The sequence below is a fragment of the Orcinus orca genome, chromosome 8 (assembly GCF_937001465.1).
Source record: "Orcinus orca chromosome 8, mOrcOrc1.1, whole genome shotgun sequence".
Classification (NCBI taxonomy): domain Eukaryota; kingdom Metazoa; phylum Chordata; class Mammalia; order Artiodactyla; family Delphinidae; genus Orcinus; species Orcinus orca.
In genome coordinates, this window is record NC_064566.1 from 10,283,221 (window position 1) to 10,348,380 (window position 65,160).

Genomic DNA, 65,160 nt, shown 5'->3' on the forward strand with positions numbered 1-65,160 from the left:
GTGTCACAATTGTGGTGCTGGTTACATGGTTACATGACAAAGGGTGGTTACGCTTATCAAAACTCAATTGTCCACTTAAAATGGGTACATTTTATCGTATGTAAAAGTGAGTTTATTCTGTGCACAGGGCCCTTCTGCGTGTGCGGTACTGCATGGGTCCCACACCCATGAAGCTGGCCCTGATTCTGCTTCCTGACTTTTCAGATACTTTCACATACTCTGTGTGTGTGTGTGTGTGTGTTATGCTACATAAATGGGATCTCCCTACAAACACTTTTTAAAATTCATTTTCTAACTCAATAATGTGCTGAGGTCACCTCTCCCAGCCAATAAATCTAGCTGCACCTCGTTCTCCTGAGAGTACTGCCCTGTGGTGTGTCCCAGAAGGAACCATCTCCTTTTGAAAGCATTTTAGGATCTTTTCCACTTTTCAGAGTATCATCACCCAGCCACCACACAGTATGGGCCTCTGTACCCAAACATTTCTAGGCCTTTTCCCAGCAGCCCGGGCCCCTCCCCACATAGGACACCATCTCTGACGTGCCTAAAGATTGCCTTTTGCATTTCCCTTCCTGCTTTCTTTTTCTTGAACTTTAAATAGAGTGGGTAGGTCTCTCTAATCAGCGTTCTTCAGCTCAGAGACTTCTGCCACCCCTCCCCCTCCTGGGGCCCGTGGGACCTGATCCCTGAACCATGAACCATGCATGCACCTGAACCATGCCTTGTCACTCCGGGGACCTTGAAGGAAGTCCCCAGGCTAGAAATCAAGGCTGCCATGGGGCTCCGGGGGTCAAGCAGTCCATGCCTCTGCCCTGGTAGGATTGTCACTGAACATTCGCTGCATTTCCCGCAGCCCTGCCACACTTGGGAAGGGTTCCCAGACTCAGGATTTCCAGAATCTACCACAAGGCTGCCTTAGATCTTCACTGGGGAGGGATACGGCCACATTCAAAGTCTCAACCTATGTTTTTACCATATACAGCTTGATGCTGGTTCCCACACCTGCTGGCAACAGCCTCTCCGGCCTTCTGCCACTGGCTGTGAGGGTCTGCCGAGCCCTCAGGGTCAGAGGAACGATGGGCGCAGCGACACTGGCCAACGTTTGTTTACAACCATCAGGGCCGTTTGACATGGAGGTGAGTGATGGCCTCTGATCAGCTTCATGGCCCCAGGAAAGTCACCTGATCCTTGGCGTCCACCTTTGTTGAACAATGACATCCCTGCACTAGGTGACCTTTAAGGGTCCCTGAGGTTTGGTCCAGGTCCTAAAATGTCAGGGTCCTGGCTCTCCACATCCAGAATGGGAGGCACTTTCCATAGCGTAGGACTTCAGTCTGTCCTGCTGGGAGGAGGAGGGCGCTCCGGTGGGCAGGGTAGGCTCTCATGGGAGCAGCTGACCAGTGAAATCCGCTGTCTGATCTGGGCTGGATGGGTAGGTCAGTGTCTACCCGCCCAGAGCATTCCGGAGAAGGGATCTCAGGCCCCATCTGGACTCGGGTCCCTCAACACTGATCACTGGTCTCTTTGTATCTTTGGGGTCCAGAACTTGCCCCACAGTGGTGATCACTGTAGTTGATCAGTGGTTCTTTGGGGGAAGGGACACGTACACTGTCAGCCGTAAGCAAAGCCGGACACTGATGGTGGTAAAGATTTTATTTGGTGATAACTCCTGCATTGGGGAGGGAGTCCAGCGTTGATTAGGTTCCATGTGGATTCGCACAGTGGTGACTGGGCGATTCAAAGGGAGAATGAGGTGGAGCTTGGGGGGACTCTGGGGGCTATAGCAGGGTCTGGGAAGTGAAAATATGCCCGCAGCAGGTAAAAGGGTGGGGCAGCGTCTGCGTGATTAGGCCAGCTGTGTCTGCTAGCTGGCAGTTATGGAGTTAGGTTTCTGCCCCCCCAGAGACAGGGAGACAGAGGCCCCATCCTTCCTGATGATAACATTTGAAGGAATGGTTCTTGGTCCTTGAGAGAGACACTGTAAGGTGGCGGGAGATACGTGCACATCTCAAAGGGACAGAGAAAGGATTTACAGTTGTAGGTTTTTAAAATAAATGCTCTATGGAAAAGGAGGTTGGGGGTCCATCCTCAGGTGTTGGCTGGAACTGAGACAGGCTGGGACCTGGGACCCTTTGCTGCAGGGCTGCCAACACTTGCACCTGGATACACCTCTCCTCGGGCAACAAAATACAAAGAAACTGTATGAGACTAAAAATAACTGCATGCATGCTCGGTTATTTGTGGCAAATTCTGGACCCCAAAGATACAAAGAGACCAAAAAACCCAACTGTCACTTTTGAAGAGCCTGGAGAAAAAACAGGGTGTCGGGAGCAAAAGCTGGGTACTGCGCATGCCCCCTTGCACACAATACCACCAGAGGGGTGGGCAAAACACCTAAGCCACCCCTCCGGCCCGACCCCTGGACACACCCCTACCCTCACCCCATATGAAAAGCAAGCTTGCCCCCCTTGGGGAGCAGGCAAGCAAGGGAACCTGTGGTTTGTTCTCTCTCCCCACTGCTGCAGCAGGGGCCCCAATAAAGCCTTGTCTGAAATTCTTGTCTGGCCTCTAGTCAATTTCTATTCATTGGGGAAGGCCAAGAACCCTGGTCGGTAACAACCAACAGTAAATTCTTTTGGCGCCTTGAGCTTTCCCAGACAGGAACTCAGAGTGGGGCTGGGCCATCCCAGGGATGTGGCGCTAGGCTTCTAGAAGCCATGCTAGAGCCTGGTCTAGTCTCCTAGGGCAGGGCTTTGGACCGAGTAGTTCATGCCGTGAGTTTTTGAAGTTCTCAACACAGAGGATTTTCCTTCCTTCACCTTTGTGCTAGGCTGGTGGCCTTTAGATGGGAAGGGGCCCAGGTGGTTGTAGGGGAATCGATTTCCGGGTCCCTGATGTCCTGTACCCCTCCCAGACCGAGTCCTTCCCATCCCCTTGCATAATTGTTTTTCTTCCACTTTACTAAAACCATGCAGACCCCACCTTTCCAGATCCTCCGGTGGGGAAAAACCACGGAGGCACCGACAAAGGGACAATCTGAAGCATCGGTGCTGGTGACAAGGAAGTAAATGACTCTTAGACAGATAACACATCATCTTACAAGTCGCATGGTTTCTAGCTTTTATTTTCAACAGCATCTTAACAATTAAGGAGTAACTCGATGCTAGATTGCTTTGCGATGTTTGGCATCTAACTTGGACACAGTTGAAAAAATTGAGTGGCGTCACTAAAAACTTTCCTTTTAGTTCCATCCAGTCGGCACTCACATCTATAAAAATGAAAAACAACGTGCTGATGCCTGTCTTGTCTGAGCAATAAATAATACCCATCCGTGGATACTTCCGCTCAACGAGAGGGAAGAAATTTACACACCCCACTAAAAGAGAGGTCCATTTACTTATTTATTTATATTCATTTATTTATGGCCGTTTTGGGTCTGTGGTGCTGTGCGCGGGCTTTCTCTAGTTGTGGCGAGCAGGGGCTACCCTTTGTTGTGGTGCACGGGCTCAGTAGTGGTGGTTCGTGGGCTCTAGAGCACAGGCTCAGTAGCTGTGGCACATGGGCTTAGCTGCTCCGCGGCATGTGGGATCTTCCCGGATCAGGGCTCGAACCCGTGTCCCCTGCACTGGCAGGTGGATTCTTAACCACTGTGCCACCAGGGAAGCCCCTACCTACATGCTTTTATAGTAGCTTGAACAAAGGGAGGTAACTGTGGAAAAGGAAGCTATATGGGAGAGGAAGGAAGGTAAGAATTACAGTATTTTAACAAGATCTCTTTGTATAGAATTCTCTCCATCTCATCTTCTTGTCCTTGACGTGATAAGAACGTTACTTTCCTTCTGGAGTAGGAGGACATCTTTCATATGGGAGTTTCATCTTCTGATTTTCTGAAAAAGAAGGAAGGTCAGAGTGTTTTTCTTGTATTTGTTGTTTTTCAAGTGCCTTTAACTCAAAATAATACTTACGCCAAAGTGGCAGATATGGGGGCGGCATATTCTGCCACCCTTCACCCCCCATGTTCACAGCAACATTATCACAATACCTATAATGGAGAAGCAGTCCGTTGATGGGTGTGAACTGATAAGCAAAGTATGGTCCATCCGTGTGATGGAATACTCTCCAGCCTTAAAAACGAAGGCGGTTCTGTCTCATGCTACAGCACAGATGAACCTTGAGGCATTACGCTAAGTGAAACCAGCCAGTCACAAAAAGATGAATGCTGTATGATGCCCTTGATATGAGATACTTAGAGTAGTTAAAATCATAGAGACAGAAAGTAGAATGGTGGTTTCCAGGGGCTGGAGGGAGAGGGGCTGGAGAGTTATCGTTTAATGGGTTCAGAGTTTCAATTTTACAAGATGAAAAGAACTAAGGAGATGGATGGTGGTGGTGGCTGCACAACGTTATGAATGTGTTTCATGCTACTGAACTGTACGCTTAAAAATGGTTAAGATGGTAAATTTTGCGTTGTCTTTTACCACCGTTAAAAATTTGAAAAAAAAAAAAAGAAAGGATGATGGTGGATATCAACACTAGGTTGATTTAAAAGGACGATGTAACCGTTTTCTTTTAAAATGTCAGTATTTAAAATGTGACATTGAATATGAAATGTGAGTCACATCCTGCTTCATCGGACTTTGGGTGAAACATTTTAGAAAATGACTTAAGAATGTGTGCGGACCTGGGATGCAGCCTTCTTAAAAGCATTTCACAGCGAGCAAACTCCCACCCTTGGGCTACATCTGACCCGGTGCTTGTTTCTGTATGGCCTGAATGCTAAGAATGGTTTTTACATTTTTAAGTGGGTGAACAAAACTACAAAGAAGAATATTTTGTGATACATAAAAATGCTATGAAATTCACATTTTAGCTCATTCATGCTAATTCATGCTTATTCATCTATGTCTTGTCTGTGGCTGCTTTCCCATCCCTCGGCAGAGTGGAGCAGTTGTGACAGAGACCATGTGGCCAGCGAATCCTCAGATATTTACTATCTGACCATTTACAGGAAAAGTTTGCCAACTGCTGCCCTAGACCATGGATTCAGGAAAGCCTCATTGTAACTCCAGCTCTGCTCCTAACCATGGATAAATCATTTCACCCCTTCCAGCCTCAGGCTTCTCATCTGAAAAAAAAAAATGTGCTGCTTGGACAATGGTCTCTGAGTTCTCTTCCAGCTCTAAAAATTCAAGACAGTCTGGGAGAGCAATTCATACTCAAGTGTTAATGACTGATACTTCCCAGGAGGACTTGCCTTTACACGACACCTGAAGAGACCTTAACCCAAAGGGATAAAGCGTTAATGTCAGGATTTCAGGCACCATGGGTTGGTGGTGGTGATGTTGGTAAAGGGGCTCCTTTCAGCATCACTGGATTTCAGTGCTTTCTGTGAACAAAACAAATCAATCTGCCCAGTTACAAACACTCGCCACCTTCCCCAGAGACCAATCCTGGTCCAGCCTGTAAATTTCCCGGGCCCTGTAGATGCCTCAGGGAAGGCCAGGCACAGAATAGACCAGAAACAGCACTGAGCTCTAGCTGGTCCCTGCTCTGGTGCCAGGCTAGGCGGCAGGATGGGCTCTGTCTCTGTCTATGGGAAGCTCCCCTCCTGAGCAGGCTTGCAAGGAGCAGTGGGAGGTGCCTCGTGAGTTACAGGCAGACCAGGGACGGACCACACCTGGCGGGGGAGCTGCTCCAGGTCCCCAGGAAGCATACTGTGCAACACCCCACCCACTCCAGTGAGCTGTGCACTGGGGTCTTGGCCAGAGGGAGGTGCAATAAACAGAAAGGGGCAATGGCTGGGTGTTCAGGGTCTCCCTCTGCCTCCCCCCGACTTCCTCTGGCCAGGGCACCAGCCATGCTCTGCTTGCCCACGTATCAAATGTGGCCACGCCGGCTTTTGTGGAGGGAGAAGCCCTGAGGAATCGGGGGGTGGGGAGAGGGGCGCACCTAGTGCCAAGAGGGTGACAAGTTGGGTGACAAGTGGCCCTACCCCATCACAGAGGGCCACGTCTCCTTGCTGCAGCCCCAGCCGATTGTAGCTGGCTGTTGAGATCCAGGCCTGGTATGGCAAAAGTTTCTGATTTTTCAAAAGAAATCAGAAATCTAGAATCCTATGTGAAATCTCCTGATTTTCAAATGTTGGCGGTTCGTTTCCAAAAAATTAAAAACACCAAGCTGGCCTCCAAAATCACATCTGTAGGTCGAATTTGGGTTCCAGGCTGCTGGTTTGAGAATCTAAGAAGGAAAATCTGAAGTTTTGGACTCAGGAGCTGGGACTCCTGTCTCAGCCTGGCACTGACAGCGCGGCCCATGGGCCTGTCACCAAAGCACCTTCTTTCTCATCTCCAAAGTGGGATCATGGTCCCGGACTTTGCAGGCATTTCCTGAGGTAGCACCACCTCCAGTGGTCAGGTCACATGTGTGTGTGGAAGGCCTCATGACGGTCCTTCCTTTCCTGAGTGGGAAACTTGCCAGTGTTTCCTGATGACAAGAGAAGTGAAGCTGGGGCCGGTGATCTGGTGGGTTTGAGGCTCTGCCCACCGCTCTGTTACTCGTGGCTGCTGGAAGGAAGGGCTAGACTTACCAGGGCAAGGTGCCAGCTGGCCATCTCATTTTGCCCTTGCAGGTGCTGCAAAGGCCTGTCTGGCAGCCCTCCCCCACCCAAGGAAGCCTCTCAGACCAGAGATGATTTAAATCTCCCTGATCGAGACCCTGGGGAGGGGTTGGCTGCTGAGATAGCACTGATAACCTCATCGCTCGGTACACACAGACTGTTTTCCAGTTTCCATGTGGGCGTATTCCCCTCAGAGGAAAATTCAGTGTCCTTGAGTCGTCTCTTCCCTGCTGAGGGTGCCCTAACCAGTGTGAGGCCGTCCGGAGGAAAGGCCTGCAGCCCCTGGCTCGGGGCCCCATCACGAGAACCTAGCGGGTGTGGATGTAGAGCAAGGCCTTGGACCCCACGATTGGATTTTTGGATTCATTCTGCTAGTCATCGGTTGGTCCCCAAGCTTCTAAATATTTTCCATGCGTAGAAACGAGATCATAACAGTAGCTGTCACGCAGGGCTGTTAGGATTAAATGCCATCATGTAGGTAAAGTGCTTGCATGGAGCCGGCACGTGGAAGGGCAGCCTTTGGAACAGGAACAGGATAAAGATTTGCCAATGGAATGAAAGCAAAAACAAATGAATGAGGAGGAACATTTGTTCTAAACCATGGGTTGTACAAGAATGATTTATCTCTGCTCTCGGTGTATGTTGAGTCCCAATGCCACGCCCCACAGACTTGCTTTCTAATTGTGTTTCATCTTCTCATCTTGCTTCATTAAGAAGTAATATGCTGAGGGACTTGGCGTTCAGGAGTGTCACTCACATCCCACCCAGGACTCTGTGCCGGAGTGGGTGGTCTCCTCGCCCCATGAGCAGGGTCTGGGCTCACCGACAAGCCAGAACAACCCAGGGCTGGGCTGGGACTCTCAGGAGCGCTAGCAGCTCTGATGGGGGTGTGACAGGGTGTGCTGGAGTGGGTGGGGCAGGAGTCTTCTCATTGCTTTAAATTGGGGCAGAAAGGAAGGGTGATGGCGACAACTTTTTACAACTTAATACAAAACCTTTTGGGGACACAGATGTTCGGCTCGCTGCATAAGCTATTTATAGAAACACACGTCAAAGGAATGAGCATGACATCTTCTCAGACAGGTGATGAACCAAAGACCTTCTGATGCCGTGTAAAGGCTGCCAGTTCGATTTCTCCAAGGGCCAAAAGCTGGGCGGGGCCTCTTCATTCCATCCCCTCCCCAGGACAGGGAGAAACCACGCCATGGGAACAGGGGGGCTCAGGACCCATTTCAAGGATCTTCCCAGAGCAAGGGGCCCAGAGGGTTTCCACTTTGCCTTAAATGTATTAGTGAGACCTACTCTTTTCGCTACAGCTGGCCCTTTTGTGTTTCCATTTTCCATTCATCTTGACAGAGTAATGCTCTATAAAGTATCAAAGAATGGCACAAGCCCACTACGCTAGGAAGGTGGGTGGCAGGCAGTGGTAGCTCCCATGCTTATTCATCCACTGATGTGGGTGATTCAGATTCAGCACCAGAGGGGATGTCTAGAGGTGTCTGTGGACAAGGAATGCAAGTGCAGAGGGCCTGAAAGGCACTCGGACAAAAGTTGAAGTGACCCCTCCGTCCCTCCCTCCTTCCCTCCCTCCCTCCCTTCCTCAAACATTTATTGAGCAGCTACTACCTGCCAGACTCTGTTCTGGGTACTGAGGATACAACAGTGAACAAAGTAGGCAAAAAAATCCCTGCCCGTGTGGGGCTGCCATTCCAGCCTGCCTCTCCTCTCTATATGGTCCTCTGCTTGTGATGTGTAAGTCTCGTCATTCCAGGCAGGTGCCAAGATCTTTCACTGAATGTTTAACAAGTATTTATTAGCACCAGGAGCAACTGGAGAGTCAGCACAATGTCCTACCCATCCTTGCATCCCTAGAGACGGGCAGAGAAAATGACCCAGAGTGGACACTCATAAAATATTAATGTTTTATATATGTATATACATATATATATATAAAGACATTGGTCGGGGGTGGGGCAGTGAGGACAGAAGAAAAAAACAGCTTGAGGAACTTATAATCTTTAAAAGAAGTTTTTTACTGAAGTATAGTTGATTTACAATATTGTATAAGTTTCAGGTATATAGCATGAACTTATCATCTTGATGGAGAAAATATGAAAAATAAGAAAGTAAAATAATATATAGAATCGAACAATAAAGTAAATGGATAGTGGGTGGTGGGGCCTGGTTTCTTCCTGCTGGAGAGGCAGGTTATGGGTGAACAGGAGGAGGCTGGAGTATCCACGTGGTACTGGATTAGAGGTGGAGGCATTAGTGTGAGCTCACGCTTACCTTAATATGCACACAGGTGGCTGCAGGTGGCTGGGTTTATGGATTTGTATACGCACACAGGTTAGTGCACACACATACAATTTCCTTGCTCTGTCAGCTACGTGAGCCTAGAGGCATCTATGCTCCAGGGGCAACGAGTACACCTAGTACCCAGTGCACAGCTTGGTTTCTAAGATTATTCTCCAACAGGAGGAACCAGGGCTCCTTAGTGAAATGGCTGATTCTAGGACTGGTGCAGGGATTATACCAGATGAGCCTGGAGCATCTTATAGCCAAAAAAGTGAGGAAGTGTTCCACAGGCAAAGAAACATACCATGATGGGGTCAGTGAAGTGGTCCTGGAGCCAATGGAAAGAGGCCCCCCGGGGCCAAAGCTGGCAGCTTTGACCAACAAAATAAAGCAGTGTTGGATTAGAGTCCAAAGTAAAAGCCCATGAACCCACACTGACAGAAGTAAATGATCGAGTAAATAAATAGAGGAAAACAGACAAATCTCCCATGCAGAAAACGTCCACATAATTTATGAAGATACTTCATCCCCAAGGGGGTGAATCCTTCCTCCCCGTTCCTTAAATGTGGGCTGTGCATAGAAGCTTCCTTCCAAAGAGGAAGGTATGGAAAGGGGAGGAAAGAAGAACTTTACATGGAGAAACCTGACAAATACTGCTGCAGCTGGGTGATCAAGGTCAACGTCAGCAGTGATAACAGTCGTGATGATAGATGGACCGTTGATGGAGTGGGGCGCACACGGCCCTTTACCTCTGTGATCTTCTTCTCCCAAACCCATAACCCCACTCTAAGCATGAGAAAAACGAAACACCACAACTGAGGGTCATTTTACAAAGTACCTGACCAGTATTCAAAATTGTCATTGTTATCAAAAACAAAGTCTGAGAAACTGTGAGAGCCGAGAGGAGTCTGAGGAGACATGTTGGTTCCATGTCATTTGGTATCTTGGATGGGGTCCTGGAACAGAAAAAGGGCATTAGGTAAAAATTAAAGAGATCTGGGCTTCCCTGGTGGGGCAGTGGTTGAGAGTCTGCCTGCCGATGCAGGGGACACAGGTTCGTGCCCCGGTCCGGGAAGATCCCACATGCCGCGGAGCGGCTGGGCCCGTGAGCCATGACCGCTGAGCCTGCGCATCCGGAGCCTGTGCTCCGCAACGGGAGAGGCCACAACGGTGAGAGGCCCGCGTACCGCAAATAAATAAATAAATAAATAAATAAAGAGGTCTGAATAGCATGCAGACTTTAGTTAATAATAATGTATCAACATCAGCTCATTAATTGTGATACATTTGGCATGCTAATGTAAGGGGTTAATAAGAGGGAAAGCTGAGTGTGGGGTGTAGAACTCTGTACTATCGATGCAATTTTTCTGTAAATCGAAACTATTCTAAAATAAAAAGTTAATTTTTAAAAATGAAGTATGCCCTAAGAAAAATGGGAAGAAGCCTTGCTTGTAACCTGAGCAGAGAGCAGGCCAGACCTAAGGAACTGGAGGAGCCATCAGCACAGACGCTAGAGGCTGAGCTGGCTCCGTCTTCCTGGGTGTGATGGACTGGCGGCTGGGTCCTGCCGCCTCCTTCCCCTCACCCTGATGATGTTCCCCTGTTTTCACCAGCCTGAGCTGCCCCTGCTGTGTGCCCGCTCCCGGGCACCTGCTAGCCCTGGGTCGCCACCTCTGGACTCCAGGGAGCCCAGGAATGTTGGGAATTCAAGACGTGAGCTCTGCCCGGACACACTTCCATGCCAGGTTCCCCTGTAACTGTCTCTGCCCAGCTTGTGAGCCTCCTGAAGGCATCGACCCCATCCTCTCTCGGTTCCAGGGCTCCCAATGGGCCCGGCCCCAAGGATGTCTGTTAAAATGTCATGAAATGAACATCCCTGAGCTCGCAGCAGTGAGACAGGACTCCAAACACCATCGGATCACACAGTGAGAAAGTGATGCTCTTTTAAACTCTGTGCCAGCCTTTCTCTGACATCAAGGAGAACGTCTCACTCCCACCCTCGTCCATCCCCACATGTAACCAAAAACAGGCGAGTCTTAGGCTCAGATCCAGCAAACCAATGTATCTAGCAAGAGTAAGAGCATTGCTTTATTTTAGAACTGCCTTCAATTTGTAGCAAGTGATACTGGTTTTCCATTTAAAATAGCAACGATAAAGTTTCCTTTAAATGTGTTTTAAATTTTAATACAATTTCATACTTAGAGAAAAGTTGAAAGAATAACACAAAGAATTCTTGGATGCCCTTCATCCAGATTCCCCTAGAGTTAATGTTTTACTGTTTTTCCCACTCTCTGTCTCTCTTGTTTGTCTGTCTGTCTGTCTCTCTCCCCTCCCCCTTCCCCGGCCCCACACGGATTATTATTATTTGTGTGTGTGTGTGTGGTACGCGGGCCGCTCACTGTTGTGGCCTCTCCCGTTGCGGAGCACAGCCTCCGGACGTGCAGGCTCAGCGGCCATGGCTCACGGGTCCAGCCGCTCCGCGGCATGTGGGATCTTCCCGGACCGGGGCACGAACCCGCGTCCCCTGCATCGGCAGGCGGACTCTCAACCACTGCGCCACCAGGGAAGCCCGGATTATTTTTTTTAACCATTTAAAAATAGGCTGTCCCTTCACTCCTAAATACTTTCATACTTCAGTTGTAATTCCTAAAAGCAAGAATATTTTCTTACATAGCTATAGCACACTTAACACTGATACAATACTATTATCTGATCTGCAGACCTCATTCCAATTTTACCATCTGTCTCAGTAATGTCCTTCATAGCAAAACAAAACCCCAGCTCATGCCTTGCATTCAGCTGCTGTGTCTCTTTTGCTCCTTTAATCTGAAACAGTTCTTGAGTCTTTGTATTTTGTGATAATAGCATTTTTGAAGTGCATGCTAGGTATTTTATAAAATGGCTAAGATTTCTTTATAAATAAAGTTTAAAAAACATGACTCTACTTAAAGAAAAACTATTAAGTAAGCAAGAGAACAAATCTTTCACAGATAAAGAAAAGAAAAACACACAGAAAACCGAAGTTTGAGAACTACTGGTTTAAGTCAACTTCATTCTGGGGTGGTCAGGGCTGGCACGCTGGGTAAAGGACGGTGGTTAAAGCATAGGCAAAGGCTGTTCCAGACTCTGGGCGTGAGCTCACCCTCGGGGGGAAGGGATCGGGTGCTGGGTTTCTCCTGGGTGCTGGCGAGTGGCTGGGAGGAAGGTGTGCTGTCGTGTGGGTCCACAGTGCATGAAAATCCCAGCTGTGTAGGTCACCAGAGAACAGGCCATAAAGTCAGGGATGGAGAAGAAAGCCTGACAAAGCAGCTGGAAGACTCGTGTGTGGACGAGAGAAGAGGTGAGTTTCCGGAAGTGGGGGATCTCAGGATCTGTACTGGGCAGGGCTCCAGAGTCCGTGCTGTGGCCGTCACCCGAACGCTCTGGGAGGTTCCCCACAGCCGGAGATGCAGGGTGACTAGCCTATCTCTGGCCCTATCCCCAGGATAGGTTGCCTGGGAACTGATGGCCAGGATGGTCTTCTGTGGCCCTGGACCCCGCAAGGGTCTTCTCGAGGGATGAGTTGCTCTTGCCAGAGGGTGAGTGTGGGCATGAGCCGGGTGGTCCGCAGGGAGCCAGGCCTACGTCTTGGGGCTGCTGGGTGCCTCTAATGCACGAGGACAAGAGCAGGACACAGCAAACTTTGGGAAGTCAGGGCCTGCCACAGAAGGGGCCATGGGGCTGGGGGAGAAGAGGGTGACCATCACAAGGGTGACACAAAGGGTGTCACTGTGTCCAGGTTGCGCAGAAGAGCTGGGGTAGTGTTGGTTACTGACCCCTGGGGGCTGCAGCATCTCATCCTCAGATGAGAGCCACCTCCTCTGGCCTCCATGTGGGGCTTGGGAGTCTGAGTGAGGCCCAGGGGAGGGGTGGCCATGCCCCAGAGGGGAGACCGGGATTTGCCGGACTCTCGTATATTCCGGAGGGAGAGCGATGCACGGCCTGGGGGGTTATGGGGGACAACGTGCTCGTGAGTGCAGGACGTAGATCATTTTTCTCTGCCCGCCATGTGAGGGTGGAGGGGAGACTGTGGGCCTAGCTCTGCTCAGCCTGGAGGGCAGGAGGGCCCACAGGCAGGGAGGGTGCTTGGGAACCAGTCCCCCAGAAGGAAGCTGAATGTCCAGCAGAACCATGGCCCTGGGGGGCAGCTGCCCCTGCTTCTGCACTTGTGGGTGGCCGGGTGTGTGGGCCAGGGGAAAGGGAGCCAGGAAGGGGACCTGCCTTCAGCCAGGATGGGCTGTGGTCCTTGGGGCGGGGTGGGGGAGGAGTCCTCCCCCAGGAAAGGATGCATCTCGATCCTCCCTCGGCCTCCGTCCTATCCCCGTTGCTCTCCAGCATCAACCTTCCCATTTTCTTTTCTGTTCCTCTTCCCGCATGCTGTGTGGAGCCCTGCTGACTGGCTGAGAATCCGGCTCCCAGGCCTCAGCTGGGTGACCTTGAACTAGTTCCTTGACTTCTCTGGGCTACGCTTTTCTTACCTGGAAAACAATGGAAATTAGGATAGCTCACTGCCCTAGGAGAGTGTGAGGAGTAGGTGGGGCCACAGGTGTGAGGGATGCGGGACGGCGCCTGGCTCGGGGAAGCACAGATAAAGGCGGCAGCTTGGTGGGGCCTTGCTGTCTGTTCCACTGTCTGCTCAGACCAGCCCTGCCTCCGCTTCTCCGCCTCTGTCTCATGACGCACCCTCTCTCTCCTCTCTCTCTGTCTCTCTCTTCTTTGTCTTCCTCTGTTGCTATTTTGGTCCTTCCTCGGTGCTGGCGGCGAGGGATGAGCCTCTTTTCATGTCAGGATGCAGAACCCCGTCAAACTGGTAAACAGCTGAAGGATGTGGTGGAAGATGAACTTTCCACTGAGGCTGCTTTGAACTCATCCCTTCCTTGATGGGTCTCCCCAGCTCCTCCCCGCTTTGGAGACTCCATCCCACCTTCGTGAAGTGGGGACAAGGGCCTGGGGCCACGGCCAAGAGGCAGCTGCGCCAACTGGCCACACGGGCTCCAGTCCCATCTGCCCGGCTCCAGAGCCTCCGAGAGGGTCTCGGGGAGGGGCGGAAGTGGACCCCACAAGTGGGGTGACAGGGAGGGACGGGGAGCTGAGCGGCGGCTCGGCGGATGTGCCTCGGAGGCGAGGCTTCTGGCGGTAAAGGTACCAGGAGGCGGTGCCCCGCCAGGGCTGGGAAGCCTGAGCCTGTGCCGCTGGGAGTGGTCTCAGAGCCTTGGAACCACGCCAGCGCGGCCCATAGAGCGGACAGGAGCCGGGGACCCTGGTGGGGTATCCTGCCCAAGTCTCCTGCTGGCCTCATCCCTGGCTGACCCAGATCCGGAGGCCACAGAACTGTGGGCCTGAAGAGCAGTGAGATGCTCGGCTAGGCCTTCCGATTTGAAAGCGCAGAGTCGAGCCTTGAGTGTGGACCCGACCACTTCAGGAGGCCGCGGGGAGTAGCAGCAGGGCCCGGCCACACCATGATGAGCTGGCAGCTACGGGAGAAACTCAGGAGCATCCCGAGACTCAGTTTTCTCCACCATAAGACGGGGACAATAATAACACCTCACAGGGCTGTTGTGAGCACAAATGAGGTGGTACCTGTGTCATGCCCAGAACGGTGCCTGACGCGTTGTAGGGACTCAGGGATGGAAGCTATTATTAATGTCACTGTCCTATTACCATCGTGGCTGGAGGCTGCTGTGTTGGGAAATCACCTCCCATGTATGTGATCGCCCTCCAAATCTTAGACTCGTTCCCCATTCTCCAGTCCTGGCCACCAGCGTTCCATGGCCATCGCCCAGGTAGCCTTCCTCAAACCCATCTCCACTTTGCAGCACAGATCTTTCTAGAGGAGCCCTCTCATCAGATCAGTTCCCTGCCTTAGAAACTACTCATGACTCCCCAGTGCCTCTAGAACAATGACCAAACTTCTGGGAAAGTTTCACAGACCCTCTGAGATGCTCTCAGTGACCTTTCCCACTTATGCCCTCCCTGCCCAGCCCCAGGCTTCAGCCAACATGCACCACACAACTGTTCAGCAAACTCCTATACATCCTTCAATAGCCTATTCATTTGTTCCCTTTTTGTCATGCTATCTCCAACAAACTCTGGCAGTTGGTGGCTTCTTCCCCTCTGTCCACACAGCACTCTCTACAATGTGCTGGAGTCCTGAATGAGGCAGAGGTTACGTGCTTGGGTAGCACATGGGACAAAACTTGAATACGGTCAATATTACTTTTGAAAATCCCTTGAGAGGTGTAAAGAAGCAAGGCGCCTGGGAATGTGGATAGAATGCCCTTTTTTGTATAAGGATGGGTGTGTGGGGGGGAGCAAGAGGTATTCCTATTTGCTGGTGTTTGCATCAGAGAAATAAGTGTTTACTTGGGGATGGGGAAGAGAGGGGAGAGGGTAGATGCGTGGGTAACAAGATTTTAATGATATACGTTTGTATGTTTGGAGTTTTGAAGCATGTGAACATATTTACTATTTAAAAGAAGGGAGGAAGGGGGGGAGGAAGGAAGGAAAGGAAAGGAACAAAGGAAAGAAGGAAGGAAGGAAGGAAGGAAGGAAGGAAGGAAGGACGGAAAAGAAAATGCAAGCTCCTTATGAAGTCTCCTGTATTTGAGTCTGTCCTGTGCTGCCTCCAACCAGATGTTTCTCCCTCCAACGTTAGAGCAGCCAGAAGAAGCAACGGGCTTGTGTTTCAAGCCCATCACATATGAAAAATGTGAATCATTAATAACCAAGATCCCATCCAGTGTGGTAAGATGCCCACTCAGTGAATGGTTCTCAGGGTCTGAGGGAACAGAGTCCCGGCTCCCATCTCTCGTCTCTCTTCCCGGGTGTTTGTTCACTGAGGGGTATGATGGGCTCAGTTGTGCTTTTTCTTTCTCTTCTGCGGCTGAGTAGATACACTTAAGTTCCTGTGGTTTAAATATGCCCATGATGCGCCCCCACCATTCAGTGTGGTGGTTTCACATTGGGCTTTGGAGTTAGGTAGAGAAGTTGTACTACTTGCCAAGCTGTGTGACCTCTGGCTAGTCACTTAACCTCTCTGGGCCTCAGTTTCCTTATTTATAAATTAGGGATGATACTAACTTCTCAGAGAGCTCTTTTGTGGATTATAAGAAATAATACATGCCTGGCACATAGTAATTGCCACTCACTGTCATCATTATCACCATCGTGGTCACCACCACACCCATGGAACATATTGCAGTTACTGATCTTTGTATCTGTCTCCCGCAGGGAAGAGCCAGGTTTCATTCCTCTCCGTGCCCCAGGGCCAGCATAGAGCCTGGCCGCATACAAGTGCCCAGGCAGTGAGCTATCCCATCCCTGAATTTAGCATCTGAGCACCCAGAAGGTGCCTGTGCTGTCGGTGGACAGACAGGCTGGTGTCTCCCGACTTCAGAGCTGGCTGGGGCTCTGTACCCAGCAGTGTAGCTCCAGTGGGCACAGGGACAGGGATGGGTTCCCACTGGAAGTACCATGGTTAACGCTCAGACTCCGAAGCCAGACGGCACATATTAAAATCCCAGTGTTGTTGCTTTTTAGCCGTGTGACTTGGACATTTTACTTAACCGCTTTGAGCCTCAGTTTTCTCACCTATGAAATAGAGTTGGTGTGAGAATTGGCTGTCCTCAGCCTCTTCTCAGGCTGGACCACCCTTCACCTTGAAAGACACCTGGTTTCTTGCTCTGTCTTTGCTTACGCTATTCCTTCAACTTGGAATGCCCATTCCTCTCCACTCCCATAGCTAACTCCTACCTATCCTTCACGACCCAGCTCAGGCATCACCTCCTCAGGAAGCCTTCCAGGATGGCCTGCCTCCAGCAGGGTCAGGGGCTCTTGTGGGCCCCACGCATTCCCTGTGTTTCGTTCTCTCACTGCGCTCGCAGAGCCGGACAATTGCTGGAGCGCCTTCATTTCAGATATAGCCCCTCCCCCATATCAGTGTTTCTGAAATTGGGGTTCAGCTGCCACAACCATTTAACGTCTTTGTGTTTCCTCTCCCAGATCACTGAGGCATATATGATGCAAGGTCTCTAAAGAGTGGAGGGTAAGCACACCGCTTACGATTGTAACTCCCCTGACGGGCTTCCATTCCTTCAGGTCACAGCGACATCATTCATCCCAGCCTCTCCAGTCCCAGCTCAGGGCCTGGCTCTGTAAGGAACGGTCTGAGTGTTCTGGACACGTAGAGATGCGGGAAACGTCTTTCCTGGGAGCAGCTCCCATCACCAGGCCCAGGAGACCTGGCAGGAGACCTTGTGGTTCAGGATGCCAGCCCTCAGAAAGTCCCCTGCCATGTGTGACCCTGGTGGTCCCAGGCTGCCTGGGGGCTGGGAGGGAGCAAGGGAGACATGTCTCAGAGTTTCCCCAATTTTTCTCAGTGTGTATGGAACAGAGGGGCCCAGGGATGGGGTGGTGGCTCTGGTGAGAAATGAGGGAGAACTCAGAGGGTGTCACCATCTCCCTGTCTGACTCCCAACGGGCAAAGGTGGGGAGGGGTAGGGTCAAATTGTGAATTGGCTACTAACTCTCTGAGTGACCTTGGACAAGTCCTTTCCCCTGCCAGGGCTCAGCGTCCTCCTCTGTAAAATGAGAGTGAGACAAACCTCCTCTAGCACCCATGTGCTAAGACCCCATGAATCGTTGTCTTCTCTTCTCCCCTTTCTCCTCTTACGGAGATCTCTTGCCTCTACTGATTCATCTACCAACGAGAGGGAACACTCGTTGCCAAGCCTCTAACCCACTGCTGTGTGCACTTTACGGACAAACTTTACAGCAAAGGCTCAGAGATGTAGAGTGACTTGCCGGAGACCACACAGCCAGGACAGGGTGGAGCCGGGATTTGAACCCTGGCTGTCTGAAAAAAAAGGCTTTCCACAAATCCCACAGACCCTGGGAGTCTAATCCCGCCCACCCCAGCACTAGCTCCCCCCCTAGGAATCCCCCACAGCCCCATGAGGGTTCAGAGGGCCGGAGGAGGGGGCCCCATCACAGGGCAACCACATCCTGTGACGGTTGCCCTGGGGAGTGCCAGCTTTCTTTGCACCTCTGGGAGAGGTGAACGGAAAACAGGCCCTGCTCAGCCGCTCAGGGCAAGACCCACTGAGTGGCCTTCTCCACCATCCCTGGCTCTGGGAGGGCTCAGAGGAAAGCTGACCCCCAGCCTTCTCCCTGCGGGCAGAGCTGGGCATTGGCTGGTGCAGCTGGGCTAAAACCCCAGCCTCTGAGCAACCTGGGATCAATGCCTTTTCCAGGCAGGCCTGAGATAAAATCTACTCACCCTGCCCTGCCTCAGAAGCTTATGGAGGCCCAGGTCAAAATGCATTCAGCGCAGCAAGGCTGGCCTCGCTGATCCAGGGCGCACTGGCAAATCAGGAAGGGGATGCTGAACTCACAGGCATCTGTCCATCACCTCCAGGAGGGCAGGCCCTGTGCCTTCCTGTCGCTGCATCCCCAGCATGTTCCATGGTGCCGGGCCACAGTACTCAATACATTTCCAATTCACCCTGACGTTTGCACCTCGATGGATAGAGCTGCCTCCAACCCAACACACACACAGACACACACACACACCGACACACACACACACACACACACACACACACACAGAGGCAGAGCCTGGGTTCTGTGAGTTCAAAGACTTGTCACTCCACCCCTGGTTTCATTGTGCAACTGGTTTAATCTCGGGATACTCAGAGCAAGACACCAGAAGCTGGCCCTGAGCCCTCAGGCCTCTCCCCGGAGGCTGCCTTGGACACGTTTACGGCTCTAGGAGTGACACTGATATTTATGTGTTCATCGGGGAGGATCCCATCCATCCAAGCAGACAGCTGGGGACTCGGGGCTTAGTGCAGCCTCTGGGCCCCTCCTGGAAGACATCTCTGTGCTTCTGCCCCACGGGGACGGAGCCCCACCCTGGGTCTCTGGCGGGGCTGGATTTACATCCTTGTAAATCTTTGGAAGCTCAGAATAAGGATTGCTGCCCGGGAATGGTCACTGCAGATCAGGGCTGTGTCTCTGGTGGGCTCCGAGGCTCTCTAGAGGCAGGGCTGGCCTCCGGCCCCGGGTGGTCGAGGGGGGGCAGCCATCCAGCTCCCTGTCCCATCCTGGGCTGTGCCCAGGAAGGCTGGACTCCCTGCTGGGTGCAGGTACCAACCTGAGCTTAGCCTGGGTCAGCTGGCGGCTCCCCCCCGCCAGCCCTAGCACCCACCTGTCAGACCAACAGCAGTCCAACGGCCCCTGCACATGGGGCCTCCCTGCCCCTCGCAGAGCTCCTCTGGGCCCTGAGCTGTCAGAGACTCAGGCAACCAAAGCCTCAGACACATGAGGGTTGGAAGGGGCCTCAGGAATCTCCCAGTTCAAACCTTCCACGCGGGCTGCCGAGCAGTGGCCTAGACTCTGCCGGTTCACCCCTGAGGCAGACAGCTCGGGCCCTTTCAGAGGCAGCACCTCTTCCTCGGGGCTGCTGTTTGGGGCTGGGGGAGGGCTGTGCTGGCAGGTCCTGTTGATGGATGGCGGCTGGGCCATACTAGGTGTGGAGGTTCCTTTCACGTCTCCAGGGGAGGACTCTCAGCTCCTGGGGCATGAGGGGGAGGGTGGGGGGAGGGCAGGGGGAGGAGCCGCGCCGGGCCCAGGCTAGGCTGCTCCAATGTCATCATAGTCTTCATTGGAGGAGGAGTCAGGCTGGGGAGTGAGGGACCCTGTGCGGTGGGAGACTCAGGTCAGTGGGAGGCCCAGTCATTGTGCCCGCTGAGCAGGGACAGAGCTGAGCAGGTCTGGGTCCACATTCCTCTCCCCCGGGATGCTGTGTGAGACCATCTTATAATCTTGTTCATGGCTACCTCCTTTGCTAGAATGTCAGTTCTGAAGGCAGAGCCTTGTCTGTGTAGTTCAGGGCTATAGTCCCTGAGTGCTGGGACCCCCTCTGCTGCCACCAGCTCCCCCAAGGGGCCATCTGGCTGCTTCTGCTTGAATGCCTCCACTAATGGGGAGCTCACTTCTTCTCAAGGCATTCCCTTTGAATCTTTCTCTGCCCCACCTACATCCATTTTCCCTACCTCCCTATATTCTTGTTTGCTTTAAAAAATCCCGTTACTTCTCTTTTTTTTCCCCCGTGGGCCAATGTATCCAGAGCTACCCCACTCATCCACCCTCCAGTCCCTCTCTGTGCCCCCTCCCAAAACCCCCTCCCCTGCCCCTGGCACCTGGACATCCAAACTGCTCAGCAGATGGGAGCTGGGGCGGCGGCTGGAAGTTCTGGTACCACTCTCCGGAGGAGGTGCTGGAGCTGTCATCAGCCGAAGGCCCTGCTGGAAACCCCCAGAGCCAGTCACCCTCTGCCAGGCTAGTTTGCAAAGTGCCAGAGCTGGGAGGCCCTCAAGACTCAGTAGAGTCAGGTCCTTAGCTTGACACCTGAGGAAATGAAGGCCCAGAGAGGGGAGGAGACTTGTCCAAGGTCACACAGCACGTGGCTGCCGAGCTGGGACTAGAGTCCTGAACTCAGACTGGCTCAGGGCTCCCAGCTTTACGCTTCCTCTGGCCAGGTCGGCTATAGGACGGGAGGCTGGAGCTGGCACACAACCCTCCTGGGCCCACCTTACCTGGAAAAGTTGCCTGGGAGCCAGCCAGCTCCAAGTTCAGGGGCTGCCCCAGCAGGGGCTTCCTCTCTGAAGAAAACACTTGAGAGTTCCACGGAGGCAGCCTGCTGCCAGGGCTATTACAGCGCCCCTCCCCTGAAGATGTGCTGGAGCCGCCCTTGCTCCTTGGGTGGCGCTGAGGGCCCGTGGAGCAGGGGTCTGCAATGCAGTGTTCAGGGTTGGCAGGTGGGACCCGGGAGGCATGCACCTCTTCGAGTCCTGGGCCTGAAAGACAGAATCATGATAAAGAAGATGCAGTGCAGCAAGAGGGCTTTAAGTTAAACTTGAGAAAGAACTTACTGCCAATGGGAATCGTTAAAGTCAGGAAAGACCTGTTGAGGGAGGTGGCGCTGATGCATCTCAAGGCAAGTGACCTGCTAAGTCTGGAGGCAGGGCTGGCGTCCTAGTCACCCCCCTCCACGTCCCTCCCCAGACTGACTCACCTTCCTCCAAGGGGGGCATCTGGAACCTGTTCTGCCGGACCTCTTCATCTGTGAAGCGGTGCCGCTGGGAATCTACAAGCAGAGATGGCGGTGAGGAAGGAGGTGGGTAGGCTCCACCCCCTTGTCTGGGGCATCCGGAGCAGAGCTGGTGTTCTGTGGGATTCGGGAGGCTGAACAGGGCAGCAGGACAACCCTGATGGCTTAGTCTTTTTCATCAGATCCCCAGGCTCAAGTTCTAGTCCAGGCAGACCCCAAGCCTCAATCTGAAACCGGCCTGGGGACAGGCTGCTTCTGGACAGAAACCCTAGTGCCCTGTACCTCCCCAGCCCCAGCCGTCCCTCCTGCCACTTAAGGGAACACGGGGAGTGCTTCTGCTTGGGCAGCTCAGGGCAACAAAAGGCCAGATGTTGCCCCTGAGGAGCCTTCCAGAGTGAAGCTGAGGGTCTGGAATCTTTGTATCCTGGGCTCTGCGGTACCTCTGTTTCAGAATCAGAGCGGTGCAGATTCATAGCATCTTAAGAACTTGAGTGTCTGGAATCTGGGAGTCAGCTTTTTGAATGTGTTACTGCTGACTTTTAGTCTCAGTGTCACAGGATTTTGGACTCCCGGTCTTGCATCTTACATGCCTGGACTCAGAATCTCAGGTTCTAAGGACACTCATCTCTGTGGCTCCCAAATGCTGGACCACAGCCCCACAGAGTGGAACCATCCACATTGCCCCCCAGAGGCCCTGGTTCAGCAGGTGGGGCAAAGGTGGCTGCTGCCCCCAGTACCCATCCTACTGCCCTGCTCCCGGTACTAGGAGACCTCTGGGCTTTATCTGGACACAGCTGCCCAGGGCAGAGGCTTCGTCTCCCCGCCTCTCTTGCAGCTGCTGGGTTTAAGTTCTGACGGGTGGAAAGTGCGTGGGAGCTGTGGGAACATCCCTGGCCTCCTGCCATACAGGGTAGGGCACGCCTCACCTTCCCCCTTCCGGCAGCCTAGAATGCAGACACGGTGGTGAGCCACTCTGGACCATGTGGACCGGGCAACGTCTTGGGGACGGCAGAGTATCAAGAAAGGAGCCCGGGCCCCCTCCAACTTCTCCGGATGATGTCATTTGGAGTCTGTGTCACACACAGCCAAACTCTCATCCTAGCTTATAAAGGAGGTCCCGGGTGGGGCTCAGGAAGTTTCGATGAGCTCCCAAGGGATTTCACAATAGATGTGAGAGTCTCTGCTCTCATCCGACCTCCCGGCCTCACGTGGGCCCTGCCTGAGCACTGGCTTTCCTCCTTCTATATCCCCAACAGGCAGAGAGCAGAGCTGGAGAAGCCGGATGAGAAGTGCGAGCTGGGCTCATGGTGGAGGTGGGCGAGGAGGTGAGATTGACGGGGCAGGATGGGACACAGAAGGGGTGAGAGCATGCGAGAAGCCGTCTGAACTGGAGTGCCTCGCATCAGACACAGACGCAGCCACAGTCAGGTGACTGTCGAGGGACTGGTCTTGAGACCTGCATGACCACAGACAAGCACGGGAGAGAAGGTGGTCCAAGGGGAAATGACTAGAGATGTCTCCAGGGTCACAAAGCACTTTGAAAACTTCAGTGCGGGACCATTGAGCGTCAGTCCAGTGGTCACAGTGAGGGAGATGCCCCTCTCATCATGCAGGGGTCACCAAGGGGGGAAACTAGCGCAGGCCCCCCGGCCAGCTGGGCCCTCTCCCTGGTGCGGGCCGGTGGGCCCTCGGGAGTCCGGGCGCGGGCACTCACTGTAGAAGGTGGTCAGGGCCACGGGAGGCTGGCTGCTGAAGTCATAGTGCTCATAGTCTGAGTCCGAGCTGGAGTTCGAGTCTTCAGGGGGCGGAGCCTGGACCTGGATGGGCAGCTTGGGAACTGGGGAGAGAACAGAGTGGGGAGCGTGGCAAGGCAGGGGGCAGAAAGCTGCAGAGAGAGGCGGCAGAGAGCGCGGACTGTGGGGACCGGAGACAGAGGGGCGGGGAGTGCGCCAGGCAGCCCATCTCGTACAAGACCCTCGGGCCTGGGTTTTCCAAGCTCCCCCGCGTCCATTTCAAACACGGGGAACTAAATAACATTTATTTACTTAACAAACACATAGTAGTCCCTGCAGGCCAGGCACTATTCCAACATTTATAAATATTATCTCAGTTAATGCTCATAAGAACTCCGTGAGGTAGCTAGGTTAGTGTCCCCATTTTATAGCTGGGGAAACTGAGGCACAGAGACATTCTCACATTGCCTAGAGAAGCAGGCCACGTGGCTCTTAACCTCTAGACCATAATATTCAGTGAGTGGCTGCTCTGTGCCTACTCTTGTGCTAGGTCTGTGTTCATACTCTCTTCTCAAATATCTGGATATCCTGTGTGCAAAGAATCTTTATAACATATGGCTGTGTTTTTTATTGGTTTTTGTGTCACTGAACTCTTTCAAATAAAGGCGATTTAATATATTCATAATGCAGTGTGATTAAACTCAAGCTTCTTCACAAGACTCTCAAGAGGTAATGCATTGATGTATCATTAAAGAGGGATGACTGATCCCATTTTTTTTGACTCGGAAAATATGAAATAAGATTATGTTCCAGGAAGATCTTGATGGGGCGTTGCAGGGAGTCTGATTGGGCAGACCACTGGAAGAGGCAATGGTGTTACAAACCCACTGGCCAATTAGCAAAACAGAGCTTTCCTTTGAGAGCCAAGGTCCAAAATGCCCTGGGCCTGTTTTGACCCAGAATTCAAAAGCTTCGAGTTCTAGAATGAGTGCACTGGAAAGTCATCAGCCTATCAAGGCCCAGACTGAGGTTGAACCTGCTCAAGGTCCCACAGCCACTCGTGGGCTGGCCCAGGTCTCATCTCCAGCTGGGGCACTGCTTTGACCTAAGCAGTACTGACCCTCCGGAAAATATCCCCTTCTTGTCCTCCCCCGCCCTCCTCACCCCCAGGGTGGGTGACATCCTACTTTCTTCTTTGGCGATGGTGATGGGAACCTCTTGATAGCTTGTGGTCCCCGCTGGGGTGGTGATGGGTAGGTGCTGGTGGTTCACCATAGCGGGGAGGGCTGAGGAAGGGGAGGCAGAGATCCTGCAAGTCATTTTTTGCACCTTCCAGTCTTCTTGGCTCTGCTCTCATGGGGACACCTCCCTCCTCACCTTCCCCATCCCCAAACGCCCTCAAACACACACACACACACACACACACACACACACACACACACACACACACACATAATCTGGTCCTCCTGTGGACAACTTCTGGGGGGCATGCTGGGAAAATCCTTCCCATCAGGAGGTGCTTCTTGGGGCCAGGGCTGGGTGGCCATTGCTGGATCACTGCCATTCCTGCTGAGGTTCCCCATGGCTCATGTCCCCCTGGGAGGACTGTCTCAGTTCTGCTTCTTTTCATCCCTGGGCCTTTCCCGTGGCTCCTGGGACTCTGCACCTACCGTATTTTCCTTTAATTCTCAAGAGGATGATGGCTATGAAACTGAGTGAGACAAGAAGGAGAATTCCCAGAACGATGCAAGGGATGAGAAGCATTAGCTCTCGAGATTCCCAGTCCTTCATTTTCACCGTCACAGAAGATTCTGGAAGCAAGAACCCCAAATCAGGGAGAAAAAGGAAGGGACATGGACTTCTCCTTGCCATTCTCACCTCTCCTTCTTCTCTGCATCTGACCCACTTCCCTTTTGGACGTATACTCCTCTTCCCTTCTTTTTTTTTGAATTTTCCCATCTGCTTTTAGGTGCCTGGTATATAGTAGATGCCTGAGAAATGCATATTGAATGAATAACTGGCTGAATGAAACTTTCTCCTGGCCACGAAGCCAGGAGATCTGTCTCTGCTCAACAATTATTGAGCACCCACTGTGTGCCAGGCACTAGACCTGGGGAGACAAATATGACGCAGTGTCACGGGCCTTGAGGGTCTCTGTCTAGTGGGAAGACTGACAAGCCGACTCAATCCAATTCAGTAAGTTTCCTGCTGTGATGAAGGTATAGACAGCCGTGCGGCCCTCCAAGGGGCACCTGATTCTCTACGGGGGAGACCAAGGCTGGATCCCCAGAGAAGGTGGCTCTGAGCATCTGCTGGCAGGGAACAGACCATCAGGAGAGCGAGATCTCCTTTCCTTGCCCCAGATGCGTCCTTCTTACCAGACATGCGCCCTGAGGGCTGGGGGTGGGGGGCATGATTCCAGACCTCCCAGCTCTGCAGCCCCTGATGTGACTTCTTGCTTTCCCCTCCCTCTTGGCCTCACCCCTGCTGAAAAGAGCCCAAAGCAGAGAATGGATGGAAGCTGCAATGAGGCCCTAACCCTCATCATCTCAGAGACACGAACCATCTCCTGCTCAGTGCAGAAAGCCTGGGGTGCGCAGGCCACAGAGCTGGAGGAAGGGTAGTGACAGTAACACGGGAGGTTGGGGGGATGAGATCACCCAGACCCCCTGGCTGGTGGCAGTGTCTGCTCCCCCTGGGAGATTACCCCCACCTCCACCCCATCCTCATTTTCTCCCCTCTCCCTTTCTGTTTGCAAACGGGGCAGACTGGGCTGGGGTAGGGACTGGATTTAGCATCAGCAAGCAGGTGCAAGGGAGAGACTGGACTGTGGGGGGCTGTGGGGAGACCCGTGAATGTGCGCCCCATTCCCAGTGTGCTCCCAGTGTGCTCCTTGGAGACCGGCTCTCCATAACAGCTCTGCTCTTCTGAGGGCGACGTGGCTCCCCGCCCCGAACTCAGCAATTGAGAGTGTGCGAGGGTGTGTGGGTCCTGGCAGGAGCTCGCCCTCCAGCCTGCACAGTCCCCAGCATTTCATACCCTCTCCGTGCCCTCAGCCATTGCCAGGTTCCCTGGCAGGACTTGGTGCCCCTCTGTCCCCTCCCCCAGCCGCCCACCCACCTCTGGAGAGGGTCTGAGAGAGGGAGCCAGGAGCCAGGAACCAGGGGAAGGGGTAAGCCTGTGGATCTGGGCCAGCCCCTGTGGTTATCTCGGAGCTGCCACGGGGCTCCCTGCCTGGACTAAATAATCAATAAATAAGAATAACTGAGGCCCAGACAGTGCTTACTATGTACTAAGCCCTGTTGTAAGTACTTTATAAAAATTAATTTACTGGAGACTCACAACAATGCTAGGAGAGAAGTACTAGGATTATCTTCCTTGTGTTTTTTTTTTTTTTTTTGCAGTACGCGGGCCTCTCACTGTTGTGGCCTCTCCCGTTGCGGAGCACAGGCTCCGGACGCGCAGGCTCAGCAGCCATGGCTCACGGGCCCAGCCGCTCCGCGGCACGTGGGATCCTCCCGGACCGGGGCACGAACCCGTGTCCCCTGCATCAGCAGGCGGACTCTCAACCACTGCGCCACCAGGGAAGCCCCTATCATCCTCGTTTTATAGTCAAGGGATCTGAGGCTCAGAGAGGTTAAGAATTGCCCAACATTATACAGCTAGCAAGAGGCACAGCTGGGGGCTGGGCCCCAGGAGTTGGCTACACACAAGTGGAGGACAGACCAAGTGTGGATTCAGAGTTCACAGCCTTGCAGGCAAATTCTAGCCGACACTGCTGGCCATCACCTCACCCTCTGAGCCCAAGCTTCTTCCTCTATGTAAGGGTTGTGGGAAGACCTCCCCCGGGGGCTGCCGGGAAGATTAAAGGGTTGGGAAATAATGACTATAAAGCACTGGCCGGTGCCCAGAACATTATAAACACACTGGCTGTTGCCCTCGGCGTCCCCAACCCCCCAGCTGGTGTCAGATCAGCTCCAGTTCTCTACAGCTCTATCCTCTGCCCTACAGGAGCTCACAGAGAGTGGGAAGAGGACTCCTGTCCAAGAAATATCAGGATTCAGGGAGCTGTGGAGCTGACATGATAGAGGCAGGCGAGGTGAAAGGAGCACGAAGCAGCCAGAGAGCCCCGGGGATGGTGGGGGGAGTCAAGTTCCCTGTCTGGAGGTAGCGGATGGGGGACAAACCGTCAGAACCCTCCTGCAGACACACACACACACACACACACACACACACACACACACACGTGCACACCTGAGCCTCTGCGAAACTGCATCCCCAGGGACACTCACCCACAGTGACCGGCTGACCAGTTGCAGGGATTTCAGAAGTGGACAGATTGAGCAGGCTCCGGGCACCTGTCAGAAAGCACTGTTCATTCACTCAGCACACGTGCCCGAGCACCTACCGTGGCCAGGCCTTGTGCTAGAAACTGGACAAGACAGACAAGTGGCCTGCAACTGGGGGTGTGTTCCCACCGGGGCCCATGGCGGAGTCTTTCCCACACCCCACCATAAGGAGGATCTCATGGATTAAACGCCAGGAAGGTATTTTGGTTTAAATAAAGGGCTAATGAAGGAATTAGCCCTTCCTTCTGTATCATCTGCTGTAGAACACAAGTATTTCCCTTTTCCATCTAGTATTAGATTTGGTCTGCGCACCTGCCTCAGGAAGTGGGAATCTGACAGTCTCGTCATTATCATAATCATCTGACTGGTAAGGGATGGAGCTTACAACGTCCCTTGGTGGATATTATCTGACTCCCCGGCTCCCCTGTGATGTGCCTGGTGTCAGCATCCACATATTCACAAGAGGAAGCCTCCCAGCTGGTGATTGGCAGAGCTGGAATTCATAGCCTGGTGTCTGAACTCCATAGAGAGGCTAACGCTGTGTTTGTTTAACGCTCATGCTTTTTCACATGTTAACACCTCAGAAATCAGGGTGATGACATCTATCGTTACAGCTGATGGCACGTCAAGAGTTTATTTTGGCAGCATTTTTGTCCTTTATGGTACATAAAATACTAACAGTGTGACTCGTCATCAATGCCATCTTAGACTTCGTGAAACCCAATTCACAGAGCAGGTGGGAGGCTCTGCTGAAATATATACTGAGTGCCCGGCAATGTCTGGCACCTGGTTAGGGCTCCAGACACTGTGGCTGATATTATTAGTGTCTCCTAATGCTATTTTTATGATGATCACCAGCCCTGGGATGGCAAATTGGTTTTATCTCCTGAGCCGGCTCCAGTCAAGAGGGAGCACTGCTTCGCGTGTAATAACGCCTCAATAAAGATTGGATTCATGATTCTGGGACTGAGGAAAAGAATGCCCTGATTCATCAGTAATGTCTGCCTGGGCATGGTAAGGGCAATGGTCCCTCTTAGGCCAGTATTTGCCGTTCCTGATCTAGCCCAAGCTGTATTCCTTGGGCTATAAATCCAGATGCAATTCCTAGTCCAAATCTGGGGGTGGGGGGAGTGGGGTGGGTGGGAGGAGGGATACCTGAGCAGAGGACCCTGGCTGCCTGTGATTGTCTGCAGAGGTTGGAGTTATTGAACCGCCAGAAGCACTCGGAGAGCGTGGGCTCCCCTCCCTCGCATGAGTAGTACATCTTGCCCGACAGGGAGTGCGGCAGCCCCTTGGGCACCCGGGCCAGAGTCCCACAGCCCAAGTCCCGGCAGAGCACCTTGGCCTCTGGTTCGTACCACGTACTGTCACACACTGTGTTCCAGACCCCTCGGAAGTACACCTCCACCTGGCCCTCGCAGGGGTCAGCGCCCCCGGTCAGGCGCCAGGACTGGTGCTCTGCAGGGGGTGGGGGGGTCAGAGTCAGGTCAGGATCCTTTGGGCAGAAACCCTCACCAGCCCCGACCCACAAATGCAAGCTCCCCAGAGCCAATCGGTCTCCAGATCTTGTGTGCTCACCCTCCTGCCTCTGCATCCCTCCTCTCATCTGCCCCACCTGCTCCAGCTGGCCCTGCTGCTGTCTACATCCTGGCTGCTCAAATGTGGTCCTTGGACCGGCAGCTTCCGTATCACCTGGGATCTTGTTAGAAATGCAGAATTTCAAGCCCTGCCTCAGACCTACTGAATCAGAATGTACATTGGACGAGACCTGCCTCCCTCCCCATTCTTGGGCACATTAAGAGAAGCGCTGGCTGGACCAGAACTTCCTGTCCTCATCTGGGCTCCAACAGCCTCCACAGGGCCTCCCAGCCTCCATCTCCCCTTGCTGTTCTGAACCAGGTGACCAACTCCCACTCAGAAAAAGCCTCACTTCTAATGTCACCTACTCCAGGAGGTGGGCAGGCTTAGCCCTCCAGCTCTGGATTGCCTGCTGTCTCTTAACTCCACCTGGCTTCCTTTCGTAAGGCATTTGCCACTCTCTCTCCTGGATTATGTCTGTCTGGGTCTCATCTTCCCTCTTGGGCTATGACCTCCCATGGGCAGGGACCATCTGTCCAGCACTAACTACAGTCCTGGCGCCCAGCAGGCCTGCAGTAAGTGTTGGATAACCGTGGCGCAGCATCGCCCACTGACCTGAGCACACCACGCCAGCGTCCTCCTTGTGGCCACAGTAGCCATTTCCCGGCAGCCCCAGGCAGTCCCACAGGTAGGTCTCCGACCCGGAACAGTTCACTTGGTCCCGGTGGATGCGTCCTTGGCCAGGCGCAAAGTGCAAGCCGGGCAGGGCCTGGACCGCCCAGCCGCAGCTCAGTTGCCGGCACACCACGTGGGCATCGTCCAGGTCCCACGTGTCGTCACACACCGAACCCCACTGTCCGTGCTCCAGCATCTCCACGCGGCCCTCGCACGGGCTGCCACCACCCACCAATTTCAAATCGAGGTTTTCTGGGGATAGGAGGAGAAGGGGTTTGTGGATGTGAGGAAGGGGCGAAAGGAAGGGAAGTCAGGGGGAGGGTTGTTGGGCAGGAGAGCTGTGCCTGGGGCTGTGGACCCAGTGAGAGAAAGAGGGGCGGGTAACCCAGTGGGCAAGACTGGGGAACACGGCCTGTCTGGGCTGGGGACCTGGGGTGGGGCGGAGGTGGGGAACTGGTCAAGGCTGGGGACCCAGGGGCGGTGCTGGATACCTAGTGGGAGGGGCTGGGAGCCTTTTGGGAGGGGCTAGTAACCTGGTGGGCGGTGCTGAGGAATCGGCTCAGGGCTGCGGGCGGGGTAGGCTGAGCGGCAGACTAGTGGGTGGGGCAAGAGACCGGGTGGGCGGAGCCTGAAGAGCAGGTCTCGGGGCTGGGGAGCGGCAGCGCTAAGAGATCCTGGGAACCTGGCATATTTCTGTACCAGGGGGCAGAGGCGCTGCAGCCCTCCGGTGAGGGAACCAATTGTATTCGCGTCGGTGGTGGGTCTGGGTAGAAGTACGGAGGGCGAGACTTGGGTCCAGTGGCCAGGGCTGGGGACAGGATGCGGGGCAGTGGCCGAAGGACTGGGAGGTAGGACAGGGAGGAGGCCGGCGGCGGGAGCGGGTTGGTCCGCTCGTACCTGCACAGGTGACCTGGACCGGCCTCTCGTCGCTGCTGCACGCGTGCTCCACCACCTTGCAGAGCTGCCATTCGGGGCCGCTGCACTGGACGGTGGGCGCTAGGGCCCACGTGGTATTCGGGGCCCAGCTGGCGTTTCCCGCGGCTGCACCAGTCGGCAGCGCCGGGGTCGGCGGGACGGGCTGTTCCAGCGGCTCCGCCCGGCCGCAGCCCAGCGAGCGGCACACAGCCTCGGAGGCGCGGAGGTCCCAGAGTGCCCCGCACGCGGGCTCCCAGGACTGCCGGAACCAGACCTCCGCCGTCCCGTTGCAGCGGCTGCTCCCATTCACCAGGCGGACCTGGAGTCGCTCCCCTGGAAGGGCCAGACCCTAGCTGAGCCTCGGCTGATTCGGGTTCTGCCGACCTCAGGGATGGAGGTGGAGGCGGACAGCTGCCAAGGGTCCCACCACTGATCTGCTGCGTGACCTTGGACCATACCCTACCCGCTCTGAGCCTCAGCCTTCCAGTCTGCAAAATGGGGCTGGGCTGCCTCATCGCCTGACCCTTTGGTCCTCCTTAGAGACAGGAGAAGGTAGCTCCGAAGGTGACTGGAGGTTAGGATGGGTTAGCCCTGGGGTGTCCAGTCCCCACAGACACTTCTTTCTTGCCTCTGTCTCCAGAGTCACCCTTGTGTGAAAGGAGGGCAGGGTTCTGGGTTGAGAGGCCCTCTCCCCCGCTACTGTGGGTGCCATGCTGCCCCTCCCAGGCCCCTCCGCTATTCTGAGGGTACAACCATGGAGGCTGCCATTGTGACACCGGAACCTTGGAGGATGGACATGGGGTTGGTGATGGGGTTGAAGGTGGGCGGCCTCAGTGGATGGTGGTCCCCCCTTACCCAGAGCCCCTCCTGGGGGAATCACCTCCTGTTTTTGCCCAGGGTTGCACACAACTTTGCACAGAGTAGGTCCTTAAATATCTGTTGAATTAATTGAGGACCCATCTGATGGAACCCCACCACTCCTACCAAGTGTCCTTTAGCTTGTTCTCAACAAATCCCCTTTAAATGCCCGCTGAATACCTTGCCCACATGTGCATGACCTTTCATCAGTGGCCTCCCAAAGACAGCAGCTCTAGGATCTCAAAGTGAATCTAGTGGTGGAGCTTCAGGCATTGGGTCAGGAAGGAGAAGTGTTGTCTGAAGTCAGGCAGCCTCCCTGGTACCATAAAAACCCATTTCCCTTTCCCATCACCCCCCACAGACCACCTACTTGGTCTCAGAAAGCTGACTGTGAGCCCCGCAAGATTGTTTCCTCACCTGGCTGCAAGAGCTGGCTCTCTTCACTGGTGGTGTTGGGCTGGCCAGATGGGGCTGGACTTGGGTGACCTGAAATTAACCAGCAACAGCCGTGAGTGAGCTCAGGCCTGGAGGGCACACAGGTGCCTTGAAGGGTAGGGGGCACTTTCCGGATCCTTCTGTGGCTACATGGGGCCTCTGGGAGGACAGGGTCCTCGACCTTGGGTGCACTTACCTCCTTCCGGGGTAGGGAAATTCTCAAGCTTTGGAGTTGCAGCATCCTGCCCTTCATCTACTAATCGTGCACGCACCCTCAGAAATCAGAGGAGAGCAGAGAGGAACAGCTGTGGCTTTGGGGCCAGACCCACTTACTGGCTGAGTGACCGTGGAGGGCTTACTAACTGCTCTCGGCCAGAGTCCCAATTTGTTGGCAATAACACTTACAGAAGTTTAGTGAGTCTAAAAGGAGGCAATACCTGTAAAACACTTCACATACAGAAGAAGTTAAAAAATGGGAGTTATTATCAGGAAAAACATTTTCGGTTTGGAAAATTTGTCTGAGAAATTCATACCAGACTTGAGGGTAATTGGAGCGTCCTGAGCTGGGAACCATTGGACTATGAAGTACTTTCAGACACTAAGAAGCTAACATTTGCTGAGGACCGATTATACGCCAAGGTCTTTGCATATGTTATTCCATTTTCCTTCAACAACACAGTGAGGTAGGTATTAGCATCCACTTTTTAGAAATTAGGAAAGGGAGGCCCAGAGAATAGAAATCAATTGACTGTGCCGGATTGTGTCCATTTGTCCCTCCAGAGCCTCTGTCCGCTTTGCCCTGGGAGGCTGACCTGTTTCAACTAAATCAGCATCTTCCAGGGCACTTGGGCTCAGCCAATGGGGAGTCCCAGCAGAGAGAGGAGGGAAGGAAGAGAGTGAAGTCGTGGTGTTTATCCTCCTGGTTCCCTCCCGGTGGGATCCCTTGGGCAGGTTGTGTCCCTCATCTGAAGGTCATTGGTCCTCTCCACGGGGTCACTTCTCCTTGACTTTCTCCTTCCGGGTCTCAATGACCACTCTGTGCTCTTGTCTGCTCAGGGTGATGGCAGCTCAGCTGCTCCGAGCTCCTGGTTACTGCATTAGCCTTTCTAAATAGTCCTTTTCTAACTGAGACCCCTTCAAACTCCTATTTTGAGCGTGCCACCTGTTTCCTGTTGGGACCCTGGCTGCTACATGGCCTGAAGCCACCCGGCTAGCAAGTGCCCAGCTAGCAAGCTAGCAAGCCAGGATTTGAACTGTCTCCGAGGAATTGGATCCATGCCGGGCAGGGATATTTCGGTTGGCAGAAACATGAAAGGAGGGATGTGGCTAGGACTGTAGTGCTCATAAAGGAGCTCCTCTACACTTCTGGGTTCTCCTGCCCTTAGGTTGGAGCCATTGATGTCTAGGCAGAGGGACGTGTACCCACTGCTGGACCAAGGTAGGTAAGAGGCAGTGAGCCTCTTCCATCTCTTCCTGCTCTGTTGTGGCCAAATTAGAGGCCTGGGCTCCCGATGCAAAGACGAGGTGGACGGGGACATTGACCCACCCTGAGTTTTGTGCAAGAGGTGAGCCTTTCTAGTGTTAAGCCTTGAAGATTTTGAGATGCACTTATTATCACAGCCTAGCCTGACCTGGCCTGACTGCTGCAGGGGCTGAAGATTCAGGCATGACTGCTAATCATTCCCAGCCTCACCTGAGAATATTCCATGGACTCACACCTAGACGAGCGTACACACACACACACACACACACACACCTGCAGACACAGCTCTCCTACAAGCATCCAGCTGGGCTACTCCATCACTCAGACAGAAGTAATCAAGCCTTTAATTGCCTGTCCTCACCAACTCCCTGGTTGGCCGCCCAGCCTGACCGCCTGAATGGGAAATGACTCAGAATTCAGAGCACAAACTCTGCAGCTAATGTCATAGAGGATTCAAATGCTCCCAGGTCAGGATTTCAGAATCCCGGTTCCCCCAGCGATGGTCCCGGTGCTGCTGTGCAGTTGTTATTATTTCTGCATGTGCTGGGGTGGGGAGGGGAATGGAGGGACTGGGATGCTGGCTGTGGTGCGTGCGTGTGTGATTGTGGGGGGTGTGTGTGTATGTGGTTGTGAGAGTGTGTATGTGTATGTCTCTGCGTGTATATGCGAGTGTGTGTGTTGTTGTGACTGCCTATGTGTCTGTGGGGGGTCTCTACATGCCTCTGTATACCTATCTCTGGTCTGAGAAACTATTTCTCATGCATAAAGGCACACATGTTTTCTGCTAGATCAGAAAACCCTGGAGGGCAGGGCCAAAGGCCGGGTCAGCCCCATACCCCCAGAGTGCCCAACACAGTGTTTGCTGATTGACTGAATGAATGAAAGAGTGAGCAGGGGCCGCCAGTTCCAAGGACAGCCATTGCTGAGGCAGTTCATTGATACCAGATATGCTCAAGGGTTTGTTTCCTGTGTCACAGGCATTTTCCTGTCCCCTATCCCAACAAGGGAGACTGGCTTTTGTGTTTTGACTTCTGTGCGCAGGAACAGAAGTTACCTCTCAGCCTCCTTCCATCCGGGCCTGGGTTCACAGAGAACCCGGCGCAGGATCTGCACTTCCCAGACCCTGTTACTGCCTTTGCCTGGCCCTGTGCTTCAGACTTCTCTATAAATTTAATTCTCGTGTTTGCTGCAACAAAGTTATTTGAAAAGGAGCCTTTACCCTGTCCTGTGAATTTGCTTTACCACACAAAGATGCCCAAACGTAAAAGTATACATTGCAGTTTTCTGAACAGCAAACAATTGGAAAGAGTGAATGCCCATCTGCTGGGAAAGTTGCAGAATAAATATGGTCTATTTACAGCATGGCATCTTATGCAGCCTTTATGCAGAATGAAATAGGCTTATACCAGTTGGAGGGATTTCCACGCTCTGTTGAGTAAGGAAGCAAGATACAAAGAAGAAAAAATAATATGATACAAGTTTTGCAAAACAATGGCCAAAAAACCACACTTACGAACTGGTATCACTATGTGAACATGGAGGAAAGTATGCAAGAACACAGACCAAGTTATGAAAATGGGTAAATGAGAAAGGCGGGTGGGAATTCCCCGGCAGTCCGGGTAGGACTTTGTGCTTTCAGTGCCAAGGGGGCGGGTTCAATCCCTGGTCGGGGAACAAATATCCTGCAAGCCAAAAAAAGGCAACACCCCCCAAAAAAAGGAGGGCTTCAAGGGAAGGACAGAGCAGGGCCAGCTCCGTGGCCGTGTGACCTGCACTTAAGTGTCCTGGACTTGGTTTAATGCTCTGCCGTCTCCATCTTGAAATTCTTAATAATTTTGGAACAGAGGGTCCTGAATTTCCGTACTGCACTGGGCCCTGCAAATTATGTTGCTGGTCCTGGGGTGAGTCATGCCCCTGGGAGAAGAGAGGCGGGAGAGAGAGAAGAAACAAGTGGTGAAAGAGAAAGATGAAAGGCTGTACTAAGAAAAATCACATATACAGATGATTATACATAATTTTATATAGATTCCATCTATATAAGATTAGGTACAGAGGTAGATATGCAGAAAAACTAGAAAAGATAACAAGATAAATGGGCTTTTTGTATTGCTTGCCTAAAATACAAGGGAATTGTAAAAATAAGTATACTAGAAATAAAGCCAAGTTAGAAATGTTGAAAGACATGTCATCATCAAATAGAGACTCTTTGAGGAGATCAGATGATCTCTGAGGATGACAGAGCATTGAAAATAAAATAATTAAATACCTTTTTTTTTTGCGGTACACGGGTCTCTCACTGCTGTGGCCTCTCTCGTTGCGGAGCACAAGCTCCGGACACGCAGGCCCAGTGGCCATGGCTCACGCGCCCAGCCGCTCCGCGGCATGTGGGATCTTCCCGGACCGGGGCACGAGCCCGCGTCCCCTGCATCGGCAGGCGGACTCTCAACCACTGCGCCACCAGGGAAGCCCTAAATACCTTTTTTACCACTTTGTTCAGTGTTATTTAATGCTCAGTTCATTTACCACTTGAAATTCTCCTGTGTGCCCAGAAAACCATCTTGGGTTGAGTCTCACGTTCTGGAAAGTTATGGACCAAGAGGGATAAGGGACGGAGGGGAGGTTGCTGACTGGGAGGCGAAAGAAGTTGGGAGAGCTACCCAGCACCCCCAAGGAAGGTGGCAGCTTTTTTAGGCTGGTCCCAAGCAGAGTGGGGCAGGATGTTGGCTAGGGCAGCAAGAGGAAGATGCCAGGGGAGGATGAAGTGAAGGAGACCAGAGCATGGGGAAAATGAAAGCACTGCAGAGCCACCTTGCCAGGAACCGGAGAAAATGGGCCACTTGTCCCCTTCCTGGGTCACCCAGGCCCATGGGATTTCCCCGTAGCTTTTGGAAGGTGAGAGACACAGGGAGGGAGGAGGCACAGACACCGAAGGAAAGGGGGGTGTTCTCCCGGCCAAGGCCCCAGCTGGCCAGCCCAGCGTCAGAGCAAGGCTGGCACGGAGAGTTTCAGGTCCCTGTAGGGGCTGTGGAATGCCAACCTGGCCACACACCCATATGGGAGTGAGATAAACAGCTGCTACCGCTGAGGGCACCCTCGGCCCTGGCTCCATCAGATGTGCCGAGGAACACGTAGGCGCACAGTAAATGCTCACCCAGTGGACGATGGATGCAGAGATGCTTATAGAGGGGAAGGCACGGTGGAGCAGGGCTACAGAACTAGGGGGGAGGAACCCACAACAAGAGCCAGTGAGGGGAGCGGGGCAGGCAGCACTGGCCAGAAGCTCACCTTTCTCTCCTTAATATCAGTGCAAAGCGTTTGTGAGCACGTGTGTCAACAGCCTTAAAAACAAAAAGGAGGGCTTCCCTGGTGGCGCAGTGGTTGAGAGTCTGCCTGCCGATGCAGGGAACACAGGCTCGTGCCCCGGTCCGGGAAGATCCCACATGCCGCGGAGCGGCTGGGCGCGTGAGCCATGGCCGCTGAGCCTGCGCGTCCGGAGCCTGTGCTCCGCAACGGGAGAGGCCACAACAGTGAGAGGCCCGCGTACCGCAAAAAAAAAAAAAAAGGAACAAACCAGCCCCTTTTGATCCAGTAATCCCACTTCTGGGAACCTATCCTAAAGAAACGATCCAGAATACCACTACACAGCGGTTAGTGTCCACGCATCGGAATTGGAAAGTTCTCGATTCTTTTTGCTAGCTGAACCCCTTTCTAACTGTGTGACTCAGGCAAATCATTGGCCTCTCTGAGCCTCGGTGGCCCTCCTGTAAAACGGGAGCAACAAGCACCCACGTTGCGGGCTTGCCATGAGGATTAAGAGAGATGGTGTAGCCGGGGCGCCCTGAGTGGCTGCCTTGTTAGACAAAAAGCCTGCGGCCACGTGGCTTCTAATAGTTAAAAAACAAAAACAAAACTGGAGACAAGGAGACAACTGAATTGTCTAAAAGGGATCGAAGGATTGGTTAGGAAAACACAGCATGTTAAAAATATTTGCAAAAAACGAAATTTACCAAGAGTTTTTAAGGATGTGAGGGGAAGACCATGTTGCAAGGTTCAGTGATGGAAGCAGGATACACAGTTCTCTCTCCCCAGGGCTCCCACCCCAGCCTTGGCTTTAAGCTTCTGAAGGTCTTCCAGGACCCAGAGGGACCCAAGTTCAATGCCTCGTTCTAGCTTCTCATCGTACCCTGGACTTTTCCTCTGTGACCCCAGCCACAGGTGATTAAGTATTTTATTTATGAGCAGTTTGGTGGCTGTTAGTCCCACTGAATTCTGAATACACACAGTCCCATGTGTATCCCAAGGCCCACAGACTCCCAGTGCAGTGGTCTCCCAAGTTGGCCCGGCCGCTGCTCCAGGGCACTGCCGGGGCGGGGGTGGGGTGTGCCCCTCTCCAGGATTGGGACCAGGCCCCAGGGACTGCAGTGCCCACAAGTTTTGGGAGTGGCATGGGACTGTTGGCTGGGAGATCACCACAAATTGTGTTCATGCAGACCAGCCTTTCGTGTCCTGAGCAAGGATGACGAAGGCTAGTTGAACCCAGGAGGACCTGCCTCCCAGGCTCTAGCTTGGGGCCCAGATATTCAAAGAGGGCAGCTGTCCAGAAACATCCACTGGCCCATACTCCCGAGATTCACTGGGTGGGCACTGGATTGCCATTCCCAGTTTACAGACGGACATTTGGGAGACAACCAGATGGGTAACTAGTGTTCTATTCCCACCCCACACCGATGGGAGCCGTTACCCACCTCAGGCATCTTGAGTCCGAAATGTAGAGAGATAAGGGAAGGACTTTTTGATTCTTTCCGTTGCTCTGATGGAGAAAGGGGAGGCCCCAAGACATGCCGGGTACCCACCACAACTTCCTAGCACAGCTCAGCGATACAGCTGACATGTATTCAGTACTTTCACATACGAGGCCTTTTTAAAATACTTTAGATGAATTAACCAGTTTAATTCTCACAGCAAGTCCACAAAGTGGGGAAACCAAGGTGCAAAAAAGTTTAGCAGTAATTTGCTCAAGATGACACAGCAAGAAAATGGCAAAGCTAGGATTCGAACCCAGGCTGCATGGTTCAAGAACCCACACTCTTAACCACTCTACTCCAACTGGGTTGGAATCCCACATCCTGGTTTCTGGTTCAGCGACTGACCATGCCAAAGGCGAGGGGCAGGGAGCTCTGACAGCCTGGGTGGTCTTCCAAACTCCTTCCAGCTCTACCACACTCAGCCAGCCCTGAACTTAGATAGCCCACCTCCAAGGGTGATACAACTCAGTACTCAGTCAAGCCCCAGGGACCAATTCCCAAAAGGGCCCTGATTCTAAAGATGTGCGGCCATGAGGAAGCTGTCCTTCCCTAGGTCAGGAGCCCCTGAGATGGCATTCTGCCCGCCATTCCCCCAACAAGGACAAGATGAGGTCTGGCAGCCCAGCCATGAGCTGTTCCACGACTTCCCCACCGACTCTCCCACACAGGCTGGCTCCGGCACTCCCTGAACCCGCTTGTTTCAATTCTGAGGCCAGAGGAGAAACCGGTTACTTGGAAGAGTCAAGGACTAATAGCCCCAGGGAGTTTAGGAGGAGGAGTCCCGAGTGGGAAGGTGCTGGGACTACAGTGAATGTTTTTCTTTGAAAGACTCTCTTGAGGTTGTTGATGGAGGGCAATTTTTTTTTATGTTTAATACTAGTTTTATTTACTGATAGCTAGTGATCTTCAGTGGAACAGTAAACCTCTGAAATGCTTTTTTTTTAATTTTTATTTTATATTGGAATATAGTTGATTAACAATGTTGTGTTAGTTTCAGGTGTACAGCCAAGTGATTCAGTTATACGTACACATATATCTATTCCTTTTCAAATTCTTTTCCCGTTTAGGTTATTACAGAGTATTGAACAGAGTTCCCTGTGCTGTACAGTAGGTCCTTGTTGGTTATCTATTTTAAATATAGCAGTGTGTACAAGCAGTCCCAAACTCGATGGAGAGCAATTGTTAAAACTGGAAAGAAGAGACAGTCTATAATTCCGTTAAAATTGGAAAGAAGCAGTGCGCTAGCAAAAATAACTTATGACTTGATTCAGAGGGAATAGCTGTGTCCTGTCTTTGAAGGGACTTGGAGAGGTTAGGTTGAGTTTATTTTGTCGCAGAGACTGAAGCTATCCTGGGGGCTTGGTGGGACAGTGTGGTCCTCGCTTCCAGAGGTGACTGGCATCAATGCTATGTGACTAGACCAGGCTGTACCCACTGGGGACTTTCAAAACCCAGGAAGGTTGGGCTGACTTCTCCCCCCTGGGAACCCAAGAGAAAGTCAGCAACTTGGTATCTTAGGCTTACTTAACTTATTTTACAGGATTTTTATTTGTTTGTTTTCATTCTCTCTCATCATACCTAGGAAGGGCTTAGGGACACAAGGAAAACTCAATGCACAGGCTATGGACTGAATGTGTATGTCTTCCTAAAACTTCATATTTTATTCATATATGAATAAATTCATATTCGAAGCCCTAATCCCCACTGTGATGGCGTTAGGAAGTGGAGGCTTTGAGAGAGAATTTGGGATAGATGAGGTTATGAAGGTGGAGCCCTCATGATGGAAAAAAAAAAAAAAAGCAAGAGACATAAGATCTCTCTATTGTGTGAGGATACAGCAAGAAGGCGGCTGTCTGCAGACCAGGAAGAGAGCCCTTACCAGACACAGAATCTGCTGGCACCTTGATCTTGGACTTCTTAGCCTCCAGAAACGTGAGAAACTAATGTTTGTTGTTTAAGCCACAAACATTTAAACCACCCAGTCTATGGTATTTTGCCCAAGCTAAAGCAGCACGTGATTGACAGAGAAAAGTGATGACAAAAGCTTCAAGAGTCCCAGCCCCAAAGGTCCTCAGTCACGCAGGTCAGAGAAATCCAGACTTTTTAGCTTGTATTTGTCACCATGTTATATAACAGAGGATGCTCACCTGCATGACATCCTCCCTACATGCCAGATTGAATTCCCCTCCTTTCCATCACCAAACCCAGGGGAGGTAAAAGACAACCGTTCGTAATCTGCAGTGAGAGGAAACTCAAAGATGAAATCAGGGTACACCACCGGCTTTGGGGTATGATCTGATTCTGGAACTCCCCTTCCTACTCTCATGCTCAGGAAAGTGAGGGCGTGTGAGCCACGTTTTCCGGAAAGCTGAGAAAAGAGTCTATTGCTGTTCTGCATTCAATTCCATTAACACTTGCTGAACTTGTACCACGTGCTGGGGCCTGGAGTACGTATTAGGGAAGTAAGCGTAAATGAGATGATCGTGGGAGTAGGAGAGTCCACAGCCTTTCAATGCATCAGCTTTGCAGTTGCCACTCTTGGGAAATTTTTTTTATTTTCAAGTTTTTTTAATTGTCTTCAGTTACTAATAAAAGAACAGACATTTAATCAAAGAAGACATACACCTGGCAAATGAACACAAAAATGTTCAACATCATGAATCATTAGGGAAATGCAATCAAACCATAGTGAGATACATCTCCACACTTTTTTTTGTTTCTTTGTTTTTTTGTGGTACGCGGGCCTCTCACTGCTGTGACCTCTCCCGTCGTGGAGCACAGGCTCGGGACGCGCAGGCTCAGCGGCCATGGCTCACGGGCCCAGCCACTCCGTGGCATGTGGGATCCTCCCGGACCGGGGCACGAACCCGTGTCCCCTGCATCGGCAGGCGGACTCTCAACCACTGCACCACCAGGGAAGCCCTATCTCCACACTTTTAAAACAGGTAATATTCAAAGTACTGATCATACCAACCAAGAATCGGTGAGGAATACAGGGGGAATGGACTGCTCCCATACTTTTGATGGGAATACAAATGGGTACAGTCATTCATTTAGAACAAGAAACCATATATTCGTATAAAGAATTTTATGTACATGTTCATAGTAAACTTATCTGTGATAGCCAAACTGGAAACAAACAGGAAATTCTCTTTTCATGATTTAGAACAGAGACTTTGGGGACAGACAGAATAGTGATCCGAACCCATCTCTGTCGATCACTAGCTGTGTGACCTTGGGAAAGTCACTGAGCCCTGCTAGACTTCAGTTTTAACCTGGCACTGGGCATAATACATAAGCCACATTGGATCGCTTTGAGGGGGTGCATGGATAACATATGTAACATGCTTAGGACGTGGTACATGGCCGCTGCCATTATGTCCCCCCACCCTGCTCTCTCCTGTTCAATCCCCAATGGACATAGGAGGGCAGCTCTATCTATCTATTCATTCATCCCAGGCATAAAGATGGCTCTGAGGGTGCCTCAGTTTTCTCTGCAAAGGGACAATTCCAGTTCCCCCAAAGCTACCTTCTTTCCTCTTGCCTCCCTGTCTTTCTTAGGAAGCTTAGCAGAGCTGCCTCACACTCACAACTCGCTATTCCCTTCCTTGGCCCTACAAACACGGCATCCAGCATTCCTAGAGATGAGATGTGGACTGCAGTTGCCATGGTAACAGGAGTTCCTCTAAAAGCAAAGGCTCCTGTGGACCTGGCCCCAAGGCTTGCTCAGGTTCCCATGCCAGACTCTACCTTCTTTGCAGCTACCAGATGGTAAGATGGGATACCACCAAGCATAGAGAATCATGAGCAACTCATGATTGAGTTTCTCCAAGTGAGCCCAGCAGGCCAGAGACACTGGCCTTTTACAAGCCCCATCTTCTTGATCTCCCCGTAAGGGTTCAGACCACTGCGTGCAGGAAATGGACATCCGGGTTCCTCCTCTAGAATTCCGATTCAGTAGGTCTTGGATGGGGCCCTAGAATGAGGATTGCGTAGAACCGTCTACCAGGTCTTGGGCAGCAGAAAGAGCATGGGATTGGAACTGAACAAGCCTGGGTTTGAAAACCAGCTTCTTCCTTACTATGGAAACCTTGGGCAAATCTCTTCATATGGACAACTTGCCTCCCTCACCTCACAGGTATAAAAACCTCACAGGACCGAAACAAGATCACACAAAAATCCAATACCTGGCCGCAGTAAGTAGCGAAGAGGATCCTGCAGAATCAGCAAGCACAAATGAATATATGTGATAGATGTGTGTGTGCATATGAGTAATAGGCAGTAAAGGATTATAAACAATATCTAGCCACTTGGATAGATCTTTGAAACATATATTGAGCAGGAGGAGTGAGCTGTAGAACAATGCATCCAATATGATACCGTTTATAGAAAATACGGCACATGTACTATCTATTGGGTATTGATATATTTTTATGTAATAAAAGTACAAAAACACGGAAAAGAAGGGTACACCGCACCTTGGAGCGTGAGTGCTCTGGGGAGGGAGGGATAAGGAAATATTTCAGCAGCATCTGTATGGTTTGTTTTCTTATTAAAATAGATCTGAGCAAATATGTGAAAATGTAAACATTTCTTAAATCTGGGTGGTGGGGATGCCTAGGAGTTGTTGAAACACTCTCTGTACTTCTGTGTGTTTTTCAATATTTCTCTCTAACAAAATGTCTGGAAGATTCTATAACAGGGTGGTAACAACAGTTACCATTACAGGTAAATTTCTTTCTTTGTTTTCCTGTAGTTGCTAAATTCTGTACTATTTACATTATATATAATTTTAGTGTTGAAAATGAAAACAACAGTTTTTTTAAATGACAACATATGTGAAAAAGCCTTTGTAAATTGCTTGAATCATATCAATGCCCCCTGCCAAGGAGTCTTGTGTGCTTACATGGGTTTTTAATAGCTTTAAATTCTTTCATCTCCATCATGATGCTCAGAGGAAGGTATTATTATCCCCACTTTACAAATGGGGAAATATAGGGCCCAAGAGGTGTGGAGGAACTTTCCAGAACAACAGGGCTCATAAGAGGCAAAGCAGGGGAACTTCCCTGGTGGTTCAGTGGTAGAGAATCCGTCTTGCAATGCAGGGGACGCAGGTTCGATCCCTGCTCGGAGAACTAAGATCCCATATGCCACGGGGCAATGAAGCTTGCGCGTCACAACTAGAGACCCCGAGTGCCACAACTACAGAGCCCACGTGCTCTGGAGCCCGCTTGCCACAACTAGAGAGAAGTCTTTGCGTCACAACTAGAGAGAAGCCCACGCGTCGCAACGAAAGATCCCGCGTGCCGCGACTAAGACCGGATGCAGCCAATAAATAAATAAATAAAGGCAAAGAAGGATTTGCACCCAGACAAAGGATTTCCTGGGCTGCCTTGATTACACCTGTTCAGGAAGTTACTGCAAGAGAGGTGACCTTTGGGCCAGGGCTTGGGGTCTAGGAACATTTCACTGGGGCAGAGGGAGCGGATCCAGATTTATTGAACAGAGAGCTTTATAGACGTCATTCAGAAGCATCATGATGACCCTGTGAGGAAGTGCTATCATGAAACCCATTTAACTGACAAAGAGGCTCAGAGAAATTGTTACTACTCCAAGGTCACAGAGCTTGGTGGTGAAAAAGCCAGAATTCAAATCCAAGCATGTTCCCCAGATTCACTCTTTCCACTGTGTCAGGCGGCTTCTACAAGTGAGAGAAGGCAGAGGGGCATTTTGGGTAGGGGGTACAGCACATGCAAAGGCCCAGAGGCAGGACAGGTCCTGCTGTGTTAAGCTAGAAACTCAAGTATGTGAAATTCAAGAATAAAATCCCCCAGAGTTTGGCCTCTGTACGAAGGGCAGGGCTGGGTTTTTCCGGGTTTCAGTGGAAGCTGAAATTCTGCTCGGCCATGCAGGATTTTCCAGGGGGCCCGTCCCCACCCACCGGCTCTCAGGAGTGGCTCTGGTTCGAAGTCTCCGAGAGCTGCTGCAGCAGCAGTTTCTGGGTGAAGGAAGCCTGAGTGTGGGCAAGGGGTGAAAATCCCCCCAGCTCTCAGGGGTGATGCTGACACCTTCCTGAGGTGGCCGAAAGCCCCCTTCGGAGAAGGGCCCCCTTAATATCAGGTATCTAGCAGCTGTTGGAAGTCATCATCATCCTTCCTGGGAAGGAAACACAGCCCTTCCCAAGCAGGCTGGGACCAGAATGTCTCCTGGGATGTAGGGACCAACCCTGGCTCAGCAGCTGTGCCCATCAGCTCCAAGGGGCCCCTCCCCTCTCATTACCCACCTCCTCTCTCTAAACAAATCCAGGCCCAAATCCAGATTCAAAGGGGAAACTGGGGAGGCACGGGGGATGTTCAGCCTGAATCTCCACGGCCACCTTGTGTCATTAGCAGCTAAAGGCCGGCAGTAGCCAACGGCCACAAGGCCAACCAGGCCCATGAGTTCAAGTTCAGGAAATAAATTTGGGTTCCGTGGGAAGAGGTAGCATCTGTGTGTCCCGGCTTTACATACAGCACGCACTCTCCTATGACTCTCCGTTGGGCCCACTGAAGTCTCAGTTTTCCAGGTAAGAAACTTGAGCGACTTGCCCAAGGCCACAGTTACTAAGATGTGGAACCAGAATTCAACTTCCGGTCTCTCTAAATTCAAGCCCACTTCTTGGCTCTCTGGAGACATGGTCAGCCCACACTCCCCTCCATAAGTCACGTCTAGGGCACTTCTGAAGTGGCTCAAAATCTTTCACGTTTCTGCCCATCTTAGCCCTTAGTCACTCCTTCCTTCCTTCATTCATTCATCTGTTCCTCATTCTTGGCCAGGCTCTGTGCCTGGTCCCAAGCCATGGCAGAGGACGAAGATATACTCAGAGTTGATTATGATCAGGTAGAAGTGCTACCCCAGGGGTCAGGATAAAGTGCTCTGGGAAGAGGAGAGGTGAGAGGGAATCATTCTGACAATTGGGAGGGGCCTTAGAGGATGTGTAGGAGTTCTCAAGGATGAGAACATGATGGAGAGCAGGAAATATCCAAGCCTTTGCCAAACAACCTGGGAGATCTAACTTGTACCTTTCCAGGGGGTGAGCGGGCTCAGAGGAGAGATCATGTGGGGCAGTGACCTACCCCTCTCCATGCCACCCTTTCTCGCCACCAGTGGTCTGACACCACAGGGCTTCCCTATCCTTCCTTGCAAAGGTGCTCGAGCTCTGACTTAAATGTTGGGAAGACACTGTTGCTTTCTCAGTCCCTGAACCCCAGCAACAGGTAAGATCTCTGATCAGTGTCTCCCCCTCCAGTGTCTAAAGAGGCCTTTAAACTGGGGCAAGGAGAGAGCCAGCTGAATGTTTGGTCAATGCCAAAGTACGATGGGCCCTTGGGAAGCTTTGCAGAGGTTTGAGGCGGGCATTCTAGCTCTGGCAACCAGCACCCACTGCTTTGGGGTGAGGGTCTGGCTCAGCCAATAGACCTCCCACCTACTCACTCCCCGCCGCATCCCGCCCTCCCAATCCACTCCTCTGGCTGGTGACTCTGCTTCTAAACTCCAGAGTCCTGGGGAGCAGAGAGGTCAAGAAGCCACCTCCATAGGGTTGGGGGCAGCACGGCAGAGTTGGAAGCAGGTGGGCTTTGGAGTCAGACAGATGTGAGTTCGAATCCCATCTCTTCCTCTTAATACCAGGATCTGGATTTCTTTTCTTTTTTAAAAAATTTTTATTGGCATATAGTTGATTTACAATGTTGTGTTAGTTTCAGGTGCACAGCAAAGTGAATCAGTTTTACATATACATATATGCACTCTTTTTCCTAAACTCTAGTATCATCAGTGATCTTTGCCAACCTAAGCGGTGATGTTCATAGCCACCTCCTGGGGCTATTGGGAGATTAAAAGAGAAAATGATCGTGATGGGGCCTGACTCTCAATAGCTATTTGGCAACACGCTTGCACAATCTTTAATGCAATTCTGAAGCCCCAGATACCCCTGGAATTTTCATAACTCTGTGGGTGGCCTTCCTGACCTGAAAAGATGCTGGTTTGTCCATGGTCTTTATTTATTCTACGTGGTGTGAAAAATCATATATTTTGTTGCAGAAATGTTAAGGTATTTGGTTACAGAGGCTGCTCAGGCCCCTGCTGAGACATTACATCACATAAACATGTCACCTCTCTAAAATTCTAACATTCTAGATTCTGATTTGAACCTGGCCCCGGAGATTCCAGAAAGAGACTCAGGGCCTGAAATGGTTTCCTGTCTTTCCCTTGAAGGAGCAGCTGTGTGGATGAGTTGTCGAAATTTAAGGCCAGAAATGATGACCTAACCTCCCCCTTTATCTTCTTCTTTCCTCACCTTCCCCAGTGGAAACCCTCCTCAGAAAAGAATCTTCATCCATTAACCAGTGAGGAAAAGGCAAGCAATAGAGTAATGGGCAAAAGGCAGGAAGAGGCCCTTCACAGAAGAAGAAACACACAGGACCCTTGAACATATGAAAAACCCAGCCACACAGCCGCAGAGGAAAGCAATGTCAGGCCACAGGGAGAGACTGTTTCACAGGCCCTGGATTGTCGACAATTAAGAAGGTGGTAATATGGAGTGTTGCTGAGAATGGGGATCAGTAGGGACTCTGTACATTGCTGGAGGGGGGCGGGGTGGAACAAAACTGTCACAGCCACTCTAGAAAGCATTTCCATAGTCGTGACCCAGAAATTCCACTCCTGAGTCATGTACACACACGCACACACATGCATGCACTGCTATGGGCTGAATCGTGTCCCAGCAAAACAGATATGTTGGAGTCCATACCTCCCAGTACCTCAGAATGCAAGCTTGTTTGGAGATTGGGTCTGCACAGAGTTAAAATAAGGTCACTAGTGTGTGGGCTCTAATCCAGTATGACTGGTGTCCTCATAAAAAGGGGAAATTTGGAGGCAGACGTAGGCACATAGGAGGGCAGAGGTGGGGATTTGTTTCTAGATGCCAAGAAATGCCAAAGATTGTCAGCAAACCACCAGAAGCTAGGAGAGAGGCGTGGAACAGATGCTTCCTCACAGCCTCAGAAGGAACCCACCCTGCTGACACCTTGATCTTGAATTTTCAGCCTCCAGAATTGTGAGACAATACACTTCTGTTGTTCATGCACCCGTTTGTAGTACTTTGCAGCCCTAGGAAACTAAGTCACGCACGTACCTGCAACAAAGGTCACCTCTGGGAGGCAAGAGCTGGCAAAAGCCCACAGCTGCTTCTGGGGAGTCTTGGGAGAGGCGGGGGGCAGGGGGGGAACCGCAGGACGGATGGCTGTGCCCTCCACTTCCAGATCGCCAGAGTCAAAAATTCCACAAGTGCTTTGTGGGACTCAGTTTCATGGCTACATGGATGTGGCTGGAACCGAGCCAGCCCCCACAGATGCAGGTGATGAAAAATGGTCTCTAAGGACCTTCAGGGACGGCTTTAGAGTCTATCTAGAGAGCGAGAATTGGGGAGCTGACGTTCCGGTGGTACCCATTTCCCCTCAGAGAGGTTTGGAAACTTGCCCAAAGTCACAGAGAAGGTGGTGCGGCCTGGGATCCCATGCTGGTCTCCGAGACCCCAGAATCCACGTTCTCACAGCCATTCTGACAGATATTCATCAGAACCAACACGGGGCCCTTCCGCACACCCACCTCCGCGCTGATGCGACTAAACGCCCACGACGCCACAGAGACCTACACACTCCCTCCCTCAGGAACGAAAGGCCTCACTGTGTGCGTGCTGGGTGAGATCTCTTTTAATGTGGTTGTTATAACATTCTTACAATAAGGATGACTAATGTTTACATCGTGTCTGAATTTTCAGCTGGAACCAGGTGGGAGTGACAAGGAGAGATGGTGGAACTGAGACCAGCCACTGCTGTGACCTTGGGTGAGTCCCTGTCCCCTTTGCCCTCCTCCGGCAGCCCCTGATGTGAGGTTGCCAAGAAGACTTTGCTTCCCTCCCTCACAACACAGACCCCGCTGTCCCCACTGCCTCCCCCAAACTGGTCTTTCCACCAGTAACGCAGTATATCCCACACCAGACCAATTTAAGATCCGAGATTAAATAGTATTGAATCACACAGTAAGCAGATGATTCCTTTTCCAATTGCTCAGTCCTGGGGATTACAAGCCTTTCACAAAGGGAGAGCTGACTTGGGTTTGGCTGGAGGGCTAGTGAATGACGCAGTTGTTCTGAGTGTCTTATCTGTTTATACAGATATATTCAATTTATTGAAGCAACATTGGTCTGAGATATATGAAACCTAGAAGATGTCTAGGTTTAAATAAACTTACTTAGGCTTACACACGAAGTTGATTATAAAAAATATTTGTTAAATAATTGTATATACATAAGGGCAAATCAAATCACATCCTTTTATACTTAAAACTGTCTGATGATTTCCCATTTCCTTTGGATTAATTCCAAGCCCGTACGTGATCTGTTTTCCCTGACACGTGTCAACCTCTCCACCTCCATCTCCTCCACTCTCCCCTTCCCTCTGTAATCTCCTCCAGCATGTGAAATTCACTCCCGCTTCAGGGCCTTTGCACCTGCCATGGCCTCTGCCTGGAATGTCCTGCTCCCTGATCTTGGCACGCCCAGCTCATCCCATCAATCAGATCTCTGCTCACATGTCGTCAGGGGCCTTACCTGGATCCCCATTCCAGTCTCTCTGTCTTCCCTCCTTTGCTCTATTTCCCTCGTTGCACATAGTCCTCTCTGAAATGATACTATTTTTTTTTGGTAGCCATTTTTTAAAATTAATCTTTATTGGAGTATAGTTGCTTTACAATGTTGTGTTAGTTCCTACTGTGTGGCAAAATGAATCAGCTATACGTATACATATATCCCCCCTTTTTTGGATTTCCTTCCCATTTAGGTCACCAGAGTGCGTTAAGTAGAGTTCCCTGTGCTATACAGTAGGTTCTCATTAGTTACCTATTTTATACATAGTATCAGTAGTGTATAGGTGTCAATCCCAATCTCCCAGTTCCTCCCATTCACCCCCCCCTTTCCCGCTTGGTATCCATACATTTGTTTTCTACGTCTGTGTCTCTATTTCTGCTTTGAAACGATACTATTTTTTAAACGTTTATTCATTTGTCTGTTTTCTCCACTAGAATATAAGCTCCTTGAATTCTGGGACTTTGTCTTACATCTTCAGTGGCTAAAAACAGTGCCCAGCACGTAATAGGAGCTCCACAAATGAACGGCAGGAAGCTGTGAAGGTGGAGGGAGGACGGGCCGGGGAGCAGGGAGGAGCCCCGCCAGGCTCCACAAGGAGGCAAGGCAAGGTGGTGGCCGTCAGAGGCTCAACCTGAGAGCTCACTCTTGGCCCCATCAGCACCAGCCTTCAAGACACTGAGCCAGCTGGTTCCCACTCACTGAGCCAGCAGAGAAAGCTGAGTCGGCCACTGTATCTGTAGAAGAACGATGGCATCACAACATCACCATCAAGAAACTATCGTGATAATAACTGATCCAGGCCAGAATCAGCCATAATATTACGAGTGGGTAAAGCTTTGAAGGGAACCAAAAAATTTACGTATTCTCAAAGAATCTGCCCACAAGAGACATATTTATCACAAAGGAGAAGAGTGACTTTACCTAGCAGACGTCACCTTAGCCAAGCAATCAGAGTTAGACCATGGGTAATGGGACAAGCTGATACCATGTCTGAGAAGGACACAACTTCACTTCTGTGATACTCCTGCCAAAAACAACACAACTAATCATGAGGAATCATCAGACAAGCCCCGCTGAGGAACATTTTACAGAATAACTGGGCTGTACTCTTCAAAGTGATCAGTATCTTGAAAGAAAAAAATCTGAGCAATTGGTCTAGATTAAAGGAAAATAAGGAGAGTGAAATGCAACACATTCGATGGAATTTTCTTTTGCCTCTAAGGCAAATTGTTTTGGAACAATTGGCAAAATCTGAAAAAGTTCTACAGATTATTTTTGTAGCAATGTTTATCACCTGATTTTGATATGTGTACGGTGGTTACATAAGCGAATGACCTTATTTTTTTTTTAAGACATGTTGAAGTATTTAGGAGAAAGGGAAGTTACGTCTACAACCTACTCTCAAATGGTTCAAGAAAAATGTAATAGACAGAAAAATAGAGAAAATGATAAAAATATTACTAGTCCGGAATCTGAGTAAAGAGCATATGGAAAATCTTTGTATATTTTTGCAACTTCTCAGTAAGTCTAAAATTGTGCTGAAATAAATTTTTTTAAAATAAAACTAAACAAAACAGTCGGGGAGCCATGGAGGTGGTGGAGGCAAAGTGGCTGCAGGAAGCCAGCTCCTCGCCTCACAAAGCTGACATCTCAGAGCCCAGGGTCAGCTGTGTTCACCTCAGACCCACGTCAGACCACAGCCCTCCCCTGCCATCTCCACATCGAGGCGGGGGGTGCTGAGGACGCATCTGTGGGCACAGGCCAGCGCCACACCCTCTGGGTAATGTGGGGAAGGGGCCCCGGGCAGAGCCCGCAGACCCTTCTCACCCCTGCTCCTGACCTTGGGTGCCTCACTCCCCATTTTGCACCTCAGTTTCCTCCTCTGACAAATGGGTGGATGTCAATGACTGGCAGCCCTCTGGGGATGGAGTCTTCCAGCTCAGATACTGCTGCCGTATTTCTAGAACCCCATCTGGAGAGTGCAGCACATCTCTCCAAGGAGCTTGATTCACTTGGCAAGTGTGTTTACTTAGTTTAGCTGAAGGAAAGAGAGGAAGCTGGTCTCGCTGAGAAGAATGGGGAGTAGACGTCCTCCCTGTCCGGGACATGCTTCTCCACCTCTTCCCCCGCCCCAGCCCAGCTCCCAGGCACCCCTTCTAGAAGAGATGAACATCCTAGCAAAAATTTTATTGAAGTGTAGAGAAAATCTTTCCCCAAGCCCCATTTAGGAAGAGGCAGCTGGCGGGGATGGGTTGGTTGGTGCCCAGAAAGTGACTCTGGTCACAGTTCTGTCGGCAACTCACTGTGTGGCTCCAGCTTTCCAAGTATCACTTTGTGCTTCTGCAAGATGGACGGACCCATGCTTGGCTCTGCACACGGCTGACGACACAGTGATTTCACCTCTGTGTTCCCCCTGACTCGGGGCTCAGTAGGTGACTTCCAAACTGGAAGTGGGGCACACAGATGGGATTGCCAGGATGCCTTGAGAAGCTCTCAGCTCTGAGGAGCCCCCCTCACTCACACAGCCTGTGTCCCCGCACAGCCCTGGCCCCCAGCTCCGGGTGCAGACTCCCTGGGCTATGCTGGCCCTGCCCGGAAAGCCCAGCCCAGCTCAGGGTCAGGATAGAGCGGTCGGGGGTGTCCTGGAAACTTACAGGCTGGAACTTCTAATGTGCCCTGCCATCTCCTAACACTCAGTGGAGACCTGGGGGCAACCCCCTTGCAGGGGAAAGTAAGGGGGTCACTCTCCCATTATGGTACCCTAATCCAGCATCTCCCAAGGGCTCCGCAGTCTCCTCCTCAGCCCCTCAGCCCTGCCTCCCTGCCCAGCCTCTTGGAGGCTGTCTCAGCTGCCACTTTCAGGCAGAGGCAGCTGGGCCACAGGAGCCTACAAAATGGTGGGCGGAAACCCGGGCTTCCCTCCGCGAGCTCCTGCCCTGGCCCCACGCCCAACAGTAGGTGTGGCCATGGCAGTCTTTGGCGCCCAAGAAGCCCCATGTTTCCCCAAGTACTTCACAACCATTGTCTCATGGAGCCTCATCCCAGCCCTGGGCTCTGGAGGTTGCCACTGACCCCACTTTATGGCTGGGGAAACTGAGGCTGAGTGGAAGCTTGGCCAGGAAGTGGCTTCTGACACACAAGTTCCTTCAAGGGGCTTTTTCACCCAAGTTCCATGACAGCCCAGCTGTTGGTAGCTGAGGTGCAAACTCCCCAGAGAATGGGGGACCTTTCCTATAAAAATCTTGAGGTGGCTGGAGTTCCAAACCCTGCCCGTCTTCCAGGGCTGGGAAACATCGTGGATTTGGAGTCGTAAAGTCAAGTTAAAGATCTGGCGCCTACTAGCTAAAAACAAGACAACAGGGCTTCCCTGGTGGCGCAGTGGTTGAGAGTCCGCCTGCCGATGCAGGGGACGCGGGTTCGTGCCCTGGTCCGGGAAGATCCCACATGCCGCGGAGCGGCTGGGCCCGTGAGCCATGGCCGCTGAGCCTGCGCGTCCGGAGCCTGTGCTCCGCAAGGGGAGAGGCCACAACAGTGAGAGGCCCACGTACCGCAAAAAAAAAAAAAATAAGACAACAGGCCCCAAGTGGAGTTGTTTATGCTAAAGCCCCACATCACCAAGCCGAGACTTAATTATGGTTTCAGCTCTCCCAGAAATGGCATCTTAAACCCGTCAATCAGGAATCACCTGACCAGCACTAGTTAGGTCATCTGTCTGCTAGAACCCGCCATCCCCTAAAAGAAAGTAACTTTGAGATAACCAACAAAGACAGCACAGGGAACTATACTCAATATTTTGTAACAACCTGTATATATGAAAAAAAAAATAGATATATATGTATGTATAACTAAATCACTCTGCTGTACACCTGAAACTAATACAAGATTATGAAAAAAATAGATATATATGTATGTATAACTAAATCACTCTGCTGTACACCTGAAACTAATACAAGATTGTGAATCAACTATACTTCAATTTAAAAAAATAAAATTAAAATAACAATAAACGACAAAACAAAGAGTAACTTTGCAATAACCAATCTGCTTTTTTGCCTAGTATAACTTTCTTGTTCCTACTCCCTTCTGCCTATAAAAGTCCCCTTTTATACCTGTCTTTTCTATCTGCTAGATCGTATGCCGCCGATTTGAATCAATTTTTGCTCAGTTTAAAAATTTTAATATGCCTCAGTGTATCTTTTAACAGTCTATTAACTGTGCCATCCAGGAAAAGTCACTTCACCTCTCTGAGCCTCAGTTGCTTAATCAGTAAAATGGGGGCAATAACTCATACTTCACAGGGCTGTGATGAGGAGAAGACAGGTATATGAATTTACACCTGTCGGCCTGGCGAATGTAAATGTAAATGTACGGTTTGTGCCGGGCTCTGTGCCTGGCATGCTCACTGCATCCTCATGACACAGCAGTCTGGATGAGTCAGCAGAAAAAGAGCCTGGAGCCCAGCTCGTCTGGGAATTGAGGCCCTACCTACCCCATAGGCCTTAGATCCTGCTCCAATGGGCCCTTTTGCCTGAAATGCCTTTTTTTCCCCTTTAACTTTTTATTTTGAAATGATAGACTCACAAGAAGTTGCCAGAATAGCACAGAGAAGTCCCATGCACTCATCTTCCAGCTTTCCCTGACGGTGACCTATTCCATAACTACAGTAAATTACCAAAACCAGGAAGTTGATACTGGCACAACACGACTATCTCACCAGCCTTTGCACGCACACATTTAAAAAATGTCTTCGTGCCTAGGATGTTTTGGCCATCTTTCTTTCGTATGCAAAAGCCTTCTTGTCCCCCGTGTCCAGCCCCTCTGGGACAGGGACGTCCCCCTCTCCGGGACACTCAAGCTCTCCCTGTTCTGACTCCTGGCTCCCAGAAATAGTGCAGCCCAGTGATGGAGAACATGGGTTTTGGAGATCTACAGACATGGATTTAAACTCAGCATCACCCACTAGCCTGGGGCAAAATACAGAACTTTCTGAGCCTCCATTTCCCCACCTGTAAAATGGGGACGAGTGCCCCAGTGTCAGTGTAGGACAGGATAAGCATGGCTGCTGCTTGGAGAATGGAAGTCCCCTGCAGTGGATGGTGGTTATGGCTGTCATCGGATTGCACCTGTTGTCACATCTATCCCAGAATGACCCTTGTATGTTTTGCCACCTTCAACATTTAATATGTTCAAGGTCAAACCTTCATATCTCAGTGCCATCCCAGGGCCTGGCACATAGCAGGTGTTAAATAAATTGTGGGTAGAGGGAGCCCCCTACCAGACAAGCTTTCCTTTGTCTCACTGTGTCTCTTCAGCTTCACTTCATTCATTCCTGGCCTGGGTGGGCAGGGTAAATGCCCAGCAAACCCATGAAGGCTGGGCTTTGCTGAAAGAGGTAGCCCATTTGCTCCCATCCGATCCTGAGAAGTCTTCCGGGGGGTCCCAGGACCCCAGAGGCCGCTCGGGGCTGTCCCTGGATGCAATGTTGAGGCTGCAAACCCGGGAAGGTACAACACCTTGGGGAGATGCCTCATCCTCAGAGGGAACCCCAGGGGCAGCCAGCCAGGAGACAGGCCGGGCCACTCTTTCCCGTCAGGACACCTCAGCTCAAGCGTTGGCACGTCTTAGCTCCAGACTTTGGACAGGCCTCAGCCTTGCTAACCCCCGGTTTCCTCACCTACACCATGGGGTTGTCACGTGGGTAAATGAGTTTATTGTGCAAATGGCATCACGTGAACCGCTAAATCCTGTATTTACGTATAAGAGATCTTTGTGTTGGCTGTGTAACATTTATAAGCTCGCATTTAGGTGGTCACTGACAGGGTATTAAATACCACATGTCTGGCCAGAAATGAATCACATTGTTTCCACGATGTTTATTTTCACCATTGTTACCATCAGGTGATTTACAATGGCTTTATGTTGAAGGCAGCAATATAAAGTTTTTTCTAAAAATAAATGTCTTTATACTTTAAAACATCCATTAAGAGTATCAAGCAAACGGTCAGGTAGGATGGCAGCTTTAGTAATCGTCCGGAAGGGCAGGAACGAGGGCCCCAGGAAATGCTGCTCCTCTGATGCACCTCGCCCTGACCTGGCCGATGGGAGGCAGTGCTGAGGGGGGGATGGACGGTCTGGAGGACCTGAGACTGGGGCAGGCTAGCGACCCGGGCATTCCAGCCCCACCAGCGTCTGTTCAGTGCAGGGCTGAGCATCTGGCATGGGATTTAGTTGTGGTCCAGGCTGGGGGAGGGTGGGCCCCATGCCACGGGGGTCTTTTCCTCCAGGCCCCTGTCCCAAAGCCTCAGCTGGAGTCACCTGCTTACCCCTCCCTGTCCCAGGGGGACGGCTGACGCTTCAGACAGCTGGGGGCCCAATTTAATTTTCGAGCATTCCTGTGAGGAATGAGGCTGGCTCGGAGCAGGCCTCAATAAATGCGAACTGAACGAAGGAGGCTGTGGGCAGCGTTTCTCACTCATTCTAGATCCCTCTGGAATCATCTATGTTTGGCTAAATAATGCCAGACCCAACCCCCTAGGAGCTGCCTTGTCCCACATTACCACATGGTCACGGCCATGCTAAAGGTCCCCACCAGTCATACGACCAGAGAGCCAGACTAGGAGAAATATGCAGGTGTCTGTCATATGTTATTTATAGATCTATGAGTTGGAGTCTTGCCAGGCAGGAAGAACATGGGGGGGAAAAAAGAATAGTAAACATTTGTTTAGTTTAATCCAATCAAGTGGTAAAACTCCCTGGGCTGGGGGGAGACAGAGAGAACTAGGTTTTTGAAACCTGGATCGTGGGTCGAGCAACCAGCCCCATCAGAGGCCATGGGCTATCCGTCAGCAGCACCAGAGAATCATATCTTATATTTTGGCAAAACAACCAAAAAGCTGTCTTCATCTCAGTCCACTGAGATGGAAACTCCAACCTGCTCAGGATAAGCCAAGTTACGTGCAATGGTAGGAATCTTTTCTCCTTGGTAAGTGATTTTTAAGCCCAGGAAGATTAGAATTTAAAAAATAGAGGTGTGAAATAAACAGAAACCCATAGTATCTGTACCTTTCTGTTACGTTTAAGTTGGGTCAAGTTCTGTATGTTGGTGCATAAAATCCTGTATTTTAATGTTTAAGAACTTTTAGCCATAGAGTTTCTCATGTTTGTGACTGACTAACTGACTTCAGTTGAAATCTGTAAACTTGATTAGACTACTTAAGAGAACTTAATATTCACTTTCTTAATAAGTTAGTTTTTTAGATCTATAAGCATTCTTTTAAATCCTTGGGAAGGTTGTGTTTCTTAGAGGTATTTGAAGCATTTATAAGAAAATCAAATTTATTAAATTTATAAATGTAGTGTAGAGTATCTAAGGTGGTGCTAGCCAGTGTAAATGTAAGGTGAGCTCCATAGGTCATTTTAAATTTTCTGGGAGGCACATTTTTCAATTTTTTTTTTTTTTTGCGGTACGCGGGCCTCTCACTGTTGTGGCCTCTCCCATTGCGGAGCACAGGCTCCGGACGCGCAGGCTCAGCGGTCATGGCTCACGGGCCTAGCCGCTCCGCGGCATGTGGGATCTTCCCGGACCGGGGCACGAACCCGTGTCCCCTGCAATGGCAGGCGGACTCCCAACCACTGCGCCACCAGGGAAGCCCCTAGGAGGCACATTTTTAAGAAGGAAAAAGGAATAGGTAAACTTAATTGTAACAGTAACACTTATTTAACCCAACATATCCAAAATATTATCATTTCAATGTAATCATATAAAAGTTACTAATGAGCTATTTTACAATTCTTGTTTTGAACACATCTTAAACTCTGCTGTGTATTTTATGTTCCTAACGCAGCTCCATTCAGACGACCGCGTTCCAAATGGTACATTCTAATAGCAGCTAGATTAGACATCACAGATCTAAGGGAGCTCAATTAGCTACATTTGTCAGTGGTATTTATTATTTAAGGAGGCTTACTCTGTTCAACTCGACTTGCTGAAATATTAAACAAAGACCCCTTGAGAGCCATTGTTAAAAACTACTGGACTTGCAAAAAAAAAATGAGATCTGTGTATTGAATTTACAAGGTAAGGAAAAACAGATTTTTTAAAATGTGTTAATTTAAGAAACTATTTTTTTAAAGTAAAACCACAAATAGCCTTTTCAAGTGCACAACGGCAGCCCTTGAGGACCTCGCGCCAACCACGGTCCGGATGGAATTCGAGTCACCGACCCCGGCTCGGCCCTGGTGGGAACGGCCGGGTTTTTTGCTCCTGCATCTAATGCAGAGTGTCAGATCTGACCAAGCTCTTAAGGATCATCTGCCCAAAGAGCCCCATTCCACGCAAACTGAGGTCCAGAGCCGACAAGCACCGTCACAAGGTGAATTAAAGGCAGGGTGGCAGCAATCGGCTGGTCTCCTGACTCCCCTCCCCCACAACCTCCCCGGTCAGGGGCTTCTAGTTCATTCTCTCCACCTCTCCATCCCCACTTGGTTGATCTGGAAACCGAGGCAGAACTGGAGGATAAGTGGACAAATAGGTCCTGGACCCAGGCCTCCAGGGAGCGCCAGCAGAGAATTCGGAAGCAGGGCTCTCTAGGCCCTGGTCCCTGCCCTGGTCATTCAACAACAAAAACCAAGGCCTGCGGAGAGGCCGGCCCAGAATCCAGGCCAGCCTGGCCAGAGACACAGCTGTGTGAGGCCCAGGATGGAGCCTGGAGGCAAGACTGCAAAGGGAAGTAGGAAAGGGGAGGCTGGGTCCACCAGGACCCAGGAGGGCCATACTCCACGTGCCTGTGGTCTGAGGGCACGGCCTGGTAACCCGCCCAGGCCACGTGCAGCCCTCGGGGTGATGCCCTGGAGCTCCCTGATTGTTACCTCATTCTCCCAGCTCCCTTTCCTTCCTCCCTCTTCCCAGTTGTTTTTCTTTCTTTCCTTTTCTTTTCTCAAGTTCCCTTCTGCCCAGAGTGCCCCTCCTGCCAGGCCCTATTTCCCAGCACTAGGACCTATACCACTGCGCACCCTCAGGAGGGTCGAAGGGAGCAGCATTTAATGCCATTAAATCGCATAGCGAGGAAACTATTCCCGTCCAAAGGGCTTTCAGACCCCCTGAAGCGTCAAGAAGAAAATAACAATTTGGAGGCAGGATGTCTTTATCATCCCCTCATCTTCCCTTTAACAAAGAGGGCTGCCAAAGGCTTCGGGCTCAAGGGCCTTACATTCTTCTAACTTTTTACTAACACATCAGAGGAACTGGTTTTTACCGCCATTTTTTTTTTGTTTGTTTGTTTGTTTTTTTGCGGTACGCGGGCCTCTCACTGTTGCGGCCCCTCCCGTTGCGGAGCACAGGCTCCGGACGCGCAGGCCCAGCGGCCATGGCTCACGGGCACAGCCGTTCCGCGGCATGTGGGATCCTCCCGTACTGAGGCACGAACCCGTGTCCCCTGCATCGGCAGGCGGACTCCCAACCACTGCGCCACCAGGGAAGCCCTCACCGCCATTTTTTTTTATGCTTATCTTTACCTTTTATTTGTGGCAAATGATGTCAGTTTTCCATTTGTAATTGTGACATAAAGTTTCCTTTCAAAACTGAACTTGTATTAGTAACAAGTGAGTCAACTGACTGTAAGTACAGTTTTGAAAACACGAAGTTAGTAAATAACTATCCTGAGAGTGGAGTGGGCCGGGCAGAGACAAGGTGATGTGTGAGGAACTGGGCCCCAAGGCACCCTCCGCTTCACCTTCCTGGGCTCTGCCCAGCCCAGGTTCCCACCACTCTTCAGGCACTGTTCAAGACCAGATCCCGGGGCCCAGGGGCCGGTCCGCAGACCTCTCAGACCCAGACTTAATTTTGAGCCGAGGCTGGCAGCTCATGGAGAACAGAGGATGGAGACGCAGAGCGAGGGCCCCAGTCTCGGACCATCTGTCTGTTCAGCTCGGGGGCAGAAAGCAGCCAAGCTCCAGGGTCTCCTGGTAGAGTGAGACAGGCAAAGCTTCTCTTCCGGGCCCATATGGGGCCGAAGGAGCACCTATTCCTGGTCCCAGAGCTAAACGGCTTTCCTTGAACCAGTGTGAGGTCAGACGGCTGGGAGCACGTGCCTCTAGATAGACAGAGGCAGGGAGAAGAGCCCCCCACGGCTCCCCGAATGCTCCAGGCTTCCTGATGGGGCCTTCCTGGGTCTCCCTAACACCACACTCAAAGCTTTTAGCATCTCTACTGCCAGGTGGACCCAGACTCCCAGGCCCAGCATTCTGTTTCCACACCCATCTCCTTATCCCCCAGTGTGAGGGCCCAGAGCGTCTCCTGCCCAGCTCCTGCCACTTTGGACCCTGCACTCCACAGGGGCCAACAAGCACCCGATGAGCACAGCCCAGGGCCCCAAACTTCCTGCCACCCGATGCCTGGCCCAGGTTGCGAGGGTGTTTGGGCACCCAGACGGAGCTCAGGATCAGGGAGGATCTGGGCCTCAGAGCTTTTCTGTTCATTTGTGCCCTAAACTACGCCCAGTGGAGCAACCAGCGGCCAGCTGTCCCCAGCTCTGCTTAGCTTCCCGAATTCTGTTTCAGGACGGCTCTGCTGTGAGCGGTACAAGCTTGGTGAACCCAGGGCCTCAGCTTTGGGGTTGAAAGTATGATCGTCAGTGGCCCTAGTTCTCTGGAAGGCAAACGGTTCCTTCCTGAGAGTTGGCAAGAAATAGGGATGCAGGGATTCCTGAGCCTGTGGGTGGGAGGTGTCTCCCTCCTGGGAGCCTGGGAGCCCATTGGTAAGACACCCCACGTGCTACCCGCATTATCTGACCCTCAGGGGTCCTCTTAGCACCGCCCAGGCACAGCCTCAGCCCCTCACGGGGGTCCCTGTACCCTCTCTGGGCCCCTAATGCTGTTGACACAGCTGGGACCATCCTGGTACCAGAGTATAGTCCTGGCTAAAAGGCTCCAGACAGGTGAGTGTGAGAAAAGAAGCAGAAAAGGGGCCAGAAGGGCAGGTCCCAGGCTCTCCTGCAGGAGCGCAGGAGGTGGGGAGAGGGCTACCTGAGAGAGCTGCCGTCAGCAATCCAGCAACCACGAAGAGGAGCATTATGTCTGGTGTCATCTCCGACCGCTATGCCTGCCCGCCAGTGGGAAGTACCATCCTAGGGCCAGAAGGTGGGCAGGCTACCAAGTGCCCCTCTCAGCAGCTCTGCCCTTAGCTGCTCCCGTTTGTGTATCTCTCTCAGCAGGAGACAGCACCCCTTTGCACGCATGCGGCCAAACCCAGCCTGTGAGTGTCTCTCACGCCTCTGTGCTCTACTTGTGGTTTCGGTCTCCAGGAAGCAAGGCTGGTAATATAGGCGAGGAGAGCTCAGCTGCCTCGACTGTGAGCTCCCCAAGCCTGGCTGAACCCCAAGAGTCGCAGAGTGACACACACACACACACACACACACACACACACACACAGGCCTCAAGGGTCTCCTAAGGAAGAGGGAAGCAGAGGGGTCATGCCTCATTTCTGGAGACCTGGTACACAGTAAGTAGAGCGCCCCATCAGTACATATTAGAAGAGTGGATGAGTGACCCATTTCTGTCCTAGTCCATGGAATCTGGCTCTCATGGGATTGAATCCCAAGCTTTACCTTGTTCTCAGGTGCAAAGATGGCTGGGAAGAGGGAGGACGTGGCTTTGCACTTTCAAGAGGGAGCACCTCCACCTCCCCTCAGAGAATGGTAAAGCAGGAAGGGTCTGATAGATGGTTTCCCCACCTCCTCTGCAGGCTGGAACCGGCCCCAGCGACGGCGCAGAAGGCTCCAGTCCCTGCTCCCCTGGGTCCTGGGTTGAGGGTTCATTGCTCTGTGGAAGCAGGCATGGGAGCTGGGCCCCGGAAGATAAGCAGGATTTCAACAGGCAGTGACGGGCAGATGCCGCTGGGCCAGAAGCAGCAGCAGGAGCAAAGGGGCGGGGGCAGGCCGCCCGGGGCTGTTTGGGAAATGCTGAGCTGTCCAGTTGGGCTGCAGTGGACACTGGGAAAGACGCAGGGACCAAGGGTGGGTTTTTTTGTTTTAATTTATTTAATTTATTTATTTATTCTTGTCTGTGTTGGGTCTTCGTTGCTGCGCACGGGCCTTCTCTAGTTGCGGCGAGCGAGGGCTACTCTTCGTTGCGGTGCTCGGGCTTCTCATTGCAGTGGCTTCTCTCATTGTGGAGCACGGGCTCTAGGCGCGCAGGCTTCAGTAGTTGCAGCACGTGGGCTCAGTAGTTGTGGCTCACGAGCTTAGTTGCTCCGCGGCATGTGGGATCTTCCCGGACCAGGGCTCGAACCCGTGTCCCCTGCATTGATTGGCAGGCGGATTCTCAACCACTGCGCCACCGGAGAAGCCCCAAGGGTGTTTAATTCACCACTGCACTCCCTGTGGGGCCTACAGTTGTTGCCGAACAAACGTTGTTGAGTGAACGAAGGAACAGGTCACTTAATTTGGTCGTCCAAACAGAACCCTTGAAGAAGTTGAGTCCAGAGGAGGTTGGTTCTGTCCTGACCCTTCCCCATCATGACCCCATCTCAGACTCACCTGGCCTGGCTTGACACTTCCCTCATCCTTGCTTGTCTTCACCTCCCCGCCCTGTGGAATGGAGAGGGGGTATCTGAAGTTACAGGTGTTGGAGCCACAGGGACCTGGGCCCCTCCTGCCCGTCCCTGCGGGGTGGAGGGAGTTGAGCTGAGGCTGCCCTCTTGTGGAAGGTTCTGGTAGCACAGGCAGCAGGTGGATACCTCCCACTTCCATTCTCAACTCCATTCAACCGACCCTTAGAGAGACCTCTTCAGGAGGAAGAGAGGAAACCACAGCCCCGCCCTCAGAGAGCAGGTAGTTCACAAACACAGGTGACCAACCGCAGGCCAGGGTAGGATGGACACAGTGGGTGGTCTCCTGCTGATAAGCAGCGTCCTGAGAGACACATGTTTGATTGCACAGGAAAGAAGGCTGGACTTCTGTTTCTGGCAATACAGGAGATAGCAAGTGCTGGAAAGTTCTCCTGAAACAAACCACTAAAAAAAAAAAAAAAAAAAAGCTGGATAAAAATATTTCAAAGCATCTTTAGAAATGCCTAGCAGAGGTGGCAAGAAATTAAGGATAATTATCAGAGGCCAGAAACAACAAAAAACAAACATCCAAAGAGATCCCAGAGAGCATAAGCAGAGGTTGCTCTGTGGTACCTGCTGATCCCACGTGGCCAAGAACTTCAGTTTAATGGGTCAAAACCTAGAGCTTGAGCAAAGTGAAAAGCAGAATCAGTGGCTCCCACTTAAAGCAAAATGATGAAAAATAACACCCCCAGTGGATGACCTAGGAGAGGAAAACCTCTGGAAGGGAGCTGATGCAGAACTTGCTAAGCTCAGCCTTGATACTGAGTGAAAGAAAAAGGAACGTCACCCCTGAATTCTCCTAACCACCAGCCTGACCCCAAATGGGCCTGGAGGTGGAATTCACAGCACGTGTGTGGCAACAACACAACAAACAAACAAACAAAAAACAAAAACAACGGGAGAATTTAAAGAAAGTAGATAGTTGTTCCCTAGGTACTCAGCAGAATCAAATAGGAAAATCCTCTCTGGAGTAACACCTTAAACTTAGGCCTCAAAGAACCCCCACAGAAAAGTTTCACAGGAACATGAGTTCATATGCCAAAAAAAAAAAAAAAAAAAAATCATAAAATGCAAGATACAAGTGTATTAGTCAGGGTTCTCTAGAGAAACAGAACTAGTAGGATATATATATATATGATTTATTGTAAGAAGTGGCTCACGTGATTATGGAGGCTAAGAAGTCCCAAGAGCTCAGTTGGCAGGCTGGAGACTCAGGAATGCTGGTGATGTATTTCTAGTCTAAGTCTGAAGACCTAAGAACCAACAGAGCTGATGGTGTAAGTTAAAGTCTGAGTCCATGTCCAAAGGCAGGATATGATCAGTATGCCAGCTCAAAGACAGGCAGAAAATTCTCTCTTACTCAGTCCTTTTGTTCCATTCAGACCTTCAATGGACTGAATGAGGCCCACGCACATTGGGGAGGGCAATCTGCTTCACTCAGCCGACCAATTCAAATGTGAATCTCATTCAGAAACATCCTCACAGGCACACCCAGAATAATGTTTAACCAAATATCTGGGCATATGGCCCAGTCAAGTTGACACATAAAATTAACCATCACAACAAGTCATTTTAAGTGAGAATTACACATAGCAATAAATAATAGACTCAAACCTTCAAAAACTTTGCGTATTGGAATTATGGTATACATAATATAAAATAAGGATATTTCATATGCCTAAAGAAATAAAAGTTAGTTATCAGTGGTATATATATGGAATGAGATTATTTTATTTTTTTAGTATCATTCATTTTTAAAACTCACCCCCTCTGCTTTATTGCTAAGCACTTCAGACAGACATGGGCTCTGCTTTACCACCGGGCCCCTGGACTGATGTTGATTTACACTCAGGTTCTCCAGCCAGCTCAATCGATGGTCTTGTAAGGAGAAGTATATCTGGAGGTTTGGACTTTCCTAATGGAACTGGGGAGGAGGGGAAGAAACATGTGGAATGCTGAGGACCAAGGTGGAGCTCAGGCTGAGGCTGGACCCAGGGCTAGGCTGACCTGCTGGTTTGGGTCATCTCCTCAGCCCCGCTCAGTGCCCAGTTCCTCCCCAGACCATGCTGCATGAAACCTGAAAGAAGGAACATTTCAACCTTGTACTTGATCCTAAAAAGAGGAATGAGACTATTTTAAATGACTAGGAAAATTTGAAAAAAAAAACAAGATAGTACTTCTATAAATGATGAATATAATCTTCAAAAAAAACTAGCAATCCAATGGGCAGATTAAACAGCAGAATAACGTAGCTACAGAGAAAACTCATGGGCTGGAAATATATCTGAAGAACTTATGGAAAATGCGACACAGAGAAACAAAGTGATGGAAAATGGGAAACAGAGCTTAAGAGATGTAGAAGATGGAACAAGGACTTGAATAGGTCTAAATGGAAAATTTCCAGAATTGATGAAAGACAAAATCTTCAGATCCTGGAAGCTCCCCCAATCCATGTGTGATAAGTAAAAAGAAATCTGCACCCAACACCTACAGTAGCGAAACTGCTAATCACTGAAGAGAAGACGAACTATAAAGTAGACAGACAGCTAACTTCTTAATAGCAATAATTGAAACCAGGGGACAGTGGAATAACATCTCAACGTGCAAAGAGAAAATAACTGTTAAGCTTGAGTATGCTTCAGATACATTTTCAGATAAAAAATGAAAACATTTACAACAGACCCTCACATAAGGAAATTCTAAAAGATGTTCTTCAAGGACAAGGAAAATAATCCCAGAAGGAAAGTATAAGATTCAAGTAGGAATAGTGACCAAAGGAATATGTGAACATGGAGATAAATTAAATAAGCATCAGTGGTATAAAATAATTGTGAGAATGTCTAATTTGTTGGGTTAGGAAAATAAAAAAGATAAAAACAAAGAACCAGGAAACAATAGCAAAGGAATTGGTAAGGAGTGATCAGAGTTAAAAAAAAAAAAAAGGTCTATTACTTGCAGGAACACAAATTTTTGAGTAGCTTTTAACTGTTAAAAAGTTAAATTAAATGTGCGTGTTAAATGTGGAACAATTAGTGGGGAAAGCCTTCTATAAAACCAAGAAAGGAAAGGAAAAGAAATGAAATAAGAAAGGCAGGACAAACAGTAGGATGGGTAGGTTCAGCAGGTAGAGACAGGTGTAGGGTGGCAGGAAGGGTGCTCCTGGCAGAGGGTACAGGGTAAGACGAGGGAGGACCACATGGTGGAAGCATCACTGGGAACTCACATGATTCACCTGAAGCAGCCTATGTTTCGTGGACACAAAACTCTGAGCAGGAAGCTGGCAGATGTACCCAGCTGGCTGCCCAAATCTATGTGCTCATTTTTAGAACTCTTGGAGCCAGGACTTTTTAAACTCAGCTTGCAAGAACACCTTATCTTTCTGCATCATGTGGACAAGCAGACATTTTTCATCCATACTGAATCTCTCTCCTGCCCTTGGCCCAGCAGAGAAGAACAAGCAACATTATTTAGGGAAATCTGACTCCGACCAGAAGGAAGGGAGGCCCTAGGGCTGCAGCCCCCCCCCCGCCATGTGACATAGGGGAAAGTTTAATGCCAACTGATACTTCGTGTGCACTTTCTATTGTACTAAACACTTGACATGGGATCCCCCCCTCAAGTCTCACAACAACCCAACTAAATAGGTACCAGCCTTAACACATCGTTGCAGACAAGAAAACTGAACTTAGAGAGGTAGTTTGCTCAAGTTCCCACAGCTAAGTGTAGTAGGGCTGGGCTCTGAACTCAGGTCTGTCTGACCCAAGACCCTGCCTCTAACCACAGGCAATTCAGCCTTGCTGGGGGTGGGGGGGGGGAGTTGTCACTAGACAACAATAAAGACTTGGGCTGAAACATAGCACCTCTGCCAGGAAAGGCTCTGGCTCCGTGGGGCTCTGAACTTTGGACCAGCCCTGCCCCCAGTCCAAGTCAAGCCCACTGCTGCGTCTCAAGTCCTGAGACTCCCGGGTCCTGA

The 65,160-nt window shown here is 51.1% G+C and overlaps 1 protein-coding gene across 14 annotated transcripts; it reads right to left on the bottom strand.

Annotated features, from left to right (window-relative positions):
- Positions 1-18,609: 18,609 nt before the first annotated feature.
- Positions 18,610-59,832, bottom strand: CD6 (CD6 molecule). Of its 14 annotated transcripts, none has more exons than XM_033413784.2 (13): positions 59,603-59,831; positions 31,591-31,659; positions 30,298-30,648; positions 29,341-29,652; positions 28,513-28,605; positions 27,091-27,156; positions 24,469-24,609; positions 23,986-24,084; positions 22,780-22,902; positions 21,030-21,101; positions 20,551-20,811; positions 20,155-20,259; positions 18,610-19,650 (listed from the first exon to the last, which is right to left on the bottom strand). In XM_033413784.2, exons 1-13 carry the CDS (start codon positions 59,661-59,663, stop codon positions 19,586-19,588), a joined length of 1,818 nt encoding a protein of 605 aa, XP_033269675.1. In that variant the 5' UTR covers positions 59,664-59,831; the 3' UTR covers positions 18,610-19,585. The 14 variants fall into 14 exon arrangements, with proteins under 14 accessions (XP_033269675.1, XP_033269658.1, XP_012394153.1 ...); XM_033413767.2 differs by having other exon boundaries at positions 20,551-20,745; positions 28,303-28,605; XM_012538699.3 differs by having other exon boundaries at positions 20,155-20,256; positions 28,303-28,605.
- Positions 59,833-65,160: the final 5,328 nt, after the last annotated feature.

Bases quoted from the DNA above. Each gene is read 5' to 3' on its own strand.
- CD6 (XM_012538698.3), bottom strand. From the start codon at position 59,663: ATGACACCAGACATAATGCTCCTCTTCGTGGTTGCTGGATTGCTGACG. The intron at 27,157-28,302 runs GTATCCCTCCTC...GCTTTCTGACAG, and splicing joins AGCCAGGGTCCTCTGCTCAG to GTGCCCGGAGCCTGCTCAAT. The intron at 21,102-22,779 runs GTGAGTGCCCGC...CTCTGCTTGTAG, and splicing joins GGCCCTGACCACCTTCTACA to ATTCCCAGCGGCACCGCTTC.